The following is a 72089-nucleotide window of genomic DNA, read 5'->3' on the forward strand; positions in this document are numbered from 1 at the left end:
GGAGTTCATGTAGGACGCAGCCCGGGACACCGTTTGGTCTCATTGATGCTGTGTTTTTTGCTTTGGAGAGGGCGGCTCTTACCTGAGCATCTGAGATGTCAGGGGAGCAGCACTCTGCTGGGATAGATATGTGCCCTTTTGGTTGGGGAGTTTGCGCTGAACCTGTCAGCTAGGATGTTGGCAATGTCTGTGAGTTCAGTGTATTTTTTTCATTTTGGACTAATTCTGAGCATATCTGGGAATTACCACCTAGGTTCCTAACATAACTAAAGAAAGCCTTGTGATTATCCTTAGTGTCCTGTGCAATTTTTCTCTCAAGCTGGCCTTAGACAATTTTATGAGTGCCCGTAGTTTTTTGCTAATACTGATCAGTGATGCCTTCCCTTTTTGGGATTTTGCTCTATCATTTAGTAGCTTCCTCCTTCTATTGTATAGTTTGTTTATGGCTGGGGTCCACCAGACAGGACGTCTGCCTTTGGAGGATTGGGTCTTGGTTTTATTTGGGATCGCATGATCCATGCATTCCTGAAGGTGTTCATAGAATGTGTTTATAAAGGATTCTGTGGTCTGGGACGTATTTTCCACAGGCCCGGGGGCTTTGAAGGATTCTACCTCAGATTTGAAGAGTGTGAAATTTGCTTTAGAGAAGTTTTTCACTGTGGTTTTCTGGGCAGGGGGTGGGGTCTGGATGTGAATATCCAGTGAGATTAGTTTATGGTCTGATCTTACCAGTGAGGGATACACTTCTGGTCTGGAGCATAGAGTCCCCATGTTGGTGATGATCAGGTCCAGTATGTTTTCCCCTCTTCTGGGAGTGGTAACAAGTTGTTCCATAGCATTTGAGTTTATAAATTCTAGGAACCTTTGGGCTAGGGTGTTGGAGCTAGAGTAATGCTCCCAGTCTATGTTTGGGTAGTTGAAGTCGCCCAATATAATGTTGTTTGGAGAGACCTTCATATTTTCCAGTGTTCTCAGAAAGGCCGAGTGGGGTTTCTGGGTTTGGGAGGGTGTTCTGTAGCAGGCTATAAACTGGAAGGCAGTTTTGCCCACTGTTAGTTGCACGTGGATAGTCTCTGATGTTTCGTGCTTTGCCACCAACCTGGAGGTGTGGGTATCTTTGATGAATATTGATACTCCCCCTCCTTTTGTGGTTCGGTCCAAGTTTTAGGGCCGAAAAGCATGGTATGAGGTATAACCTGGTAGTGCTGGGGTGCTCTTGGGAGCCCTGAACCAGGTTTCTGTTACTGCACAGATATCGATGTTCTCCATGCTAAGGAGAGTTTTGAGTGTGTGCATCTTGAGGTTTAGACTTCTGGCGTTGAATAGCATTACTCTTAGTTTCTTATCCCTTGTGATACCTATGGAGGTGGGTTTGTCTTTTGAGCCTTGACTAAAAAAGGCACTATGGGGATAGCAAGAGCCTTTGCCAATATCCAAAAGCCCAGGGGTGACAGGTGCAAGCTGTCCCTAGTGAAGCATCGTGGCTTGTCGAGCATATCATCCCAAGCTGACAGGCATTGGATCCCCTTTGAATGACACCAGTACTTAAGCCAATTGTTGAAATTGATCATCTTGTCTTCATATTGTGGCATCATTCTTGGTGAGGGTAAGATGCTACTCAAGGTCAGGGTCATACCGGCCTGGGCTACATGCTCAGAGAGCTCCTTTATGTCTCTTTTCATGTAGTCCAGGGAGGTACGTCTCAGGTCATTCACACCAGCATGGACAATGACTAAGTCATATTTGTACTTGCCTTGGAGTGACCTGAGTGCTTGTGTTATGTGGCGGATCCTAGCACCCAACAGGCTGCTCACCGTGACCCTCTCCTTGTTCAGCCTGGTGAGCGGGACGTCAGTGTGCCTGACAATAGAGTCACCTATTACAAGTATATCAGGTGTGTTGTTTAGTCTTAAGGGCTGTGACTGTTCGGCACACTGGATTTGTGAGATATGTGTTGCACGTGTTTTGTTTTGGGGTAGCGGTTGCTTGGGTGTCTGCTTTGGAGGTCTCTGCTGCTTAGGCAGATCTTTATTTAGAGCCTCCGAGTATGTTTTTGTGTGATTATGTGTTTGGTTTGCTGTCGTGGTAGGTCTATGTGAGACTGGAATTGTAGTGAGTGTGGTTTCCTTCAACTCCTGACTGGTTATGCCAGTACTGAGTTGAGAGAGCTTAGCTTCCAGTTTGGCTATATGGTTGCATCTCTCACATGTGTTGGAATTTGTTGTTAGGAGGAGAGGGTTGTCTGTGTACATAAGGCAGTTGTAACATTGCCTCAAGATTCCCAGATTCACCAGCTGGACCGGAGAGGAGATTGACAACTGACCTTTGGACATGCTAGAATAATATTGGGAATTCCTTAATAATTGAAAACAAGGGCCAGTGGGGAGTGAGGGTGTAGTGCTTTTAATGTTTAGTGCTGACTTATATAATTGCTTTAGCGCGCAAGTGCCAGGTAAGTTAAGTGCAATGTGTTACAGGTAACTTAAATGCAAAAACGACAAACAGTAACTTTCTTTCAAGTGAAACAAGGAAATAAGTACATTAAGCAATGCAGATATCACTAGTGATCCACAGAAGCACTGAGAAGCCGTGTATTAGGTGGAATTAGTGTTCCAGGGAAATAACAAGAAAACAAACAACAAGCATATAAGCAAAGCTAGATTCAGCAGGCCTGGATCTAGTCTATGCTACAGCAAACAAGGTGTACCAATTTCAGTAAGATACAGTTCAAATATTCAGGCACTATAAACCTTTAACCAGAAATTCCCAGCTCAGAAGGGCAGAGTCCAGCCTCTTCTCCCACAAGAGTGCAGACCACGAACCTTCTTAATGTAAAATAACTGGCCTGAAGCCCAAGTGCCTAAACCAGAACTAATACTCTTTAAGAATAACAGACACTGGGCTCTCAATCAGCAGTTCCCAACTTAGAAGGATGAAAGCTACCTGTCCTGCCACCACAGTGCATGCCACAAACCTTCCTAATGTAAAACAACTGGTCTGAAGCCCAAGTGCTTAATCCAAAAGACTTAGAATGGTAGCTACACTTTAATCAAGTTACTACGAAGCAGTAATAAATACAATTGAATACGTTAGAGAATGCCTGGATTAGTGCTCAAGTTACACAAACAAAGCTAGATCCAGCAGGCCCGAATCCAGTCTATGCCACAGCAAACAAGGCGCACCAACTTCAGTAAGAAGTAGTTCAGATATGCATGCACTATAAGCCTTTAACCAGAAATTCCAAGCTCAGAAGGTCAGATTCCAGCCTATCCTCCCACAAGAGTGCAGACCATGAACCCTCTTAATGTAAAATAACTGGCCTGAAAGCCCAAGTGCTTAAACCAGAATTAATACACTTTTAGAATAACAGACACTGAGCCCTCAATCAGCAGTTCCCAACCTAGAAGGATGTAAGCTACCTGTTCTGCCACTACAGTGCAGACCACAAACCCTCTCAGTGCAAAACAACTGGTCCAAAGCCCAAGTGTTTAAACCAAAAGGCTTAGAATGATAGGCTGTGTAAACTACCTTACCCTCGTCCACGGCTTTGATGACTGCTTCAAAGAAGTCTATCAGGTTTAGGAGACATGATCTGCCCTTTACAAACCCAAACTGGGTGGGGTCCAGAGTTTGGAAATTACCAATGTCTTTGTTTATAAGTTCCATGGTGATACATTCCATGGCCTTGCAGACCAGGCTCATCAGGCTAATGGGGCGGTAGTTCCCTGGGTCTATGGTGGATCCCCCTTTGTGGAGTGGGATAACCATTGCTGTGTGCCATTCAATGAGCACAAAGGCTGAGGTGAAGCTATGATTGAACATGGTACTTAGGTGGCATGCCAGTTTGTCCTCTAGTCCATGTAGAATGCAGCCTGGGATGTTGTCAGGTCCCATGGATGCTGTGTTCTTGGCTTTGGAGAGTGTGGTTTTTACCTGTGCAGCAGTGATTACAGGAACTTTGCATTCTTCCGGTATAGAGATGGGCCCTTTGGGAGGTGAGAGAGGGGTAAAGTTAGCACTGAATCTATCTGGAATTACAGAAAAAAACACTGTAGAAGGCTGAAAACACCAAACGGTTCTTTTATTACATCCACAGAATTTGCACAGTACAGATGATTGAGCGCTTTCATCCCATGAAGGGATTTCATCAGAATCTGTCTCTACTACTATTATCCCCCTTAAATAGTCCAGTTAATCAAATTTAATTTTTTTTAATTACCCTATTTAATTATTATCAGTTTTAAAAAGCTTTGATAACCAATGATGTTGTTAAAAACAGAACAATATATATTAAAACTATACATTTCTAAATCTATTGTAATTTATACTTTACAAAATTAAAATTCCCTATAAAAATTGTGTATTGAACACTTTATAAACACGACAATTAATACTTTAATGCTTTAAAAATCAACAACTGACTTCATAAAAAATTAAGTCACTTAGAGTATTCTGATTTTTTACACAATAGAGGTTTGATGGAAATAATTTCATTCAGTCCAGGTGGTATACAGGCCTGCAATTTAATCTGCCACCTGGTTTCTCTTTCTTCAATGAAATTCCTGTAATTTCCACCTCTAGGATCTTTCCGTACTTTTTCCAAAATGCAGAATTTAAATTCTTTACAAGACTGTGATACACTAATATGTTTAAATAATGCATTATTTATATTTAGGCATTTAATGTCATAGCCATGTTCATAAACCCTGTCCCTCAGCCTTCTCTCTGTTTTTCCCACATAAAAGCTGGGACAGGATTTACACAGTGCCAAATAAATAATGCCCGTAGTTTGGCAATTGCCCTTTTTTGGTCTCACTACTCTCTTTAAACTATTATTCAAAACCACCTTCTTATCCTGACAAATAAATTTACATTGAGAGCAGGTCCCACATCTTCCAGTACCACCACCTACAGTGTTCACATTCCCCATTTCAAAGTTCTTTTTCAAGTTTAACCCTAACTTATAAACAAAATTTGGTCTGCCCCCCCCATTTTTACACAACTTTGGGTTATTCTTAAGGATTGACCAATTTTTTGTCATAATTTTCTTCACCTCATTCACCTGTTTACCGAATGGTAAAACCATAGCTCTTTCATAATTTTTATTATTATTATTATTGTTATTCTGGTTAACTTGGCTCCCGATGTCAATACTCTTTTCTTTTATACCTCCCTTATTACCCAACAGTGGTACATACTTCTTTCCCCATTCTTCTTTAACATATTCCACATAGTCCATAACCAATTTCTTTGGGTAACCTCTCTCAAAAAACATATCTGCCACCACTTTTAATTCATGCTCTACATCTTCCTTTTTTGAGGTCATTCTTGCTACTCTTATAAGCTGACCCTTAACTATACTGTTTTTTTGCTTCACTGGGTGGTTGATATTATATTGAAGATATGAATTACTAAAGGAAGACTTCCGGTAAATTTTAGATTTCAGTTCCATAGTCTCTATTTCTAAAGTTATGTCTAAATAATTAATTTTCTTAGTATTATATACATGTGTAAATCTTAGAAAGCTAGTGCTCTCATTCAAATATTGCACAAAATCTCCTATTTTTTCCTTTGGACCTTCCCACAAAATAAAAATATCTTCCAAAAATCTCATATACTGTCTTATAAATCCAGAAAAAATACTATTTAGTACCATCTTTTGTTCCCAATTAAGCAGGACCAAGTTGGCGAATATTGGTGCACAAGATGCTCCCATCGCTACACCCCTGTGCTGTTTATAATATTCACCATCAAAAAATATAATTATAATCTAAAACTGTTTCCATAAATTGAACAATAAGGTTTATTTTATCCTGACTGAAAATTGTATTGTTATTTAGGCATTCCTCAAAAAATTCTAACCCTTCTTTTTTAGGGATACATGTGTATGAATTAACCACATCCATAGTAAGCAAAACTGTGTCCTTATTACACATTCCTTTCCCCAAACGTCTAAGGAAATCCCAGGAATCCTTCAAAATATGTTCAAAATTGGAAACAGTATTTTTTAACCAATGGTCAACTACCATGCCAAAGGGATAAGTCTTCGAACCACGCCCATCTACTATGGGCCTAAATGTCAGGTTCTCTAATCCCTTGTGCGTCTTTGGTATACCAAAGATAGAGGCTACCTTTGGATTTTGAAGTTTCAAATATGTATATACTTCTCCTGTAATTCTTTCCTCTATAAGACAATCTTCCAAAAAATAATCTATCTTTTTGTAACTAATATTCACCTCATTTAATGAAGACAGTTGATAAGTCTCAACATCATTAAGCATGTCATACATTTTTTGAGAATATTCTAACATATCGAAAAACACCATGCCCCCTCCCTTGTCTGGCTTCATAATTCTTATATTTCTGTTATTCTTTAAAATATTCAAGACCTCATTTTCTCTTTTTGTAAGATTATTGAAATATAGTTTCTTCTCTTTAGCTTTAAGCTCATAAATGTCTTGAATAATTGCTTTTTCCAAACAAGAAAGGGTAGGCTCTAGTCGTGGATTGTATGTACTTTTATTTCTTAATTCCTTGTGGTTATATAAGGTCAATTCTTTCCCCTGATTTGCATATGTATAAGCTAAATTAATCTTTCTTAGAAACATTTTAACTTCAATAATAGTTTCTATATAGTCCATACTTCTAGTAGGAACAAATTTTAAACCTTTCATACATAACTGAAAATATTCTTTGGTTAACTCTAACCCTGCAAAATTATAAATGTGATATCCCTAATAAGTATGGACTATTCCATTAACTTCAATAGTTTCTGTATTGTCTATCTCTTGTATCTGTCCCTTTTGTTCCACCGGTCTGTCTTCCACTTCCCTTCCTCTGACCATTCCATGAATCTATCTGCCAGGACATTGGCAATATCAGTTGGTTCTGTATATTTAGTGCCATTATGCTGTAACTCAGAGCAGATCTGAGTGTTGCCATTGAAATTCTTGACATAGCTATAGAATGCTTTGTGGTTGTCTTTAGAATCAGTGGGGATTTTGTTTTCATAACTTGCTTTGGAGGGTTTTATGAGGTATCTCAGTTTCTTACTGAGGGTGACCAGGGAGTTCTTACAATCATGGGATTTTACTTTTTTTTACAACAGTTTCTTTCTTTTGTTGTATAGTTTGTTTATGCCACAGGACCACCAGATTGACTTAATTTTTTTGGAGGATAGCAGCTTAGTTCGGTTAGGGATAGCATGATCCATGCAATCCTGTAAGTGCTTATAAAGTGCAATTGTGTAGGATTCAGTGGTTGTACTTCTATTGTCCATCTGCATGGGTGTTGTGAAGTTTGCCACTTCTGTCTTAAGAAGCATGAAGCTGGCTTTGGAGAAATGTTTTACGGTAGTTTCCCTAATGGGGGGTGGGGGCGAGATGTCGATGTCTAGGGTGATTAGCTTGTGGACGGATCTGACCAACAAGGAATTGACCTTTGGTGTAGAACACCAATCACCCATGTTGGTAATGACCAGATCTAGGATATTGCTGCCCCTGGTGGCGGTGTGGATAAGTTTATCCAAGGCACTGGAATTTATGAATTCCAGAAAACGTTGAGCAAAAGAATTGGTACATGAGTAGTTTTCCCAATTAATGGTGGGGTAGTTGAAATCACCCATTATTTGGTTGTTGGGTTGTACCCTAATATTTTCCACTGTCTCAAGAAATGAGGAGTGGGAATCCTGGGGCATGGTGGGGGATCTGTAACAATCTACAGTTTGAATTGCTATCTTGCCCAGAGTTAGTTGCACTTGGATAATCTCGGATGCATTATGATGAGCATCTAGCCTGGAGGTGTGGATATCCTTAATGGATATGGACACGCCTCCACCTTTAGTGTTTGGTCCAGGTTAGGTGGCCAAAAGTTGTGGTTTGAATTATAGCCTGGTAATGCAGAGGTGCTCTCTGGAGCCTTGAACCAAGTCTCTGACACTGCACAGATGTCAATGTTCTCCATTTTAAGGAGTGCCCTGAGTGAGTGCATTTTGAGGTTTAGACTTCTAGCAATAAGTAGCATTACCCTTATATTTTGCTTGCTTGTACCTGTTACAGTGGTGAATTTGTCATTTTAACCTTACCTAAAAAAGGCACTATAAGGGTGGCAAGAGCCTTAGCCAGTATCCAGAATCTGTAGGGTGGCAGCTGCAGGCCATCTTTGGCAAAGCATCATGGCCTATCGATCATGTCACCCAGGCAGACAGATACTGGATCTCCTTAGAATGACACCAGAAGCTTAGTCAATTGTTGAAGTCAATCATTTTGTCCTTGTACTGTGGCATCATTCTGGGTGATGGCAGGATGCTACTCAGGGCTAGGGTCATACCTGTCTGAGCTACAGGATCAGAGAGCTTTTCCATGTCTCTTTTCATGTAGTCCAGGGAGGTACATCTCAGGTCATTCACACCAACATGGACAATGACAGAGACATATTTGTACTTGTTGTGGAGTGACCTGAGTGCGTGGGTTATGTGGCAGATCCTGGCACCCGACAGAGAGCTGACAGTAACCTTCTCCTTGTTTAGCCTGGTGAGTGGGACATCAGTGTGCTTGACTATAGAGTCACTATTACTAGTGTGTTGGGTATGCTGTTTTGCCTTATAGGCTGTGGTTGATTGGCACATTGAGTCTGTGGGCTATGTGTCATTTGGGTTGTGTTGGGGGGTGGAGGTTGCTTGCATTTATGCTTTGGAGATCTCTGTTGCTTGAGCAAATTATTATTGAGAGCCTCTGTGAACATTTTTGTGTTTCTATGTCTGGATTTTGGTAGTGTAGGTTTTGAGGGACTATTTGGTGAGTGTGGTGTGGTGCAAGTGTTTACCTTCTCTTCTTGACTGTCCAGTCCAGTCTTGGCTGAAGAGAGCTTTGCTATCAGTTTGGCTATATAAGTGTATCTCTCACAGGTTGTAGTGTTGGGTGGTAGGAGAAGAGGGTTGTCTGTGTACATGAGGTAATTGCTGCATTGCCCCAAGATGCCCAGATCCATCAGGTAGACCGGAGAACACACCGGGAGCTGACTCTTAGACATGCCTGGATAGGTGCTTAATTATTAAGTACAAAAAAACTGTTTTCCTCTAGCACCTGCATGTCCTCTCTCATCACTTCCAGAATATTATCTGAGGCCTTCCTCTTTTCCTTTTACCTGGCAGCTACATCCTTACCATCCTTTTCCCAATATGCTCAGCATCCCTCCTCAGCACATGTCGAAACCAATGAAATCTTGCCTCTTTGGCTTTGTCTCAAAACTCTCAAACATGGGCTGACCCTCTCATATACACATTGCTAATCCTGTGTACCTTCGTCACACCCAGTGCAAATCCTAACATCTGTAACTCTGCCACATCCAGCTCTGATTCCTAACTTTTTGTCAATGCCACTGTCTTCAACCCATATGACATAGCTGGTCTCACTACCCTCTTGGAGACCTTCCCTTTTACTTTTACTGGTACTCGTCTGTCACAAATCACTCCTGGCACTCTTGTTCACCTTTGCTATCCTGCCTGTACTCTCTTCTTCACCTGACATCCACAGTGGTCATTACTCTGAAATGTTGATCCCAATCATTTCAACACATCTGCCTTTGCTAACTATACTCCCTGCATCCTCAATATTCCGCTATCCTCCCTCTCATTCACACACAGATATTCTGTCATAGTCCTGCTGACCTTCATTTCTCTCCTCTCTAGAGCATATCCCCACCTCACTAGGTTCTCCTAAATCTGTTCCCTACTCTCAATACAGTTCACAATGTCATCTGTAAGCATCATAGTCAACAGGGACCCCTGTATGATCTTGTCTGTTAACCTGTCCATCCCCACTGCAAATAAGAAAGGGCTCACAGCTGATTCATGATGTCATCCCACCTCCACCTTAAATGCATCCATCACTCCCACTGCAGACCTCACCGCTGTTGCAGCACCCTTGTACATATCCTGTACCACTCTTGCATATATCTCTGCCACTCATTACTTCCTCATACAATGCCACAACTGCTCTCTAGGCACCCTGTCATATGCTTTCTCTAAGTCCAGAAAGACACAAAGCAGTTCTTGACCTCCTCTGTACTTCTCTAGCAACAATCTCAGTGAAAACATTGCATCTGTAGTGCTCTTTCTTGGCATGACACCATAGTGCTGATGACTACTCATCACCTCCCTGCTTAACCTAGCTGCCATTACTCTTTCCCATAATTTCATGATGTGACTGATCAGTGTTATCCCTCTGTAGTCACTACAGGTCTGCACATCAATCCTATTCTTAAAATGGAAGCCAAACACTTTCTCTCCACTCCTCACGCAACCCCTCACTTTCCAAGATATCATTAAACAATCTGGTTAAAAACACCACTGCCATTTCCCCTAAACACCTTCAGGCTTCCACAGGTATGTCATGTGGACCAACAGGCTTTCCAGTACTAATCCTCTTCATAGCAATCCTTACTTCCTCCTTGGTAAGCCATTGCACTTTCTGATTCACCATACCCACATCATCCCACCTTCTCTCTCATTCTCTTCATTCATCAGCCTCTCAAAGTACTCTGTCCATCTGCTCAACACACTCCCCTTGCTGTGAGTACATTTCTCTCATTATCCTTTATCACCCTTATCTGCTGCATGTTTCCTAGCTCAGTCCCTCTGTCTAGCCAATCAGCACAAGTCATTTCATCCCTCCTTAGTGTCCAACCTGTCATACAACTCTTCATATCCCTCATCCTTAGCTTTTGCACCCCCTCTCTTTGCCATGCACATCATCTCCTCATACTCCTGCCTACTTTCCTCATCTCTCTGACAATCCCACTCCTTCCTCTCCAACCTCTTTCACTGTATACTGTCCTGTACTTCTTCAGTCCACCACCAGGTCTCCTAGTACTCCTTCTTCCATCCACATGTCACACCAAGCACCTTTCTAGCTGTCTCCCTTACTAGCTCTGCTGTACTTACCCAGATATTTGATAAATCATTACAGCCACCCGGTGCATGTCTTAACTCTTCCTTGAACTCCACCTCACAACCACCCTTTTCCAGTTCCCACCATTTGATCCTTGGTGCTGCCCTCACACTCCTCCTCTTCTTGATCACCAAAGTCATCTTACAGACCAACATTCTATGCTGCCTAAATACATTTTCCCCTGTCACCACTTTACAGTCTCCAATCTCCTTCAAACTGGCCCTCCTACATTGGATATATTCCACCTGTGTGCATCTTCCTCCATTCTTGTATGTCACCCTATGCTCCTCCCTCATGTTATAGTATGTATTCACCACAGCCGTGTTCATCCTTTTTGCAAAATTCACTACCATCTCACCATCTGCATTCCCTTGCTTAACACCATACATACCCATCACTTCCTCATCCCCGCTGTTCCCTTCACCAACATGTCCATTGAAATCTGCTGCAATCACCACTCTTTCACCCTTAGGTACAGTCATCATCACGTCATCCAACTGACTTCACATTTCTCTTTCTCATCCATCGCACAACCAACTTGTGCAGCATATGCACTAACAACAGTCATCATTACAGCATCAGTTTCCAGCTTCATAAACATCACTCTATCAGACACTCATTCCATCCTCCAAAAACACTCCTGGCATACTGTTCATTCAGGATAACCCCTACCCCCTTTCTCCACCCATCCACACCATGATAGCACAATTGTGACCTGCCTCCTATACAGGTCTACTTTAATTAAATGAAAGCGCTATCCATCAAGTACGAATCCATCGACACATAAACAGCGAAACGCAGAAACGTCAAACATGCAAAACCATGAAATTTAAACATCGAAACCACAATAGTCGGCCAACCCCATCACCCGTAACATACTACCTGCGCAAACACAACAACAAAAAACACATACATACACTAACCAAAACCCTACTACTAACTCTAAATTAAAGCACCAAAACCCCACTTGTAACCCTACACTAAACCCCACATACACAACTATGCACTACCCTTAACCCCTCCCTAACCCTAAGGTCCATAACTATCGCACACTTACCTTACGGAGCTATACCCACACAAAGTAAATATTCCAAACACATACACTTAACAGAACCCTACACTAAACCTTACATACATTACCTATCCATGCACTTACCTTAACCCGCACCCTAACCCTAAGGTCCGTAACTATTGCACACTTACCTTACAGAGCTATATCTCAGATGGGCCAACTATGACAATTCGACATTTCAGATTTCGTTATTTAGTGCGTTTGACATTTCCACGTTTCGCTGTTTATGTGTTGACAGATTCGTATTCGACGGATAGTGCTTTCGTTTAATTAAAGTAGACCCCTCCCATACACCTAGGCGTACTCTCCTTCCATCTGATCTCTTGCATACACAATATATCAACCTTCCCCTGGCCATCATATCAACTAGCTCTGTCCCTATACCAGTCATACTGCCAACATTAAAAGTTCTTACCCTCACTACCACACTTCTAACCATTCATATCTCTTCCTGCCATATGAGTGTTGTACATCCTTCAGGGTATGCCTGTCAATGTGAAGGCTACTGTGCTATCAAATGATTCAAGTGTGTTACAGCAATATTAAGAGAGTGTCACTAATTTTGTGCCATTGCCCCCAAGTAAGTGTGGCATCCTACAGATGTCCTGCTCTAATCAGTTGAACGGGATGACTGGGCAGCAACAGCAGGAATACACTGTGCCATACTGACATAGAACAGAAATGTATATCAGGTATTACCCGTGCATGTCAGTATGAGTAGGTGTATCTGGCCGCCTCATAACAACAGACATGGGATGCAAAACGTCAGTTAATTAAGTTGTACACGTTGTGCACATGTGTAATCTTAGCTACTGTGCATCCAACAGATTGACATTTATTGCATTATTGCATTGCCCTGACATAGCCATGGGTTCTACAATACATGATTATCAGTTTGAAATTAGAGAGGTGTTTAATTGTGTTATGACTTTGTGCCCATGCCTACCTCAAACAGCTATATGAACACCTACATAGCTGTATGGACTCAGCAATACCTTACATATAAAACCTGCCTCCACCAAAGTAGAGTAATCCACCTTTGCTGGATAGCAGCAATACACAAATCACAGACTTGGTCCCTGTATTGGCTGTACAGGGCAAAGTAGGAGCAGGCACCAACCTGGCGTCATGTCAGCCATTGTGTGAGCAAGCATATAAGGTAAAAGGTGGATTACTGTAAGGCTAACTATGAGTACGAATTGGACACATCCAACAAGGCTAATCACAAGGCCATCTTCCCATATGTCTGCAATCTCAGAGCCAGCAAACCAGCCCAACCTGCAATGGTGGTCAGTCAGACCACATACACACACAGCATAGCTATAGCCAACTTGCTGCAGATAGGGTTAGGGCAAATAATACCCCACTGACTCATTATCACTATAGGTAGATATGCACAGCACTCACACCCCTCCCCTCATCACCAGTGAGCTGGCACATATTGCCTACTGAAATGCAGCAAACTTAAGTATCCATGGGACATGATAACATCCCTGTCCACATCCTGCATGAACTCAGCCATGTGATGCCAGCTCCATTACACACTGTAGTAACACCAAGCTTCGACACCATCCACACCCCATCCACATGGAAGATGGCCAATGTCATCCCTCTACACAGACCTAAATGAGGAATAGAGGCTTATGCAATTAACTGGCCCTCATTGGGGGAAATATGACACATCAGGACCAGGAGTGCAATGCAAGCTGATACTGTGCTGATAGATTACAGGGGTATGGTGTGGTTGTGAGTGGTGGCTACTGGTATTCAATGTACATGGGCAGGTTCTCTACATACTGTTGCCAAATGTATGAGGTCCTGTGATGTGCTTCCCTGTTTATGTCTTCCAGGTGAAATGTCGCATCAAAGATGGGCAACATTTTTAGTGGCTGAGACTACCATTATCATCGAAACCATACTACAGCAACATGCAATTATGTTCGGCCGGAGCCAGCAACATCTGCGGGAGAGGACCACCCTGTGGGATGACCTTGTCCACAGGGTAAACGATGTCGGCCTGTACACATGTACATATGAGCAAGTCTGGCATTGTGCAGTCCGGCAAAGGGCTGCTGCTGTGGCCAGGGACAGCATAGCCCCAGGTGGAGGCCCAACTATGCAGCCCCCACTGACACCCAGTGAGGAACTTATTGCCAACCTTGTGGCATCCATCCCAGTACAACATCAGGGTGCAGACCCCCACATGCTGGAGGATGGTGGCACCCAGAGAATGTACAAGGACCGTGCAGGTATGCCCCCAGTGGAAATTACTAGACTAGTGTAGCAGACATACTTTTATATGTAGAGTATCTACATGCATGTGTTGGGTCAAATTGCAGTTGTGAATGGGGTTTTCTAATGTACAGAAGTGCACATCTATGGTGAAAGACAGCAAAGTGTGTAGTATTTGGGGTTGTACTGTAAATGTGCAGAGATGTTGCATCCATCCTGTACCAATACCACATGTGAGTCTGTTGACAATACCTCTCTCCCACAATGACCTAGGTCCCTCTGGCCTGCATGTGGGACAGCAGCCTGAAGCTGGTGAGTATGGAATTGTTCTGTTGTGGTTTGCAATAACCCAGGTATGTGAAGGGCATGCAATTTACCATGCACACAACTGTCAGTCATAGCCGTATTGCTTTATGTGCATGTTTATTTGTGGGGGGGTTAACTGCATTGCATCACAGTGTTCAACACAGGGTCCTATCTTTTATTTATTTTATTTTATTTTTATTTAACATTTGTTGACCGGGAATGTCCGACTAGGTTCCACAGAGCCTGTTTTCAGCGGAGGCCCGGGGAGAAATGCTCCAGATGCATGTCTTTGTTATGTGGGAGGAAACCGGAGTACCCGGAGGAAACCCACGCGAACACAGGGAGAACATGCAAACTCCACACAGAAGGCACCCCAGCCGAGAATCGAACCGGAGAACCTCTTGCTGTGAGGTGACTATCTGAAGAGAATGTGACATTTCTGTAGTATACATCGCAACCTGGCAGTGCACAACCTGTCAGTGCAAGACTTCAGGACAGAGACCAGCAAAATGGAGGGACAAATGGCCTAAGGTAGGGACATGTGTGAAATATTACTCTTATACTGTGGATATAAGCAGTGTACACACCCCTGTTAAGATGCCAGGTGTTTGTGATATATACAAATTGAGACCACACTATGTCAGTCCACACATTTTCCAACCTTTAATGTGACCCATAACATGAACATTTCACTTGTAAAACCAACCAATCTGTTGGGAACCAAATATGGAGTATACAAACCTTACAATAAGCTGGATGCATACGTGTGCACACCCTTCAGATAATACTTTATTGCAGCAGCTTGTGATTGACAGCATTCAGTATGCTTGGGTACACACCTGCCATCAAGTAAGGGCACTCTGAGTTACACTAAACAACAGTCTTCTGTCCAAGTAGGATATTCATGACATTTGCTCAGTTGCCTGCAACAGCAACAGCCATGGCTTGCGGACAGCTTACAAAGCAGCAAAGGGATCTCATATTTGAAAGGTATTACTCAGGAGTAGGGTACAACATTACCATAGCATTGCATACACCATGGAAAACAGTAGAGACAGTCATCTAAAGGTGGATTGTAAATGGGACAACAGTGCTGTTGAAACAACCTGACGGCCCTCCAAAACTGATGAAAAGACATGTCCACACCTAGTCAGGGAGGCTACCATGAGACATACAGCAACACTGTGGGTGTTGTAGGAATGTCTTGCAAGTACTGGCGTTATGTACCACATGTGAGAACAATCTCCCATATTCTGCATAAGTCCGGTCTATGGAGTAAGATCAGAAGATGGAAGCATTTCCCCACCAAAAAATATCCAGGTGTGGACACAACTTGCAATACACCACATCAAATCTCTCAAAGGCATGTCTGAAAATGTGTTATGGAGTAATGAGAATATGGATCAACTTCACAGCCACAATACCAAAAGATACTTGTGGTGCACAAGCAGCACCACTCTTCACCAGAAGACCACCTTCCCCATGGTGAATCATACTGGTGGCATTGGCCTGCTGTGGTGATGCTGTTCTAAAGCCATAACTGGGCCTGTGGTCATGGTGGTGGGAATTCTGAACAGTTCAAAGTAACACTCATGTCTGGCCTACATCCATCAGGTGTCTGCAAGAATGCTGAAGATGGGTGTCAGCCATCAACATGACACTAATCCGAAGCATACATCCAAAGCTACCTAAGAATGGCTCCACCTAAACACACTCATGGTTATTGATTGGCCCAGCCAGAGCCTAGGCCTAAACCAGATAACAAAACCCCAGTGTGACCTGACACGGGCTGTGCACATGACCTGCCCTTGCAATCTGACAGAGTTGGGGGACCTTTGCAAGGAAGAGTGGCCAAATAATGCCAAGTCAAGATGTGCCATGTTGATAGACACCTTCCCAAGAAGAGTGAATGCTGTAAGTCTTTTACAAGGTGCTTCAACAAAGTATCATTTTAAGGGTGTGCACACTTATGCAACCACCATATTGTGCATATTTTACTCATTATATTTTACAAATAACACATTTCTTTGTTTATCAAATGGTTTGTACAGGTCATATGTCACATGAAAGGTGAGTAATATATTTGAATGCAGTATTGTGGTCTCATCTTATATATTACAAGAACATGGCATGTTAACAGGGCTGTGTACACTTAGCATATCCACTGTAAGCTTAGAAGGTTGGTGGTGTAACAGGAATTGTGTGACCACACACTTACTGCTGGTTTGGAGGTCTGAAACTCAAATGTATGTCATTAATCAGTAATGTCACTCATCAGATCATCCCAGTTATGTATCAGACAAACACAGGGGTTATGAGAAACAGAGCAAACATATGAGACAGACATCTACACATCCTGTGAGGATCTGTACAGTTATGAGGTATGTTCTGTAGTACTTGCCACTGTGCTATACAGGTGAACAGCAATGATGTGTACATGGGTGCAGTCTAGACTGCGGAAGGACCATCACCTAACACTACTCATGTATTCCAGAGTTCTATATTTTTAGTTACATGTAGTAAAACTGGCTACAATGCATGATGCTGAGGGCTGTGTGTCATGCATGTCACCATTTGGGTAATGTGAGGTCTGTGTAACAGATGTGAGCCACCTCACCTGTAATTGTGTGTGTGTGTGTGTGTGTGTGTATGTGTGTGTGTGTGTGTGTGTGTGTGTGTGTGTGTGTGTGTGTGTGTGTGTGTGTGTGTGTGTGTGTGTGTGTGTGTGTGTGTGTGTGTGTGTGTGTGTGTGTGCATTTGCATGTGTGAATTTGTGTGTGCACATGCATGTGTGTGTGTCTGTGTGTGCGTTTGTGTGTGTGCATGTGTGTGCATGTGTGCGTGTGTGTGTGTGTGTGTGTGTGTGTGTGTGTGTGTGTGTGTGTGTGTATACCAGCCAACTTCAAAGTGCAGGTATTAATGTACATATGTTGTCTTCCCCTCACAGGTAGCAATAGGATTCGGGGTCCCTCCTGCTTGGAAACTAATGTCATTGTCTCTGTAGACTCTAGCAATTATGATAGGAATATTGAGGTACAGGTGGAGTTGTCAGGGGCTGAATCTGTGACATTGGTTGGCATCCCACTCTTGTCCACACCATCCCAGCTTACAGTGACAATGCCCACACATACCCCATCACCAGTGCCCACAGATGATGGACAGTTGGCAGGTGGTGACATGCAACAGTCTAGTGTGGTGACTATGGCAGGTGTGAGTGTAGACACTGTTCATAACCAGAGTGCAGGCAAGGTCTCACACAGGCAGATGGAGAGGGTGCTCACAGGAGGGCTGCTGCTTGTCAAGCCGCTGTTGCAAGTCCCACAGCAGGTTTCACCAGACACATGTTTCGGGCTGTCATGGATGCACAGGCACATAGTGAATGCCACACCAGACAAATACACAGGGTGGTGGATGCAACTCTTCCTGATTTATGTGGCAACATACATGACCTTGTTGAGGCCACATGTCAGAACACTGAGGTCTTGAATATTTGATGGGGTGAGACCTTGGCAATCCTCGACCGTGTCGGCCATGAGGATGTAGGTCAGCACCAAAAACAGCTGAGAGTCTACAAGGCCATGCACCTTCACACCCCCATAGTGGCAGTGACACCAGCACTACTGAAGGGGGAGTTGCTGCCCACATCACACCAGAGCAGGCAATGGCCAAATGGTCCTGGCTGTTGCCATCAGGGGCATGGATCCAGCAGACAGCAATCACCATCAGGAAGCAGTACTGCATCTGGCCTTGGGCCTGGTGGCACCAGTGATACCCCTGGTAGGACCAGTTCCCATGTCCATGGCCAGAGACAGCGAACTAGACACCCTGATATGTACGGTCCACAGTTGTCCAACATACCCCTGTGTAGGGCAGCCACATGGCATGACTGTATGTATACATACACACACACATCTGTATGACAGGCAAGTCACCTCCAGGCACACACAGCACCTCTGCACAGCCCATCTATTGGATACCCCTCCAAATACACACATATGATGTCAACTGTATGGCCCAGCCTACGCATTTGGCAAACACACACCAAACCCTGTGCATATGATGATACATGTGCCACATCCCTGTCATCCATAACATTGATGCAGGGACATGCTAATATGGGTCTGATGCACAGGGTGAATGTAGTACAGTGTATCTATATAATACTATGTAAGGTGCTGTCTGCTTGCATTTGTTATGGGTACACATACAAGTGTATGTACCTTATTAGCCAGGATACATTATTGCTGTTAGTACCACTGACTGAATGTAGTCTGACATGCTGTATTCTGTTTGTGTTCCAGATGTCTGTGTGTCTGCAAGCTGTGGCCCTGCAAACATTCCCAAGAGGGAGTATGGCAGAGTAGGAATACACTGACCATCTCATCGGCAAGGTACAGTGTTATATGTACATGTACCAGATGTGTAAGCATGCAACAATGTGTGAGGACACTGTTGTCAGACAGTGTGACCTTGCATACATACCCCTTGTCACAGACAGTTAGCCCTCAGACTTGTCAACTCAGTGTTGTGTAGTACCACAGGCTCATACATACAGAAAAGCTTACTGCAGTGTGTGTGTGTGTGTGTGTGTGTGTGTGTGTGTGTGTGTGTGTGCATTTGCGTGTGCATTTGTGTATGCACGCACATGTGTGTGTGTGTGTTTGTGTGTGCACACGCATGTGTGTGTGTCTGTGTGTGCGTTTGTGTGTGTGCATGTGTGTGTGTGTGTGTGTGTGTGTGTGTGTGTGTGTGTGTGTGTGTGTGTGTGTGTGTGTGTGTGTGTGTGTGTGTGTACCAGCCAACTTCAAAGTGCAGGTATTAATGTACATATGTTGTCTTCCCCTCACAGGTAGCAATAGGGTCCGGGGTCCCTCCTGCTTGGAAACTAATGTCATTGTCTCTGCAGACTCTAGCAATTATGATAGGAATATTGAGGTACAGGTGGAGTTGTCAGGGGCTGAATCTGTGACATTGGTTGGCATCCCACTCTTGTCCACACCATCCCAGCATACAGTGACACTGCCCACACATACCCCATCACCATTGTCCACAGATGATGGACAGTTGGCAGGTGGTGACATGCAACAGTCTAGTGTGGTGACTATGGCAGGTGTGAGTGTAGACACTGTTCATAACCAGAGTGCAGGCAAGGTCTCACACAGGCAGATGGACAGGGTGCTCACAGGAGGGCTGCTGCTTGTCAAGCCGCTGTTGCAAGTCCCACAGCAGGTTTCACCAGACACATGTTTCGGGCTGTCATGGATGCACAGGCACATAGTGAATGCCACACCAGACAAATACACAGGGTGGTGGATGCAACTCTTCCTGATTTATGTGGCGACATACATGACCTTGTTGAGGCCACATGTCAGAACACTGAGGTCATGAATATATGATGGGGTGAGACCTTGGCAATCCTCAACCGTGTCGGCCATGAGGACGTAGGTCAGCACCAAAAACAGCTGAGAGTCTACAAGGCCATGCACCTTCACACCCCCATAGTGGCAGTGACACCAGCACTACCGAAGGGGGGGTTGCTGCCCACATCACACCAGAGCAGGCAATGGCCACATGGTCCTGGCTGGTGCCATCAGGGGCATGGATCCACCAGACAGCAATCACCATCAGGAAGCAGTACTGCATCTGTCCTTGGGCCTGGTGGCACCAGTGATACCCCTGGTAGGACCAGTTCCCATGTCCATGGCCAGAGACAGTGAACTGGACACCCTGATATGTACGGTCCACAGTTGTCCAACATACCCCTGTGTAGGGCAGCCACATGGCATGACTGTATGTATACATACACACACACATCTGTATCACAGGCAAGTCACCTCCAGGCACACACAGCACCTCTGCACAGCCCATCTATTGGATACCCCTCCAAATACACACACATGATGTCAACTGTATGGCCCAGCCTACGCATTTGGCAAACACACACCAAACCCTGTGCATATGATGATACATGTGCCACATCCCTGTCATCCATAACATTGATGCAGGGACATGCTAATATGGGTCTGATGCACAGGGTGAATATAGTACAGTGTAGCTATATAATACTATGTAAGGTGCTGTCTGCTTGCATTTGTTATGGGTACACATACAAGTGTATGTACCTTATTAGCCAGGATACATTATTGCTGTTAGTACCACTGACTGAATGTAGTCTGACATGCTGTATTCTGTTTGTGTTCCAGATGTCTGTGTGTCTGCAAGCTGTGGCCCTGCAAACATTCCCAAGAGGGAGTATGGCAGAGTAGGAATACACTGACCATCTCATCGGCAAGGTACAGTGTTATATGTACATGTACCAGATGTGTAAGCATGCAACAATGTGTGAGGACACTGTTGTCAGACAGTGTGACCTTGCATACATACCCCTTGTCACAGACAGTTAGCCCTCAGACTTGTCAACTCAGTGTTGTGTAGTACCACAGGCTCATACATACAGAAAAGCTTACTGCAGTGTGTGTGTGTGTGTGTGTGTGTGTGTGTGTGTGTGTGTGTGTGTGTGTGTGTGTGTGTGTGTGTGTGTGTGTGTGTGTGTGTGTGTGCATGTGTGTGTGTGTGTGCATGTGTGTGCATGTGTGTGCATGTGTGTGTGTGTGTGTGTGTGTGTGTGTGTGTGTGTGTGTGTGTGTGTGTGTGTGTGTGTGTGTGTGTGTGTGTGTGTGTGCGTGTGTGTGTGTGTGTGTGTGTGTGTGTGCGTGTGTGTGTGTGTGTGTGTGTGTGTGTGCATGTGTGTGTGTCTGCGTGTGCGTTTGTTTGCAGTACTGTCAGCAGGTCCCTCAAAAGCAAAGCCATTACATTAACTGCAACAGATTTACCTGTCAACACCTGTTGGCCCTGCCATTTTTTTAACATACACTCAACCCTGATGCAGTTGATGATGGCATGCATGATACTGTGTATGACAAGTTTGTGGTATGTATTCCTGAGTTCACTGTGGTATTGTATGAGGAAGTAGCGAGTGTCAGAGAAGTATGTAAGAGTTGTACAGGATATGTACGAGGGTAGTGTGACAGCGGTGAGGTCTGCAGTGGGAGTGACAGATGCGTTTAAGGTGGAGGTGGGATTACATCAAGGATCAGCTCTGAGCCCTTTCTTATTTGCAATGGTGATGGACAGGTTGACAGACGAGATCAGACAGGAGTCCTCGTGGACTATGATGTTTGCAGTTGACACTGTGATCTGTAGTGAGAGTAGAGAATAGGTGGAGGAGACCCTGGAGAGGTGGAGATATGCTCTAGAGAGAAGAGGAATGAATATCAGCAGGACTAAGACAGAATATATGTGTGCGAATGAGAGGGAGGATAGATGAATGGTGAGGATGCAGGGAGTAGAGGTGGTGAAGATGGATGAGTTTAAATTTTTTGGGATCAATAGTTTGGGATCAACAGTTCAGAGTAATGGTGAGTGTGGAAGAGAGGTGAAGAAGAGAGTACAGGCAGGATGGAGTAGGTGGAGAAGAGTGTCAGGAGTGATTTGTGACAGACGAATACCAGTAAGAGTGAAAGGGAAGGTCTACAAGAGGGTAGTGAGACCAGCTATGTTATATGGGTTGGAGACAGTGGCATTGACAAAAAGGCAGGAGTCAAAGCTTGACATGGCAGAGTTGAAGATGTTAAGATTTGCACTGGGTGTGACAAGGATGGACAGGATTAGGAACAAGTATATTAGAGGGTCAGCCCAGGTTGGAAGGTTTGGAGACAAAGCCAGAGAAGCAAGATTATGTTGGTTTGGACATGTGCTGAGGAGGGATGCAGAGTATATTGGGAAAAAGATGCTAAGAATGAAGCTGCCAGGTAATAGGAAAAGAGGAAGGCCTAAGATAAGGTTTATGGATGTAGTGAGAGAGGACATGCAGGTGGTTGATGTGACAGAGCAAGATGCAGGGAACAGGAAGAAATGGAAACAGTTGATCCGCTGTGGTGACCCATAATGGGAGCAGCCAAAAGAAGAAGAAGATTCCTGAATTCACTGGGTGGAACAGGGAGACAAAATGGTATAATCTTTATATAGACACAGTAAAGACTGACACAGGGGATGTGCATACAGTAACATAAACACAGTTGGCAATATACAGATTAGTAAACCTACATTTCCACTTTGATGTACTGTAGTTTTAGGGTCTATATCACATTATTGAGCTCTTAAAAGTTAGAATGTCATATGGTCAGCACCGTATGATCGAACTTTTAAAAGTTCGAACGTTTCAATGGAGCTCTCTGTACAGTGCGGAGTTGGTATATTTAAAGAGCGGGGTGGTGTGGGGGTTCAGGGAAGCTTGCCCGCCTGATTAAACCATTCAGGTAGTTTTTTTCTTTGTTTTTTTTTAATTACATTTTTGAACTTTTGAAAGTTCGATCCTATGGTGTTGACCATATGAAGTTCGAGCTTTTAAAAGTTTGATTATGTAATTTAGACGCATAGTACTACATACACATGACATGCCCCACATAGATTATATGCATGTGATATACACTACCTCTTACAATACGTAATGTTCTGAATGCCTTCATGGATGGTGAGATAACCCACCAAAATTAACATGTGGAGTCACGTATTGCTCCTACAAGCCTGGACAAGTGATAGTGTAGCAGATGTTGTAGCAGCATGATGTTTCAGTCAGTTATGATACCTGATGCTGGCATGTGTGTCACTACACTCACTGTGGCTGATATGGCAACAATATCACATACATGGGCATTGTTAAGGGACACAGACCGCATATAAGTTTCAAACATCTGGATATTCCATATACATCTGTACAGAGGACTGGTATGACATGCACAATGGTTTAACATGCTGTATGTGAGACAGATGTTGTTACCACTTTATATAATGTAATGCCATCGGGAGGTGCTAACAGGCATGGATGGTACACACATCAAAATGGTACCAGCCAACCAGGATATGATCTTCACCCAAACACACACTTTCCAATATTGAGATTAGAACCTCTATCTAGTTATTAATACTATAGTATTACGCAGTTAGCAGATGCACAATGGAGCTTACATAATTTTACTGAATCCCAAGTTACTATAAAGGTGAATGACATCAGCAGGCCTTGTAAAGTAGAGTGATGGGAAGTTTATAAGGTGATAGACAACTCAAAATGGTATAACCCACACAGTATATTATTCTCACACAAACAGTTGCCAGTTCTGAGATTAGAACCCCTACCCATCTAGTCATTTCTACTATAGTGTTACACAGTTATCAGACGCACCATGGAGCTTACATAATTTCACCTACTCTCAAAGACTTAAAAGGTGGATGACATCAGCAGGCTTATTAAAGTAGAGTGATGGGAAGTTTACAGGGCAGTACACAACTCAAAATGGTATAACCCACACAGTATATGATTCTCACATAAACAGCTGCCAGTATTGAGATTAAAACACCTACCTATCTAATTGTTTCTACTATAGTGTTACGCAGTTACCAGATGTGCCACAGAGCTTTCATGATTTTACTTAGTCCCAAAGTACTTCTAAGGTGAATGACATCAGCAAGCCTAGTAAAGTATGGTGATGGGAAGTTTCCAGGGTGGTACACAACTCAAAATGGTATAACCCACACAGTATATGATGCAAACACACACACACACACACACACACACACACACACACACACACACTGCACGCGCGCGCACACACACACACACACACACACACACACACACACACACACACACACACACACACACACACACACACCAGGTTTTTGTATCAAATATTCTAGCACACTTGAGAGCCATCAGCAGTAGTTGTTCCTCACGGAATTAGCTCCAGTACTTAGTAGTTATGACCACTCCTTCTGGCATGATTAAAGTGCAGTTCTCTGTGCTTTTGCCCATTAACCTGGTGCACATAGGCATTCTGAGGCACTGTTGCAACTGCCTGATGTACACAGACAACCCTGTCCTCTAAAATCCCAACATTCAGACTTGTGACAGAGAGCCTATTATCACAGAATTGGAAGATATGCACTCTCCAGTGAAGACTGGACTGACTGGTTAAAAGGAGAAGGGTCAACACCTGCACCACACCATATGGAACACATACCCCCTCCAGAACACCCACTATCACAGCTCTGACGTACAAACATAAAACACCACTCACCTTCACAGAGACACTCAATAGACATTTATCCAAAGAGCAGAGACCACCAAGACAGACACCCACTCAACCACAGTATCACAGGACAAACCACAGGACACATATCTCGGCTACACAGTGTGCCCCTCAACCTAAGCCCCCTAACTCTAATCACCTTGCCCAATACTGTAATCATAGGTGACTCAATAGTGAGGCACACAGATGTCCCACTCACTAGGTTGAACATGGAGAAAGTAACAGTCAGCTGTCTATCAGGTGCCAGAATATAACACATAACACACCCAGTCAGGTCACTCCACAATAACTACAAGTATCACTCTGTCATTGTCCATGTGTGTGTGAATGACTTGAGAAACCCCTTGTTGGACTACATGAAAAGAGACATGGTGGGGCACTCAGATTATGTGGGCCAGGCAGGTATGACAGTAGTCCTGAACAATATACAACTGTCACCCAGAATGATACTGCAGTACAAACAACAAATGATTGACCAGCAATTGGCTTAAGTGTCTGGATTCATTCTCAGATGACCCAGTATCTGTCTGTTTGAGATGACATGATTGACAGACTGCATTGTCTTGCCAGAGGTGGCCTGCATCTGTCACCCTGGGTTTCCAGGTAATGGCTAAGTGTCTTGCCACCCCTATAGTGCCTTTTTAGGTGGTGTACCAAATCAAATTACTAATGTATTAGCTATACATAAATGTAATCTGAGGGTCATGCTGCTCAATACTAGACATCTACATCTTGAGATGCTGTCACTCAAAGCCCTCCTCAAAATGGAGAACATTGACATTTGCGCTGTAACGGAGACCTGGTGTACAGCAGCAGACAGCACCCCTGCACTACCAGGCTATAACTCATTCCACACCTGTCAGCTCCAAAACATGGACCACAACTCCAAAGGTGGTTTTGTCTCCATATTCATACAGGATATGCATGCTTCCAGACTACTATCCCAGCATAATGCATCTGAGATACTTCAGGTATAATTGACATTGGGTAATAGTGCAATCTAGTTCAAAGCCTGCTATAGGTTTCCATCCATGTCCCTGGACTCCCAATCCACATTCCTTAACACCCTGGAATCTATCAAGTTCCAACCCAACACTCTCATACAAGAGAATTCAACTACCCCTCCATCAACTAGGAAAGATACTCAAGCACCAATACACTGGCCCAACACTTCCTGGAATTCTTCAGTTCCAATGCCCTGGACCAGCTCATTCTGACACCCAGTAGAAGAAGAAACATCCTTGACCTGTGTTAATTACTAACATATGGGACCATTGCTTGACAACAGTAGTCTAGCCCTACCTGGTCAGTACCAACATAGTGTAATCACCATGGAAGTCCTCATCTCACCCCCCCATCACAAAGGTAACCACCTTGAAAAACTTCTCCAAAGCTGACTTTGGACTCCTTAAAACAGAGGTGACTGACTTCACAGCACCCATGTCAATGGAAAATACCTGCAGGACTGCTGAATCATACACAAATGCACTGTACAAACATGTGCATCAATGCATGGAACTAGCCATACCCAACAGAACCATGACACTCTCCCTCAAACACTGGAGGCCAATCTGGTGGTTCCTTGCCATTAATAACCTGTACAACAGAAGGAAGAAACTGTTGCAGTATAGATTCCCAAGAGTAGTAAAACTCCCTTATTAGCCTCAACAACTTGAGATCCCTCATGAAATCATCTAAAACCAGCTATGATGGCAGAATTGCAGCAGACTCTGACAACAACCAAAAAGACTTTGATAGTTATATCCAAAACCTCAATGGCAATAACCAGAAGTGCTCTGAGTAACTGCACAATGCTACCTCCTATACTAAGCCAACAGATATTGCCAACATTCTTGCAAACACAGCCAGTGCCAGATTTAACTCTCTCTCCCCCTAGGGGAACAATCAGAATGCCAGAAGAATGTCAGGCACCCAGAATTACTGCCACCCAGGTTAAACCTGCATTGTCCATGGGCAAGAATACAGCTTCCATTGGACCCAAAATTATCCATGGCTGTGTTATCCATGAATTACATAGATACCTGGCACCACGTCTGTGTGCCCTGTTCAGTCACAGCCTCACCTGAAGCTTTGTCCCTCCTCCCAAATGGGCACTGCTACAGTCATCCCTCTCCATAAAGGGATAGTGACTACAGACTCTGGGAATTATCAGCCCATTAGCCTGATGAGTCTGATATGTACAGCTATGTAGCGCATCATCAGGGACCTGATTGACAAACATATAGGTAATCTTCTAACTCTGGACCCCACTCAGTTTAACTTTGTGAAAGGGAGATCATGCTTGCTCAACCTGGTTGACTTCTTTGAGTCAGTCACCATGGCTGTGTATGACAGTAAGGCACTGCATACGGCCTACATCAATCTGGCCAAGGCTCGTGATACTATTCCTCAGTCAAGTATTATTGATGAACCCACCAAACTAAGCATCAACCCTTATATCATTAGGGGAGTTGTAAACTGGCTCACAGATAGAACACACAGTGTGAAAGTAATGAGCTCCAAGTCAGAATGTCAATCAGTCACAAGTGGAGTCACACAGAGATCACTGCTGGGTACCCTCTTGTTCAGCATCTACTTCTCAGGAGTCCATACCAACACAAATTAACTCTGTATACTCTTCCCTCATTAGACCAATCATCAAGTATAATGGTCCAATTGGCATGTACCTCACTAGACACCTGCAACAGCTGGAGAGGCCACAGACATACCTCACAAAGAGGATCATAGGCATTAAACACATGTCCTGCACAGACAGACTCAAAAGACCCCAGCTATTCTCTGTCTCATATCACCTACATAGAGGCGATCTCTGCTTGACTTGCAAAGTCATGTCTGACCAAGCTTTTATAGAAATGCTACATCTAAAGACATCCCAATCCCTCTGCACCACACACTGCAGGGACCTCAATTTTATTACCACAATCAACACAACATGTTGGAGAGACAGGTTCTTCACTCAGAGACTGCACAGGCCCTGGAATAGATGTCCCAATACATGTCAAGTAAAGCACCAAGATGACCCTGTTTCAGTGAAATCTTGATGAGTGGATGGGTAATAGAAAGTTCACCACAGGGATCACTCCAGTGGTTCTACTTGATGGAGCCACTGAGAACTAACATTGGGTGGCACAATGGCAGGGCACTTCTATGGGCTAGGATTGTAAAGGTTCCAGGGCCATTAGCCTAGTACACACCTATGAATCTATAAGGGGAGTAACATCAGCATGACTGATAAAGTAGGCCAGTGGGTGGGAAACTTATCAAAATACTTCTTCCTAAAAACATACACACTTACACAGCCACACACACATTTGTCAGAGAGTAGAACCTCTGCCTATCTAGCTATCTGTACTACAGTGTTACATAGCTATTGCACATGCTACAGAGCGTACTGGGCTGACAACTAGCCAAAGGTGCTGATAAGGTGAATGACATCAGCACGACTGATAAGGTAGGGCAGTGGGTGGGAAACTTATCAAAATATCTCTCCCTACAAACATACACACACATTTCAGGAAATACGAAAAAAAGCAGCAGAGCACGACCCAGGAACACTGATTTAATAAGAAAAATGTTGTAAGCACAAAAACGCGCTTTGCAGCCCAATGTCTCACCTTCTTCAGACAAAATTACAAGCCAACTAGCTAACACTTTATATCATCAGTAATCAATCAATTTAATTTAATTAGTACTCCTTATCTAATTAAATAAATCTAATTCTGAATGCAACAGTTTATAAAAAGATAGCAGATTAAAACATAACAAACCTATGAGCCTGTTTTTAATGTTATTTTAAAATGTTTTAAAACTGTTTTAAATCTATTTTAATCTATTTTAATCTATTTAAATTTATTTGATGCACACACACAATAAATATAAAAATATAAAAATAAAAATAAAAAAAATATATAAATAAATAATTTTAGCAAACAAAAAATAAAACTGATAAATTTAACAGTTCAATTCATTTACATATACATATATATATATATATATATATATATGTATGTGTGTGTACAAAAAAAATGTGTATTACTACTGCAACAAAACAAACTAATATACACATATAAATATAGCAGTATGTGTATATAAATGTATAAATATTATGTAAAATACACTTTATTAATAACTGAGATGTGTTAAAAAACATTATATATTAATATCATTATAACAACATCATACTAAATTTAAAACCATCTAAAAGAGATAATTACATAATCCCAAAACAAACAACCTTCGTCCTTTTGGTTAATAAACCTATTGGTTAATAAACCTAATTCATTTAAAACAAAGAACACAACTTGTTGCCATGTTTTTATATATGGGGATATATGCATTAATTTATACAAAAAGACAACATGCTACACATTAAACTACTACCTTTTAGTGGATAATAATTTTAGAACACAGGCAATAGATACAAATTCATTTAAGCCTGGATGAGTATATGCACATGTACGTAGCTGCCAAACTAATTCATTTATTTCCAAGTGAATTTGCCAAGGGCCACCTTTGTTGTCCACCACCATACACACACATTTGCCAGATCTAAGAGAAGAATCCCTGCCTATCTAGTTATTTCTATGACAGTGTTACACAGTTATCGTATGTGCTACAGAGCTTACTGGGCTAGTAACTGGCCAAAGGTTCTGATAAGGGGAATGACATCAGCAGGAATGATAAAGTAGGGCAATGGGTGGGAAACTTATCAAAATACATTTTTCCTGAGAACATACAAAATTATACACCCACACTCACATTTGCCAGATCTGAGAGTAGAACCCCTGCCTATCTAGTTATTTGTACCATAGCATTATACAGTTATCACAGACCATACAGAACTTACTGAGCTGACAACTGGCCAAATGTGCTGATAAGGGGAATGACATCAGCAGGAGTGATAAGGTAGAGCAGTGGGTAGGAGACTTATCAAAATCCTTCTTCTTATAAACATACACACACACTCTTTAGCCTGATCTGAGATTTGACCCCCTGTCTAGCTAGTGATTTGTACTATAGTGTTACACAGTTATCACACACACTATGCAGCTTACTGGGCTGACAACTGGCCAAAGGTGCTGATAAGGGGAATGACATCAGCAGGAGTGATAAAGTAGGGCATTGGGTGGAAGACTTATCAAAATACTCCTTCTTACAAAAATGCACAGACACTCATTTGCCAGATCTGAGATTAGAACCCCTGTCTAGCTCTACTAGTGTGTTACACACTTATCAAACATGCTACAGAGCTTATTGGGCTGACAATTGGCTAAATGTGCTAATAAGGGGAATTACATCAGCAGGACTGATAAAGTGGGGCACTGGGAAGTGTTGTGGGTGGGAATGACCTAATACTATTTCACCTACAAACACATACTCCCTCACTCTCACATACACACACACACACACACACACACACACACACACACACACACACACACACACACACACACTTGCCAGTATTGACATTAGAGCCCCTACCTATCTAATTATTTGTACTATAGTATTACACAATTGCATGTGGTACAGAGCTTAGACAGGCAATCAGTGTACAATGGTACTTCTAAGGTGAATGACAGCAGCAGATCTTGTGAAGTAGGGGATTGTAAAGTGTAGTAAGTCTCCTAATACTTCTACGGACACACATACACACACACACACACACACACACACACACACACACACACACACACACACACACACACGCACACACAGGCAGATGATGTGATATTATAAACCCAGCCTCAGTACTATTACACAATGGGACTCACCTTTTATGCTAGCACATGCAACTGTTTGCAACTGGTATGCCACTATCTACAGCAGGACATCACTGTATGCCATTCAGGGTATCCGTGTGTGTGACTCACTCTGTCTGTGTCCCCGTGTGTCTCTCTATCACTGTCTGTCTCTCACTTCCCCACATCTACATGTGTGTATGCTTGACATATGTTATCTGTAGCCTATATATATGTGTGTGTGTGCCTCATGCAACAGATGCAGATATATCACATATGGGTCACTTACAGCTAGCTGAAAGTAATCCTGTCTGATGTGTGTTTGTGGGGACAGTTGAGGTGTACATAGCTGTCTGTATGCACAGACATATATACGTAATACAGCCATATATTCCGATGTAGGTTCCAACATGTCCTGTGATTCACTAAGTGTAAGATCATGCCCAGTGTGACCTTCTATAGTTAGAGAGGGACTCCATTCCAGAGATAGGTGTACTCCAGTCCAGGGTTTTGTGTGCTACAGCCATACCTCTCAGGAGTACACAGGACTTTCCTCAGGAACTTGTTTTGTTTAGCAGACATTTTCTGACATAGATGTAGTCTGAAACTGCAATATATTGTGTCATTACCTAGTGCCAGACATCCTCAGATTATCACAGTGCTTTACAAGAGGAATACTAGTTGTATGAAGCATACACTGATATTATCAGAACAGCTATGTAAATTCTTGCCCAACAAGGGCATTTGTGAGGTGTGGCTACAGCCAGTTTAGTAATGACTCAGCTGTGTAAACAGTCCAGCAACCTGGTGATATACTGTCTGGGGATATCCTGCTTCTGTGGTATCTTTCTATTCTGAGATGTCATATCCTTGTGTGGGTATACCTCTCACCTGTACATTTCTTGGCATGGCAGGTTGTCCTGGTGTTTGGCTAGAGGTTTCATCTTTTCTACGTAAACTTGTGTTTTTATGGGAAGTTAGTTACATATAATTGAAGAGTGATGTTACAAAATAATGACAGACATTACTGTTTCAGACTACATAACCTTCAGACAATTTCCGCTACTGCAAATTTGGGTCTATATTAGAACATCGAAGTTTCAAAACTTCGAAGGTTCTAATATCGACCCCTATTCAGCGAAAGCTGAAAACATCAAACATACAGAACAGCTAATTTTTTCCTAAGGAAAAAATTTGCTGTTCGAAAACAAACACACAACACAAGCGCACCAAACAAACAGCAATCCACACACATACACCAAAAATATTACACCTAACCCTACACTAAACTATGCACACACCACTAACTATCCACTTACCTTAACCCAAACCCTAACCCTAAGGTCCGTCACTATCACACACTCACCTCACCTGCGCCCTAACCCTAACTCACCTACCCCACCCTAAACCTCACGTCCACACAATCGCACACTTACCTGACCCACGCCCTAACCCTAACTCACCTAACCCGCCCTAACCCTCACATCCACACAACTGCACACATACCTAACCTGCACCCTAACCCTAACTAACCTAACCCACACTCAATCGCACACTTACCTGAACCCGACCCGTAACTTTCCACCACAGCACTGAAAATACTGAAGCAACAGCAACGGACAACTGAATTCTTTCCCTAGGAAAAAATTTGGTTTTCAGTTGCTTCGATATTTTCAGCTTTCACTGAATAGGGGTCGATATTAGAACATTCGAAGTTTTGAAACTTTGCTGTTCTAATATAGACCCACAAACTCCTCACCTTACCAACTTTCTCAGTATAAGGGCAATATTTACAACACATGCCTATCATTGTGCCTTTGTTCCACTTTGATTTATGCCCTTGCCCAGGCATCTTGCTGTCAGAGGTTGGGAGTTATGAGTGTGGGTACAGAGTGCATTCAACTCTGCAGGCATGTCCATTTTATGTAAAAGCAAACATAAGAAAAAAAAAAAGATTATTGAGAATGACCACTGGCAACATGGCCCTGTCAAAGGCAGCACTCTACCTAGGACACTGCAAGATGACTGCCAGGAGAACGTGCTGGCCAGACCCAGACAGTATTAACCAGGCATACACATAACTCATTGACCCCTGCATATTGGTGACAGGCAACATGTTTTCATGTGTATTGGTACAGCCCTGCCATTGTGTGCTATGCTGCTATTTCCCTGCAAACATATGTTATTGCATTTCTGTGGGTATATTGGGGGGGCACACCTGTCAACTGTACACATTTGCACAGACTGTGCTGACATTTGTTTTACATTTTCGTTTCATTTACCATACTATTTTGCCCTGTCTTGTGGACTAGAGGCATATCAGTAAAGAGCCCAGGTCAGATTGTACTGGTATATAATTGAGTTTCAGACTTCTTACCCTTCATAGTCTTACTGCAACTACGGGTTCTGCTGTGCTAACACTGTGTGAGTCTGTAGGGGGGCAATTCAACAATTCTGCTATTTGTGTGTTTTTACATGACATGTATCTGTGGTTTTCTACAGCTAACATGCTGTGTGCGTGTGAGGGGGTGGTTATGGGACCCCCACCCTGACATCCATGCCTGTGACCTATGACCCCCCAGTTAGTTGTTCCCACACATATCTTGCAATGGGATTTGCCACTTTGGGTACTACTGCATAGTGTGTGGAGGACAGTTTTGGTCAGACATTTCCTGGTGTTCCACATAGATGTCAGTTGTGTGCTGCTATCCCAGTAGGCTTCCCCATTCCCTTGCATGCATGCAGCATTACCATAGATATGCTAGCAAAACATACTAATCCATTAATTTATTGTTAAGAAGACTGACTTACCTTGTGCTTGCGGCAGTTGTGAGGACTGTGCTTGAAGGCCACCTATGTTGGATGCACACACTACACTGCCTATACATGGTAAGTTACAGGTAATGTGATGTGTGTGTCATCACTTTTACTGTGTGTGTGAGTCAAAGAGAGGTGTCAGTCGCTGGGGATCCTGTAGTGTCTGTATGTGTGCTATGCGTTGTCTCTTGCCAAGGCCTCAGCATACTGGGCATGCCTCCATCTGCCTACAGAAACAGGCTCAGGGGCCTCCTCCTCTGAGTTCCTCTGTGCCTGTGAGGATTTTGGCAATGGTGATGGGCTGTGTGGCCCTTCCCAGTGCTGTTCTTGGTACAGCTGTTTCTGCCGGATCATATTGTGTAGCATGGCACATACTATGAACATGTGTGCACATGTGGTTGGAGAGTACTGCAAGGCTCCACCAGATATGTCAAGGCAGCAGAACAGTGACTTAAGCATCCCAAACACACACTCTATAGTGATCCTGGTTTGTGCATTTGCCTCATTATGGCATTCTTGTGTGGGTGTGTGAGTATTTCTGATGGGTGTCATCATCCACAGCTCCAATGTATAGCCAGCATCCCCCACCATATGGCCATATGGGATGCCCTCACTGGCAAATGCCTGATACAGCTGTGATGAATGTCAGATGTGGATGTCGGGATAGCTTCCAGGACTGCCAGTACACACATTCATGATAATACCCTGGGCATTGCACATGACCTGGTAGTTGATGGAGTGGAATCCCTTGCAGTTTATGTAGATCCTACCCTGTTCACTGGGTGGTGCTTTGATGTGGATGTGCGTGCACTCTGTGGCACCCAGTAGCTCTGGGTTTTCTGTTACATGGTGGAAGGGATGCATATTGCTGGTTCTCTCCTCAGGGGTGTTGGGGAAGTAAATGTGCTCACCGGTATGTGGTAGCATGGCATCCAGGAACTGGTGAAGTACACTGGATGCAGATGGCTGTGAGACCACCATGATGTCACCGGTAGGTCTTTGGAAAGTACCTGTAGCTAGAATTCTTAAGGCTACACATAACTTGGTATCCACTGGGATGGGCTGCCCACTGTTGGTTCTAGGTCTGAGTTGAGGCAGGCACAGCTCAGTGATTTGCTGAAATACGTCTCTGTCCACCCCATAGCACTCTACTATCTCCAGATCATGTAGCCCCTGGTAAGTTACCCTGGGTCTGAACACTCTTCTCCTTGATCTGTGGTGGTTGTCAGCATTATCCACATTTCTGCTCTCAGCCTCTAGCACATACTGATGGATCAAAGTGATGGCAGCCCCTAACATGTTTCCATTTAAAATTCCCCTGCATGTGTACATCAGTGGTGCAGAGTTTATGGGGAAACCAGACTGTAAGATGTTTCCATACTTTACACTGTTGTGCTGCAGATGCTGCCTGTATGATTGGCTGACTATGATGCATTCCACCTGCCTGCTATGTTATTTGTACTTGGCTGCTTTAATTCTGCTATTTTTCTTTTATTTTTATTTTCCCCCTTCCCATTTTCTCCCTTTTTAAGCCCCGCAGCACGCCGCGTAAAGCCAGTGCCCAAATGTAAATAGTCCTGCTATTTCTGTTTTTTTTTTTGTTTTGTTTTAGGCTGGGTGCACACCACACAAACACATTTAACTAATGTAAACAGTAAGAAATGGCCCTCCCCTGGGTATGAAGATGCTCCTCAGTTCATGGAATTAGACAATACAGCCTCAGACACAACTCCTTGCTTAGCTGCACTTAGCTAAGCTTATCTCTGTGCCTTAAGGCTCCAATGTGCTTACAACATGCTTTACACATCCCCTTTTCATATATGTTGCTCCTCCTAGTTACACCATTGTGCTAGAGCACCTACATGGTCAGGTACAGTTTGGGACTTAGAAGACTTTTATGATTCAGTAAATTTCCCCTCATTTGCATACCCCACTGCCTTAGTCCATAGTTACAGCACCTACACAGAGCCTTTCCCCTTGACACCCACTGTTTCCTGGTATTGTTTTCATTCTGCATGCCATAGACTATAATGGCAAAATGCATATTTCCTTTAAAGTTGAGTTTTCACCTTTTTTTTTATTTTCTGCCCAATCCCATTTGCACACCGCTGTCCTATGCTTAAATAGCCAAGATCAGACAAAAAAAATTGATTTTTATAAAAAAGAAACAGTTTTCCCTGCCAATGGCTATAGATTTGGCCATTGGCATGCCTAACTACTGTAATACATGCTTTTATGGGAGCTGTCATGCCTCTGTTTTATATGCAGAAATGTATTCAGTTAGTAACCAAATACATTTCTGCAAATAACACTGTTCCTGCATGGATACCTGGCTGCTTGATGAATCACTAATTCACCTCATTTGCATGGTCTTCACCAGCAAATGAGGTAATTAGCATTCTGCAGCCATATCCATGTAGGAACAGTGTAGGCATGCTAGTGCACATCAGATCAGCTGTTTGCTGGATCACTTGGCGGCCATATTCTGTTCAGGACAGCTATACTGTTCCTGCACAGAAAAAAATGGCTTCATGAATCCCAGGGATAGTTTTCTGCTATAGTACTAGTACTGACCACCAGGGTTACATTTGTCAAGTCAGGTATTCTTATAAACATATTGTAGCATCTCCTGACTATTTTGCATATACACCTTTATTATGGGCATATCAATTTTAGTCTATCCTGTAAACTAATGTAATTTTCTATCACACTTTTAAATGGAGTTTTTTCTTCTACAACATCTCTTTAGTAATGTCAAGCAGAGCTCAGGGATATCTTTTGTACAAGAGTTCAGATGGGTAAACCCAGATAAAACCTGTGGCACCTACCTTAATGTTCAGCAAGTTCGATAACTAGTCTCAGTTCCATCAGTCTGCAACAATTACTTTTCTTTATATGAATGCACATATTTCATTGGATCTCACTAATAAATCATTAGTCTGTGGATGATACATGGACATTTTTAACTGCTTAGCCTTAAAAATTTGGATGAGCTGATGTAATACCCACAATTTAGAGAGTGTGCCTTGGTTAGTGTGATCAGTTTAGGTATTCCTTCTCTAGTAATTAATAGTGTCAGTTTTCTGACAATAGCCTTACCATTAATGTTTTATTATTTATGGTACCAAAATGCATTCAAACAGCATGTCTACATTGGGAACCAGCATCAGTGGACCCTTAAATCCAGGATCAAGTGCATTTTTTGACATTCTAAATAAGCACAAATATTGTCTATTTCTTTCATTTCACATTGCCAGAAAAATCTAGTTAACACTCCTGCTTTAGTTTTTCTTACACCCAAGTGACTTCCAAGCATGCGGCTATGAGCTTACATCACTATTAGTATTCTGTAAGGTTTTCTCATTAACAATTGATGTAAAATTTTATCCCTATCTTTACATACTCTATTATATGAGATCAACTTTAAACTCAAAATAGGGATATCAAGTAATGCAAACTTCTTGTTTACTATCTTTACCTTAACATTCATTATATTCTCTTTCTCTTGAACTACTTAAATTATCACCTTCCAGTTAATATTTTTTTAAGGTTTGTGTCATTAAAAGTCTATTAGTTCAGGGTTACTTTCTTTACTAGTCTGTCTTTTTTTTCTAATAGTTTTTATTAAAGTTTTAAAACAAACATGAACGATATTAAATACTTAATGACTATGAAATGTTTCAAATACATCAAACTGAATAGAACATTAATTCGTTTCTTGTCTTGTAAAAGAAAACAATATAAATTACTAACAAAACAACTATTTACAGAAGGTGTCTACTAATATACAATTAAGCAAATATACGTGATTTAATTAATATCATTTGTCAATCATTTGTTTAAGAGGTCAGTCAGTCTTTTCCATGCATTATAAGAGGATGTGATTCTTGTGGTTCTTGTTTTCATTGTGATAACTTCCAGCTGGCAAACTTCAGTAGCGACATTCTTGAATTCCTTAAAGGAGGGTATTATTTCACTCTTCCAGTTTCTTGTTATTATTTTTCTTGCAAATGACATTTTGCTCCATAAAATTGGGTATTTCACCATTGTAACACATTTAAGTATTGTAGCATTAAAGAGAACTAATGATTTGGTCAGTATGAACTTGTCAGAGAATAAGATCTGCAAAAAAAATATTAATTTCTGCCCAATATCTTTTGATTTTAGCAGATTCATAAAATATATGTTCCCAATCAGATTTCTCATCTAATTTATACCTCCAAGTAATTTTAGATTTGGAAATCATTTCTAATTTATGTGGTGTATAAAATTATCTATGTATGTATTCCCATGAGAACATTTTCCATTTCAGTGAAGATGTAGTATGTTTAGAAGATCTTAAAATTAATCTTTTATCTTCTTCACTTGGAAATTTTTTGTTAACTGTCTTAAAACAGTTCCAGTATGGTTTTGTATTGCATTGTGTCTCAGTTCTTGTTATTTTATATATTTTAGATAACATATAGTGTATTATTTATCCTTTCTTGTGTGAAAATCATTAACAGTTCAATAAACTTTTGAATATTTTTTTTAACTGTTGGTTGCATAACTTCTACTCTTTTTTCAACATATTGTACACAGGTTTGAACATGTAATCACAGTTCTCTTTCCAAGTTAAATTTATCCAATATGTAAGAGCCTGTCAAATAATTCTCTTTTTGCATCAGTTGAGACCACTATATTAGATTATTTGTTTTAAATCTTCCATAATCAACTCATTAGTTGATATGATATTATTTTGTGTGTAGGCTATTAGGAAAATAATAAACAACCATGCTTTGTATGCTGGATTTTTAAGGAAAAACATTCTTAATGTTCTTATTGTTATAATAATTATGTCTGAATTGATCTTAGGATTGGAGTTTTTCTAATACGAAGAATTTTGTGAAGATATAGATTTGTTAGTATGTGTTGAAAAAGTGGATTGTGTTAAAAAGTGACCAAAATGGATCTCCATTTGGCTGTATAATAGGAATTTGACTATAAAATTATTGCCCTAATGACAGAAGCAATGGGATATAGTTCAATGTTTGGTAAACTAATACCTCCATCCAACCAGTCTCCAATATGGCTATCTAATGCTATTCCTGGTCTATTAGGGAACCATAAAATTTTAGTATTATTGAGTTAAATTTTTTTATTATGTTTTTTGGTAAAGGTAAAGAAAGGGATTGCACTATATTAAGGATTTTTGGAAGAATAATCATTTTAATAATAGAAAGCCTTTCATCCACAGTGAAGAAGTATTTATTCCAATTACTTATAAGAATTACTATATTTTCTAATGCAGCCTCATAATGAATATTTTTTTATGATTTCTGTGATAATTATTCCTAAATATTTTATCTGTCTTTTTTTCTGTTTTATATTTCTTAAAATCTTCTTGTATATCTTGGTTTCTATAATTTATGGGCAAGATTTTGATTTTATTTTCATTAAAAGTGAGTCCCTATTTTCTTTGAAAATCATCCATTAGGGTAAATAGGGTTATTAGGGGTTTATTGTTGCCTTTTAAAGTTAAAAGAATATCATCAGCAAACATTTGAACCTTGACTGTAAGATCTTTATTCTTAGTTACTCCTTTGATGTCTTTATGTGATCTTATGAAATTCGCAAATGGCTCAATAACTAGGGTAAATAATAGTGGCAATAGAGGGCATCCCTGTTTTGTGCCTTTAGTTATTTTTATTGGTTCAAAGGTAAATGACCCTATTTTAATATATGCCTTTGAATTAACATATAACAAATTTATTAGTTGTATGAAATTTTGAGAAAAAGTACATTCTTCTAGTACTAATGAAAGATATTTCCAATTTACAGAATCAAATGTACAGTTAATATCAAGGCTTACTATCATTACATTTTCTTCTGTTTTATTCCCAAGTCAATTAATGACATTATTCATTTTATATTGTCATACAAATTTCTGTTCAAGATAAATCCTGTTTGATCATTATCAATTAATGAAGGAAAATATTGTTTCAGTCTGTCTGTATGTATGGCCATAAATTATTTATAACCCACATTCAACAATGAGATTTGTCTGTATGATGGGCATTGTATTGTTTTTTTAACTGTTTTTAATACTGGAGTAAGGAGTGAGCATCCCCATGAAGGGGGGACTGATTCTAGTTTTTTTTTTACCTTACTAAACACTTCAAGTAATATATTTAAAGGTTCTTTTGTTAATATTTTATATACTTCAGGAATGATACCATCATTGCCAGGAGCTTTACTTATTTTTAACATTTTAATGTGTGATTTTTATTCTGAAATTTAAATGGGTTTATCTGTATTGTTGAGTTGATCTATGTTTAGTTTTTTGTTAGGATAGCCCTTCAATAGCTCAGCTGGTAGAGTGGAGGAGTGTAATGATTTTTTGTAAGAAATTTTGTATTCTTTCATTATAGTCTATTAATATGTTTTCCTCATTTATTTTTGTAAAATAATCTTTAAAGTATTTTAATATATTTTCTAAATCCGAGACTTTTTTGTTTTTGGAGTTTGAGAATATTTCTATAATATGGTTGGACTTATTATATATTTTAGTTCTCATAGCCAGTTTATGCGTATACTTTGTGTAAACCAAATGATGTATGATTTTCATCCTTTCTAGATTTATTTTAGTTTTGTGATTTAGGATATCTAAATAATTACTTTTCAGTTCCTGTATTTGCTGTATTTTATCTGTGTTTGTATTATGACCTTCTAATTGTATTTTATCTATTTTTCCTTGTAGTTTTATAAGTTCTTTGTCCCATAGCTTTTTTATGAGCATACTAAGATATGCTTTTGCCATAGATATACACTTAGAAAGCATCCCAAATGTATATCTTAGAAGTATGTAGTGTGTTATTAGAATTTAAATAGATTTCAGTTTCCTTTTGTATAAATTCTTTAAAGTCTTTTAGATTAGCTATATACGCAGGTATTCACCTTATTGAGATTCTTGAGTTTTGCTTTAATAAAAGTAAATATGTTATTGCATTATGGTCCAAAGCAGACATGTTATTGTTTTTACTCTGTCTAGACTATTTTTGAGTCCATAGATATATATATTCTGTCAATTCTTGCCTGCATCCATGTCTATAAGAGTAATATGTAAAAAAAAAAGAGAATCCGGGACTGCAAATTCCTGAATATCTTTAAGTTGTAGTATATCTATACAGTTTTTATGTTCCTTAGCTGGTGGGGAGAGTTTTATTTTCTTTTTAGAGTTCGGGTCTTCCTATTCTGTTATACAGTTGAAATCTCCTGCTATTATTATGCTTCCTTTTGACAAGTTTACTATTTGTTCCATCTGCTTCTTTACATTTCTTACTCCCATCCCAGGAAACCAATGTAGATTTAGAAGTGTTTATTGTAACTGAACACATTAGTCCTTTATCGTATGAATAGGTGTTAATTATTTTGGGAACTGGAATGGTGTTCTTCCATAGTATAGACACACCTCTCCTTTTTTGTGTATATCGTGAGCTTGCTAATACTGCATACATTTTTAGGTTGACCCTATTAATATCAGTCTGTAGTAGGTGCATCTCTTGTAGGAAAATAATCTGAGAATTAAGTGATCTTAAATATCTAAATAGATTCCCTCTCTTATTTCCACTGCTTAAGCCATTAATATTCAATGATATATAATTTAGACTTACCATTATATTAAGTGAATAGGATTAGAACTTCTTCTTCTAGCGTTCATTTCACTTCCCATTTTACTTATCACTCCTCTTTATGTTGAATGATTGTATACTAATGAATATGTATTGTTCAACTTTATATTTACAAAACTTATTAGAACGATTTTTGTAGACACCTTAAGCTTATAATTAGTTCCTATTAACTGTAAAAATAACATACACCTCACTTCCCCCTCCCACCTGGAGTCTAAAACTCCTTGCTCAGATGGAGATATTATCCAAGCATTTCCTTTCATTCTACCATAGGTGAAGTAAGACTAACTATCACTCTGCTATTAAATTGTTTGTTACTTTTGTTAGTAAAAGTCAGAACCAGTAAAATACATCATTGATTCACTCTCTAGAACATATATTGATTTTTTTAAAGCTTAAAGAATAAACCTTATTCTCTTATATTTCACAATATTCCTGTTGATAAAAGTAAATTCAACAAAAAAGCATTATCAATATTCCTTATTACATTTAGGTTTTGTTTGACATTCTGATTTTAAATCTTCACTTTAAGATTTATTTATCCATTGTAAATACTTGCTTGTTTGTAATTTCCACTTATTCATATCTGCTTCCACTATCATCTCATCAAACCTTCTTTGCCAATGATGCAATATGAAAGAAACTATTACTAACACAATTACTTTACAACAGTTTTACATTCTTATATACAATTTCACTTTGAACATAAAAATATGAGCTTATGACTTTAAGTTAATTCTGTAACCAACAGTGTGTAGTTAACTTTTGTTTCTAAACATTAAAAATTCAGGGTTATTAGAACATCTGTACATAGATATGCAGAGGTCTGAAGTGCTTGCAAATACAATATTTATGAAACTCCATGCAAACGTATCAGACACTTTGCTTACTTCAAGTTAGCTTATATGTCATCAGTTGAATTTTAAAAGAAATAGGCAATATTGTTGAAGGTTATATGATTCTCATTAACTTTTATGTCATACATTATTGGTGAGTAATGTTAATAACACACTTTTAATTTATTTGTCTTTTATCTCACTAGATGTATAAACTAGTCAAAAACACATCATCTAGTGCATTAGAGTTTTATAATTACTGATATAATGTTTCTATTAAATGTATGACATTTATTGTTACCAACAACTCATTGATGCCTTGCACCCCAACATATTTCTTCCATTCATAAATGCAGCCAACATTACTTGTACAATACTACTAAACTCCAAAATTATTATATAGTAATATTGGTAGCTGTACCTTGTTTGTACTGACTTTGCACAGTAGTTTCATGTTTGTTTTAAGATAGTGTTTTCATACAGTGTGCTTTTTATTTAAACTTTTTATCTCTAGTACTCTTTATAGTTTGCTTTGTTAACATTCAAAATCTTTGCCTTCTCTTTGTATGTTTATTTAAACACTGAGCTAGCAAACATATATTGTATAGTAATGTTTAACTTCTTATTGTGCTAAGTTTAAATCTGAGCTTCTTGTATTTTACACATTAGTTTCTTCTTATTAGGCTTTTTGTAAAGACTTTTCATTTTAATAAGTATATAGTGTTTCAATTATTTAGGCTTAAACTAAGCCATTACTTCATTTTGTATTTTAGTTTTATTTTAAATGTAATCAGCGCTTTAAATTTCACTTGTGCACTTGAATCTGCTTGTTAGCATATCTAGACTTGTTAAACTTGCATTGCTAAGGCAACCAGAGGTATTTCAGGTCTTATAGTTGGATTCACACAAGTGCAGCCTTGTCGATGATATCAGAGGGTTTCTCTCATTTTCTTTGGACTACTACCCTCACAACCAAGGTGAGAATATAGTTTTTAACTGCTACTAAAGGGTAGGAGCAACTTTAAAGCTAGCTTGTGCATTTTTTAACTCTTTTCTCACATAACCACATTCTTATGTCACAAGTTTGCAGGCTACAATATATTAAGACTTGATCGCATCTCTAGGAAGGGGGGGGGTAGCCATATTTTATAAATCCACACTAGAAGTAACCAAAACTAGTACTCCACATGCCTTGCTTACTGACAATGCATAAATACTCATCACTAAGATACAAATCAATAAACACAAATCTGTAAACATTGCGTGTATCTATATTCCTCCAGGTACCAACACAAATACCTTGGAGGGACTCCTCCAATGGCTGTCCATTAATTGCCCCCAAGAAACTATTATTCTCGGGGACTTTAATATCGACTGGAACACCTGTTCTTCAAACTTCCCCACCACCTATATAAATGTGCATGGCTTCTCCGAGATTATATCTTCCCCTACCAGAATCAATAAGCCTAACAAAAAAGAAATTATCCTAGACTGGATATTAATAAACAACCTTCCCCATATATATAAAGCAGGCACCCTACCTGAGGACATCAGTGATCACTTCTTCACCTATATACTCAGGAAAAGAAATGACATCCCCCAACAATCCACCTTCAAAACTATTAGGAGTAATAAGAACTTTATTCAGACTAAATTCCAAAATGAACTTAACTTATGTGACCGGACTGACCTAAAACTGCTTCCACTAGATGAAGCAGTCTCGTACTTTAAATTTCTTGCTATATTGGATAGCCATGTTGCCAAATGTACTATCAGAACCAATAATAAAGTAGCACCATGGCTGTCAAATGATACTAGACAAAAAATCATTTGCAGAATTAAATTGTGGGCCTCCTGGAGAACCACTAAATCCCCAAAAGACCACCTCATATATAAACAACTAAGAAATCATGCAAAGAAGTCCATTATGCTAGACAAAAAAAAAAAAAAACTACGACTGTAATCTGCAACAAAAGCACCAAAATCATCCACAAAAATTTTGGTCGGGCATAAATAAACTTCTTCACCCAGGACAATCATCTACCTCTATCCCCTTGACTATCCTCCAAAAACCTCCAAAAATTGTTGTTAACACCTTTAACACTTTCTTTACAGAAACCGTGCAATCCCTTGCCAACAAACTAGCTCCCAATACCCAAGTTCTATCAATCCTGCACCCAATAATCACACCCTCTTCAAGTTTGAGCCAGTTCTAACATCTTTTATTAGGTCCCTACTCAAGAAACTGAAATCCACCACCCTTTCGGCATACCTACTACCTGCAGAGTATCTCCAAAAAGCCGCTTATGAAATAGCATACCCCATTTCAATATTAATCAATAGAACTAATCTTAAAGCTTATATCCCCTCTATCTGGAAAATCTCCCACATTATTCCTCTCCACAAATGGGGAAATTCCACTGAACTCTTAAATTACAGGCCTATAGCCATCTTGTCACCCATGGCTAAAATAATGAAAAAATATATTGAAAAACAATTCCTAGCCTATCTTAATCATAACAATCTCCTAGCCTCCTTCCAGCACAGATTTAGGCCTTGCCATAGTACAACTTCAGCCCTTCTTTCCTTCTCTCACACAATAAATCAAAACCGTAATAACAACTAGCTCTCTTAGGCCCTCTTCCTAGATCTTTCCAAGACATTTGACATGGTAAACCACCAGCTACTAATAGAGACACTAAAAACACTCTCTATAGATAACCTAACAATTAGATGGTTTCATTCTTATCTAAGTGGCAGACAACAAGCTGTACTATGGAAAGATAACCTATCTTCCCTTTTACCAATCACCCTTGGAGTCCCCCAGGGATCTATATTAGGTCCCCTCCTATTCTCCATCTTCATTAATGATCTGCATAAAGTCATTCCAGATGCAACATGTATTCAGTATGCAAATGACTCGACCCTAATATGCGCTGCTACCTCACCCACAGACTTACAGTCTTTATCCCAAAACACCGTCAACAAAGTAGAGAACTGGCTCACTGGTCGCTGTTTACTATTAAACCAAAATAAAAGCAAGCTGTTACTCTTCATCTCCACTCGCAAGGTCCCTTTACTGTCTCTCACCATAACATCTAACAATGGTACCATAATTTCCGCAGAACCTTGTACTAAACTACTAGGAGTAATCATCGACAACAACCTTAAGTTTGATGCTCACATTGACAAAACTATTAAAACAGTTAATAAGAAACTAGGCTCTTTATACAAGATTAAACATTTCTTAACCCCACCTGCTAGGACTGTGATTGCCCATACACATTTACTATCAACCCTTCTTTATGCCTCACCCATCTTCGCAAACCTAAGCAAATTAGACCTCAATAAACTTACTAGCTGCTACAATAATATTGCCAGATTTGCCACAGGATCAGCTTATAGAACCCATCACTGTCAAAACCTTAAATCACTAGACTGGCTAGAATTACCCTACCAACTTCAATATAACCAACTAATAGTTGCTCATAAAGTTCTCTACCAACCAGACTGTATACCCATACTGACAAATATTATCACTCCTTACAGTAATCTAAAAACACTCCACTCTTCCAACAGAACACTAGTACAAACTGTTAAATCCAACAATTCAGCTGGTGAATCATTATTTTCCAGCTCTGTTGGTAAAACCCAGAACTTACTTCCTGCAGAACTTACTACAGTTCCCCCCTTAACCCAATTCAAAATATCTCTTAAAAACACATACAGATGCATTGGCTTTGTTCTTGTACAATCCCTGACTAACTCCCACTCAAATATAAACTATAAATGAAAACCTTACTACAGGAAGAAACTTTCATTGTATTACTCTGATTCTCTATCTGTTTAGAAAACTGAGTATATGTCTCTCACCTACTGGAAAGTATTAAAGTAAGGATGATATCCTGACTCAACCATGTTTGTGAACCACTAAAAATGTATGTGATTTCCCTTATCAGTTGTAATCTCTAACTAGTTCCTATCAGTTAATAATTTCCAACTATTTCCTGTGTGTATTATAGAAAATCTTGAACGTGTGTATCGACTGTTGAACAAATGTCCATTTTGTAATATTTCACTGTATGTATACATGTTATGTATGTCTGAAGTTTTTCTCCCTGGGCCTCCGCTGAAAATGGACCTATATCCAGTCGGACTTTCCCGGTTAACACATGTAAAATAAATAAATAAATAGGTTTGTTTTAGTGTTTACTGAGATCCTCAGTACCTTGTTAGCATGCATTTCACTATATTTCAGCATTTCTAACAATCCAACATCCTATAACGTTTGCAGATAATTCAGTTTTTACATAATTGACTTTATACACCACTATCATATGCGCCGCCCCAACCTTAAGCAAACTTCAAACAATAACACAGCACAACTTTACTCTGGCTGAATCATGGTTTTCTAGCATTAAACTTATACTCAAGCCCAAAAAAACAAAACTACTTCTTTTCAGTCCTGGTAGATCTCCTGCACTAAATAATGATTTCACCATAAACTCCAAGGACAATACCTCAGTCACCCCAACAACTGACGCTAAACTCCTAGGAGTAATAATTGATAACAATCTAAAGTTTGACATACATATAGCTCAAACAATCAAAAAATAAACAAAAAGCTCAGTCTACTGTATCGGAACAAGCAATTCATGATCAATTATACCAAAGCCACTATTGCTAGAACACACCTATTATTCACCCTACTGTATGCCTCCCCAATCCTGACTAATCTTCGCCACAGCGAGCTAAACAAAATGACATCTTGCTATAACAAGATTGCCAAGTTTGCTACATGTGCCTCTAGTAGATCCCATCACTGCCTTTCCCTCAAACAGCTCAACTGGCTTAAGTTGCCCTAACTACTTCTTGCTACTCAATCTCTGACAAAACTCCTGCTCTACAAGAGCTAATACAGCACTACACCACCACCCGAACCTTAAGATCAACAGACCAAAATCTCATAAATGTTATCAAACATAAGAATGAAGCAGGTAAAACTCGTTTTGGCTGTACTATAGCAAAAATCTGGAACTCACTCCCAAATCATATAACATCTACAAGCTCTGCCTCAGTATTTAATAAACTACTCAAAACCTACTATACTAACAATTGGCTGTGCACATGTGACCCCCCCCCAGGCTAAGCCATTGCAATGCAGTTTTGCAAGGATTCCGCCAAAGATCACCTATAAGTTTCAAACCTCTGAATGCCTATTCTTACTATAAATTTCTAACCTCTGAATACTTACTCTTACCAAACAATGTTCTAATTTGATAGTTTAGTTTTGGTTTAAATGTCTATGTAGAAATGTTGAAGTTTTATTCTGATGCTATTGATTTTTTTATGTCTATGCAGAAATGTTAAATATGTTTTTTAAATGTTTAATTGCATGCCTTAAGAGCACAGTTATGTATTTTACAACATGTATTGCAACATTGTATTAAGTGGAGCTTTTCTCCTCAGGCCTCCACTGGAAATGGACCTGTGTCCAGTCGGACTTTCCTGGTCATCAAATGTAAAATAAAATAAAATAAATAAATAAAATATGTCAGCCAGCATCATAAATAGCAATTAAATCTAAATCAGTCCAACAACTGCAGTCAACTAAGTCAGATTCCCTAGTGATTATAATCCTAATGTATTAGTTCATAGGAACAGTGATGATTACATTATTCTAATTCAAACTTCATTAAAGCTACCTCTTCATGTTCATTTGTTTCTATATGATGTTCAGAGTTTTAAATAAAGGCTATAAGACTTGAAAATAAATAGTACATTTATATTATTAGTATGTTATTTTGTACTTCATCTAGAAAATATTTAGATATTGCATTTACTACTTATTCAATTATATTTGATCCTTAAAGCCTCTCTCTGATTGCTAGCACTGGAAAAAGAAAAAGGTTGTTATTTATATATTTAAATACATGTATTTTTTACTTTATATATGGCTAACTGTGTTAGTTTACTATGACTTACTTATATACTGTTGCAAAATACATTTTAACGAATTAAAAGACAAAAGAAAATAAAGGTACCTTTTTATGCTGTTAATATTTTTGAATATAAAGTTATACTTTACCTTGTTAAACTTAAAACTGCTGGTTAGGGTTAAATGAAGTACAACCATGGTTGTTTGATGGCTGTGTGTAAAATACAAATAATTAAGTTATTTTTCTTTTAATTTCTTCTACTCACTAGTTTTCCAGTTGTTACTTTCTGCTTGTCTTTTTATCGAGCTGTTATTCCATTCCATATCTTCTATTTTATCTAGTACATCCATTTTTTTTTTTTTTTTTTTTTGTATGTTATAGCATTGTTCAGGTCTTCAAAGATTTTTATTTCATCTGTAAGAAATATTTTCAGTCTGGAAACAGTAGATGCGCTTTGATTTGATGCTTTTTGAGTTCTTTTATTAAGGGTAAAAAGGTTTCCCTTTTGGATATCATTGCAGATGAAAAGTCATTGTCAAACCTTATTGCTTGTTCTTGGAACTTTAAGTCCTTATCTTGTGTAGAGAAGAATCTTATGATTGTAGATCTTGGATTTGTTTTCTTTGATGGAAGTTGTATTTTAGATAAAGATCTATGAGCACGTTCAATGACAAAGGACATAACTTCTGGGACATCAAGGGTTTTGGGATCAAAGTTTTTAAAAAGTTTGTCATATTGTCATTTTCAATGCCTTCAGGTAATCCAAATATTCTGATGTTGTTTCTGCATGATCTGCTCTCTAAATCATTTATCTTTTCCAATAACAATGTATTTTGTTTTAGTAAGAATTCCAGGTTATGGTCATCTTCTGACAATCTCCTTTCAAAGTCATTTAGGGCAACGTCTATACCTAAATTCTGGGTCTTTTGTTGATTTAATATTTCTTGTGTCTGCTCCATTTGTCTTGATGTATTTTCTTTAAAGTTCTCAATTTTGTTGTCCATTTTATCCATTTTAAGTGACAGTTCTTGTAGGCCAGAGAGAACAAACTGCATATCTTTCTTTAGTGAAAAATCCTGAGAGGTTCCTTTTGTGTTGCTCTTAGAGTTTGAAAGTAGAGACTTTCCAAGTGGTATTTTGACAATAAATTATTAAAGTTAATTGTTCCTTTTTTGAATATTCCTCCTTTAGATATTTTAGTTTAGTAATATTTGTTGAAAAAATAAGAAAGGAATAATTAAAAAGTGAAATTTCCTGTCAGGAAAATAAAAACTATAGCAGAGCTGATGAAACCTACTGCTAGCCAGTCAGCATCTTGGCCACGCCTCTTTACTAGTGTGTCTTGACATGGAAGGTATAGCTCCTTCTCATAAACAAACTGTTATTGCAACTACTCCTGTCTTCCTTTAGAAGTGGCAGTTTGAGGAAAAACATTTCTTAAGCTTTAGTTTTTCCACTCTCATTTTTTTTACTCTATGATATAAATTGATTTAAAAAGAGTATTTTTTCTATGTCATTTTTAGTACACAGTGCTATTTCTTTAGTCTGAGGTTCCTAACTTAAGTGCAGTTCTTCTGTTTTCCCTTTTTATAAGTCTCTGTGCAAATATCAGTCTTATACTGATTTTTATTTCAAAGTGCTCTATTGCTTCAGTTTTTGTTCCTATGCTGACACATTTTACAGGATTTGTTTTTTTTGGATCAGTTGCACCACACTTGCACCACACCACATGGAACACATAGCCCTCCAGAACACACACCAGCATTGTCTTCACATAAAAACACAAGCCACACACCCACCTTTGCAGAGGCTCTCAATAAAAATCTAATCAAACAGCAGAGACCTCCAAGGCAGAAATGCACTCGACCACCACAACACAACACTAATCATGAGACACATAACTCTCCTAAGCAGTGTGCCACTCAACCAAAGCCACTGAGTCAAACCAGCATGCCAACACACTAGTCATAGGTGACTCGATAGTGAGGCACACTGATGTCCCACTCATTAGGTTGAATAAGGAGAAAGTAACAGTCAGCTGCCTGTCAGGTGCCAGGATCTGCCACATAATGCAAGCTCTCAGGTCCCTCAACAACAAGTACAAATATGACTCTGTCATTGTATATGTGAGTGTGAATGACCTGAGACATACCTCCCTGGACTACATGAAAAGAGACATGGAGGAGTTCTCAGATTATGTAGCCCAGGCGGGTATGACCCTAGCCCTGAGCAGTATCCTACCATCACCCAGAATGATACCACAGTACAAGCAGAAAATTATTGATTTCAACAATTGGCTAAGTTTCTGGTGTCATTCTAAGGGGATCCAGTATCTGTCTGCCTGGGATGACATGATTGACAGACCTAGATGCTTTGCCAGAGATGGCCTGCATCTGTCACCCCTGGACTTCTGGATACTAGCCAAGGCTCTTGCCACCCCTATAGTGGCTTTTTAGGTGGTGTTTCAAAGACCAAATTACCATTATAACAGCTACAAAGAAATGCAATTTGAGGGTCATGCTGCTCAATGCTTGAAGTTTAAATCTCAAAATACACTTGCTCGAAGTACTCCTTAAAATGGAGAACATCAACATTTGTGCTGTAACAGAGACCTGATTCAAGGCAGCAGAAAGCACCCCTGCACTAAAAGGCTACAACACATTTCACACCTTTCAGCCCCAGAACTTGGACCGAAGCTCCAAAGGCAGTGGTGTTTCCATATTCATAAAGGATGCACACACCTCCAGACTGGTAGACAAACATAACGCAACTGCGACACTTCAGGTACAGCTAATATTGGATAAGACAGCGATTCAGGTCATAGCCTGCTATAGGTCCCCAGCCATTTCCCAAGATTCACACTCCACATTCCTAAGCACCCTGGAAGATATTAGTGTCCAACCTAACACCCTCATACTGGGCGACTTCAACTACCCCTCCATTAACTGGGAAAACTACTCGTGTACCAATACACTTGCCCAATGCTTTCTGGAATTCATTAATTCCAATGCCCTGGATCAGCTTAAACTTACCCCTACTAGAGGTAGCAACATCCTTGACCTGGTCATTACTAACATGGGCAACAGTTGCTCTACACCAATAGTCAACTCCTCCCTGGTTAGATCCAATCACAAGCTAAGCACCTTGGAAATCCACCCCCCCCCCAGCAAAAGAAACCACCATGAAAAACTTCTTCAAAGCTAACTTTGGGCTCCTAAAAACAGAGGTGGCTGACTTCACGGCACCCATGCAAATGGAGAATAGTTGCATGACCACCAAATCATACACTAATGCACTGTACAAACACGTGCACAAATGCATGGATCTCGCCATACTCAATAGAACTAAGATGCTCTCCTCAAAAAAAGGAAACCAATCTTGTGACCCCTGCCATAAACAAACTCTACAACAGAAGGAGGAGGCTGATCCTGAATACGGTGAAGTCCCAAGACTGGAAAAACTTCCTTATCAGCCTCAACAAAAGGTTGAGATCCCTCATCAAATACTCTAAAGCTAGCTATGAAAACAGAATTGCAGCAGATAGTAAAAACAACCACAAGGCCTTCTACAGTTATGTAAAGAATCCCCTTGGCAATCCTCCGATTTGCTCTGAGCTACTGCATAATGGTACCTCCTATAAAGAGCCAACAGATATTGCAAATATACTGGCAGACAGATTCAGTGCTAACTTTACCCCTCTTCCTCCCCAAAGGACAAATCACAATACCAGTAGATTACCAGGCCCCCAGTACTGCTCCTGTACAGGTTAAAACAGCACTGTCCAAGGCCAAGAATACAGCTTCTATTGGACCTGACAGTATCCCTGGTTGTGTTCTACATGAACTACAGAGTGAACTGGCACCTCACCTGTGTGCCCTGTTCAATCACAGCCTCACCTCAGGCTTTGTCCATACTGAATGGTGCACTGCTACAGTCATCCCTCTCCACAAAGGAGGAGTGACTACAGACCCTGGGAACTATCGCCCCATTAGGTTGACGAGTCTGTTATGCAAAACTATGGAACACATCATCATGGACATAATAAACAAGGATATAGGGAATCTCCAAACACCGGATCCTACACAATTTGGTTTTGTGAAGGGTAGATCATGCCTGCTCAACTTGGTTGACTTCTTTGTGTCAGTCACCAGAGCTGTGGATGAAGGTAAGGTGGTTTAAACAGCCTACCTTGATCTGGCCAATGCCTTTGATACCATTCCCCACTCAGGAATCATAGAAAAACTTACTAAGCTAGGCATCAACCCCTATATCACTATGTGGGTTGCAAACTGGCTCACAGATAGAACCCACAGTGTGAAGGTAGCTGACTCCAAGTCAGACTGCCGACCAGTCATGAGTGGAGTTCCACAGGGTTCTGTCTTGGGTTCTCTCCTGTTTGCTATCTACTTCTCTGAAGTTCAGGCCAACACGAAGGGACTCTGGCTGACAAAGTTTGCTGATGATTGTAAGGTGGTAGCTATTATTAACTCCCCAAGTGATGTTGACATCCTACAGAAAGGCCTCAATGAGACCAACGACTGGTGTCAGAACCATGGCCTTAAGCTTAATCCCAAAAAATGTGTCTTCATCTCCTTTGGGAAAAACCCAGTTCCCTTGAATTACTACATTGATGGTAGTCCACTGAACACAGAAGATGTTAAAAGAGATCTGGGAACACAGGTTGACAGCAACCTCTCTTTTGACAACCACATTGCTACTGTGGTCAGAAAGTCCTTCTATGTGGCACATCTCATTACTAAGGGTTTTACTTCCAGGAAGAAAGAGGTCATTGTCTCCCTCTACTCTTCCCTCATTAAGCCAATCATCGAGTACAATGCCCCATTTGGCATGTACCACATTAGACACCTGCAACAACTGAAGAGGCTGCAAAAGTACCTCACAAAGAGGATCCTAGGCCTTAAACACTTGTCCTATATGGACAGACTCAAAAAACTCCAACTATTCTCTGTTTATATTGCTTACTTAGAGGTGATCTCTGCTTGACTTACAAAGCCATGTCTGACCCAGCTCTATTATAAATGCTACATCTAATGAAATCCCAATCCCTCCACACCACACACTCCAGAGACCTCAACCTCATTACCACAATCAACAGAACATGCTGGAGGGCCAGGTTCATAACCCAGAGACTGTCCATGCCATGGAATAGACTTCCACTACATGTCAAGCAGAGCACCCCACTGGCCCTATTCAAGAGAAGTCATGGTGAGTGGATGGGAAATAGAAAATTCATGCCGGGGATCACTCCAGTAGCTCTACTCGACAGAGGCACTGGGAACTAAGGTTGGGTGGTACGATGCCAGGGTAATCCTATGGGCTAGGCTTGTAAAGGCTCCAGGGCCATTAGCCTAGTACACACCTATGAACCTATGAATTAAGGAGGCAAGTTTTTGAAAACACTCAGGTCTCTTTTTATCATTTAACAATAACCAAGTTCTAGTCATTGCTGAAACTTCTATAGTAATTCCCTTTTCTTTCTTTCTGATTCTGGGTCTCTATAAGTGTGTCATTATCCTGTTCTTCCCTCTTCCCATTCTTAGATCAAACTATTTATTTATCTCTTTTTCTCCATCTTGTTATGTTTATTAGCCTATCATAGTTTCATAGGTGTATACTAGGCTAACAATCACTGGGCCTTTATAATCCTAGCCAAGCATCCCTACTGTATCCCATAAATTTATGTGCATTAGAGGTTATTTTTAATGGGTATACGCAAGCTAGGGCAAGATTTACAGGCTGCAAATCTCCATTAGAGACTTCGATGCTAATCCATGGTGCATTTCTGATTCTCCATCAGCTGGTAAGGGTTCTCTTGAAAAGGGTAAGGGATGGGCTCTGCTTCACGTGATTGGGAAGCCTGTTCCAGAGAAGGGGTACTCTATGATGCTCCTACCTGTCTCTCCAATGTGTCCTATTTAAGTCCTAAACAGAGTTTAAATTCATAGATCATGTAATTCTGATGCTATTCATTTTGCAGATATGCAAAATGTCTATCAGAGTGGGATCCAAGGATGTGTTGTATGTCAGCCAAAATCACCTCTCAGCAGTCTGTGGGAACAACAAGAGTGTAGAGATAAGGCTGTGAGGCAATCTGCATAAGACGTAATGTTTACACCTTGTATTCTTTTTGTGAGGAACCTCTGTGGACATTCCAGTGGTTGTATGTGCCAGGTCAGGTACTTACAAAGGGGCTATTGTACCCAAAGATGGGTCTGATATGGGCCGAATATAGTGGAACAATGACTTCCTTGGATCTAGATGCTATGCCCTTGCTTATAAGTTGAGCAGCATAGAATGATTTCCTTAATACCTTAGACATGTGTTGGTTGAAAGACAGGTTACTATCTACATACATGCCCAACTCCCTGCCTACTGGTTCAATTTGTAGGGGTGTGTTATCTATGAAGTAGTTTGCTAGTGTGGCTGGCTTCCCAAAGGGTACTATTATGCATTTCTTGGCGATAAGTTTTAAGCCATAGTTTTGGCATTAGTCATTTGTCTGTGTTGGTCCTTCCTGTAGGATGTTAGTGCCTTGGGAGGTTTTTAATAGTGCTCCGTGTCAACCAGAGGCTTTTGACTTTAGCCTTGAACTCCAAGATGCAGATGACAAAAAGGAGGAGACCCAGCAGAGAGCACTAACCACCTTCATTAGTGACTGGACTATTCATGGAGATAGTCTCCCCAGTCCTAACTTCCTAACTTCTATTTGAGAGCCAGCTGTGTATCCAATGTTAAACATAGGAATGTATGCCTATATCCATAAGTTTGTTTGCAATGTCCAAGTAGGGTATTGTATCAAATGCCTTAGAAAGGTTGAGGTAGGTAGTATATACCATTTTACCCTCATCCATTGCCTTAGCGACCTTCTCAAAGAAGTCCATCAGGTTGAGTAGGAATGATATGCCCTTGAAAAAAACAAACTGGGTTGCATCCAGTGTTTGAAGATTTCTGTGATATTTTTTTCCATGGCATTGCATATGAGACTTATCAGACCTATAGGTCTATAGTTCCTGGGCTTCATTGATTGCCAACCTTGTGCAGAGGGATGACCATTACAGCTCTCCATTGGCAAGGCACAAAGCCTGTTTGGAAGCAATGGTTAAACAGTGGTTCCAGTGGTCTTGTTAGGTCAAGTTTTAGTCTATTTAGGAGGAATCCAGGGATATTATTGGTCCCATCATTGCAATGATTATGGTCTTAAAGACAGCATCTAGGACTTTGCTCCCTACTGATAGTTGGGGGAGATTTGTTTAATGGTATTTCCTGGGGATCAGTCAGTGGAGGTAAGGGGGGGGGGGGCTAAAAGTGGAGCTAAATTTGTCATCTAGCAGATTTGCTATATATTCAAGCTCCTTGTAGGTGACTCCATCTCCAATCAATTTTGCACCCTATGATGTGCTGCCTTTGAGGTTTTGGACATAAAGAAGGCCTTATGGATGCCCTTTGCATGGGAGCTTATCGTTAACACAAATTGTTCTTTAGTAGACTTAATATTCCCTCTTTGTGCTTGTTTAGCTTGATGAAAGTATTTGTATCATGCTGAGCGTAACTCTTCCTAATCTTGGCTATGGCTTTTTTTCTTTTGTTGTATAACAGGTTTATGTTTACATTCCATCAGTGTAATTTGTTTTCTGAGTTACTTCCAGGCTTATTTCTTGTAAGTGCACTTGTCTGTGTGCAGTTATTCACATGATTGCACAGGGTTTCTGTGAAGAATTCTGTATAAGCAGTTGTGTTTTTAGGGTTTGGGGGGCTTGAGATTTTGACAGGTTATCACTTAGTAGTTGAAAGTTTGCCTTAGAATAGTTCCTAAATGCTACATGGTTAGCTGCGGTCACAGAAATGATTTTTATTATAAAGGAGACAGCTTAGTGGTCTGATCTTACCAGAGAGGACACTACAGTGGGCATACAGCATTCTTCCATGTTTGTGATTACTAGTTTGAGTATGTTTGCTCACCTAGTGGGCATATGGACAATCTTGTCCAAGGTTTGATTATTTATAATGTCCAAGAAATCTTTGAGCCTGTATGTTTAGTATCATGCAAGTATCCCAGTTTATAATTGGAAAGTTGAATTTGCCTATGAATATGGCATTGGGTTGAATGGTGTGAGGGCCTCCAGTAAGTCCAAGTATGAGTTATCAATAAGAGTGACCTGTAGCTTGCAAGGATATGAAGTGGGATCTTGTCTATGGAAATCATGACATGAAGAAGCTCAAGCACGTCATTCTGTTTGGAGAGTCTTGAGGTGTGTTTGTTGCTGATACATTTTGAAACGCCTCCATCTTTGTTCTCTGTCTGTGCAATAACTGGCCTTAATGTACAGAAGGCACTGTAAGACTGCACTGATGGGGTGCTTTCTGTGGATTTGAACCATGTCTTAGTAACTGCACAGATGTACCCGGGCTTCATGATAAGGAGAGCCTGGAGGGAGTGGAGTATCTTGTTTAGACTGCTGGCATTGAACAGTGATACTTTTAGATTCCCTCAGGTTGGTTTGTTATGTCGGAAGGTTTGTAATTTTGGCATTGCCTAAAAAAGGCACTATGGGGTAAGACGATACATTAGCCAAATTTTGAATGTCTAGAGGGGACAGGTGCAGACTATCCCTGGCAAAACAACCAGTCTGTTGACCATATCCTCCCATGTTGGCAAATATTGTACGCCCTTGAAATGACACCAGAAACTAGTGAATTTTTGAAGTCAGTCAATGTTTGTTCACATTGTGACATTAGCCTTAGTAAAGGTAGAATGCTGATTAATGCTATGTACATACCAGCCTAGGACATGTAGTCTGAGAACTCTGTAATGTCTCTCTTCATATCATCTAAGGAGGAGGTACATTTCTGATCATTTACACCCAGAAGGAATATAAATGAGTCATCCTGGTACTTATGGTCTAAAAACTTGAGTGTATGCATGATTTGGAGAGTCCTGGCCCATCATAGAAAAACGACCATGATTTTACTAGAGAAGTACCATTGTATGTCTGTAGAAAGAAAGCATTTGGATTATTAAGTTAGGTGGAATTTTCTCACCAGGGTTGAATGATCATTTTTAAAATTTGTTTCTTACAAATATGGTTGGTTGGATATATATTTAATTCATGTTAATCTGTAACAAGTTATATTTCTTATTGTGTGATATAACTGTTTTTGATGTCCACAATATGAACTTTTGTTTAAATTATAAGACTACTAAGTAACATTTAATTATTCATGAGATGGGTGGATAAGAATGAGGTACCTCCTATAAAATGCTGACATTATCATTATTGGGTTGAACACACTGCAGAAGGCTTACGACTGAAACCGGTTAGTGATTTTGCAAGGTGTTTTTCAATAAATAATTCTCCACTCAGTATAGTACTCGCCATTTTTTGGTTTTATGTCTGCAGATGACCCATCTTCCTACATCTTCTATAATGCCTTAGACTATGGAAACTTTTTTCTTATTATAATATCATGAATCAAATTAGGTACCACAGCTTCAAGGTCGAACTTTTACCTTTCAGATGTTGCTACCTTACTCACTGCCAACATATCTGCATAATTCATTTGTGGCAGGTATAATCCTGGGTCACCTTTCACCTTAGTCAGTCCTATTAGTTGTTGTTACAGCTGCACATGCTTTTGATACGTCTGTACCTTAGAGTCTACTAAGGTTTTTTCTTATCTTTGAGGGTGGTAGCACAACAGGAAATCAGACACTTGTCAGATCAGTGAACAGACACCAGCTACCAGCAACAAAACATCTATTGCTTGCAGATTGCATGGAAAGTTTTAAATTAAAAAGTCCACATACTTGTAAGTAGGGGATTACTGAGGTTATTTTCACACACTCCTGATCAGACTGCTTAGGCACATTCGACCAGTGTAATTCTTAAAAATAGACTGGATGCAATTTTATGAAATAAACACAATTTTATCTGAAGGATGAAATAATACAATAACAAAACCAGCCCAGCAAGTCAGGACCCAAAATCCAGCAGCAGATAGTAAATCCAAAAATGTTAGAACTAGCCAAGTCCAATCTGTATAAGTTAACAAACGTATCCAGAATCTAGTATCCAGAAATGAAATCAATCTTGCCTATGCCAAAATTAATTTTCAGCTTTTTGATCATCTTTTACAGAATGCCATTAATGAACAACTCTATAACTATTTGTTGGTGGACAAGCCAAAAATTGCTCAGATTTTTGGCATCCCCAAGACACATAAAGCACTTGAACCATTGCATTTTCGACCAATAGTCACAGGGGCAGGCAGCATCACTGAACCTTTGGCTAAATTTATCGACTTAACTCTTAAACCATTTTTGACTACAATAGTCCACATTTGTAAGGATTCTTAGGATTTTTTGAGGGGCATTGATCAGAGCTCATTTAGCCCACAAATTTTGATGGTTACGGTGGATGTAGTTGAGCTCTTCCCGAGTATTCCCCATGAAACGGGACTAGAATAGTTTGGTCATATTTTGACCTCACAGGCAGGTCACAATGCTTCAACTATTAACCTTATATTAGAATTTATGGAAATAGTCCTAGAGAACAACTTCATTCACTTTAATGGGGAATTCTACCATCAAAGAAAATGTGTGGCCATGGGAGCTTCATGTGCTTCATTATATGCTAATATTGTGTTGTACTTTTGGGAACAAAAATGTATTTTGTCCAGCCAATGGTACCCTAACATTCTACATTACAGAAGGTACCTTGATGATATCTGCATTTTGTTGAGAGGGAGAGAGGAAAATCTTTTAGAATTTTTACAGTATATTAACAACACAACACCGTTTCTGAAGTTTACACACAAAATAGATAATGATGAATTGCATTACTTGGATGTCACCATTGTTAAGGATTATGTTAATCAATGTTTTCAATCTAGATTGTACAGAAAGAGTTCATTTTCTAATTCCTACTTGCATTTTAATAGTGGACATCCGTATTTTCAGAAGAAGGGTATTGTTAAGGGACAGCTGATTCGGGCTTCTAGAATATCTAGTACACTTGAAGATTTTACCAACGAAGTTGAGACTCTTAAAGGCTTCTTTTTAGTGAAAGGTTATCCGGTTAAGTTGATTGAAGACCTGGTTCAAGAGATTAGCCATAAAAGGGACATTATGTATCCCCCTTTGTTAGGGAGAGGGTCATCCACCCCATAACATATAGAGAACCAGAGTGTAGGGGAAGGTAAAAGTAATTTTCTTTACACTTTCTCAATGAATTCAGATGAGATAGAGGACATTATACTCAAATATTGGCCAATACTTAGTCTTCACGATGAAATTAAAGCGTTCATCCCTCCTAGACCATATTTTGTCAGAAAGAGGGACAAGAACTTGACAAAACTTTTTGAAACTAAACAGGTCTTAGAGTTTCATAGGAATGAAAGGAAGCATGGCACATATTCATGTGGGAATTGCAAACAATGTCATGCTATGTCTAACCAGGATCAAATTTGTATCTCTTCAAGGAAATTCAAATTCACTTCGAAAAGGTACTACAATTGTGGTACTAAATGAGTAGTATACTTAGGGTTGTGCAGAGTATGTGGCAGTTTTTACGTGGGTAAAACTGAGCGTTTATTAAGGAGAAGGGTTTATGAGCACTTTAATGACATTGCAAAATACAAAGAGAGTAATGCTTTTTACAAACACTCTTTAACATGTGAGAAAATGAATGTTAAGTTTGCTGTACTGGAACAAGTGTCACCGGACATTAGAGGTGGTAGTTGGGAAACCAGACTAGAGTATCGAGAACTATACTGGCAATTGAAGTTGAACTCTAGTAAATTTCCCGGTTTAAATGACAACATTAATATTCCGAGCATATTAAAATTAAGAAAAGCGCGCTTGTAACATTTTTTAGTTATTTTCCTTACATACATACCACCTAAATAGGAGTGTTCTATGCCCTCCTCTGCGAACTATAATTCTCTTTTATCTTGTTATTTGGTTATTTAAAGTCTTGTGGTTTCAGTTTTAATTATTTTAAACATCTACACATTGCAATGATTTTAGAAGTACTCCTACCCCTTCTGGTTAGGTTACGGGCATTGACTATGTATTTTAAGTACTATAAGTTTATTTTTAATTTGTTTACTCACAATTCACTGTTATATTGTGTACGAGCATTTTATATACATATTTTACCTGAATTTATTATGTTGGGTTAAGTACGTTTTATCATACACAACACAGTATTTTATTTTTTAGTTTTGTATTTCCTATAAGGACGCTATCTCAGCGTTATTATGACTAGAGAATTTAGTCTATAAATTGTATTGTGTTTTACGACTTTAGACCTTTATATTTTTAGGTTAATTAATTATATCATGTGATTTACATTTACCAAGTGACTTAATGAGACTATTTAATGAAGAGTTTTACAATGCTGTTATATTTTACCTTGATAAAGCCCGGTAATATTCGGGTGTAAGTGCTTGGTTTACTGGATGTTCTCAATAAAGTTTTTTAACTTATACAGATTGGACTTGGCTACTGCTAACATTTTTGAATTTACTATCTGCTGCTGGATTTTGGGTCCTGACTTGCTGGGCTGGTTTTGTTCTTGGTCTATCTATGTGTTGTGTTTTATAAATAATACAATAACCTACTCAGCTTCTCAGTTCAAATTCAAAACGAACATCCATTACTTTCCTTTTTATGCAGGTTCACAGTCTATAAAGGTAACTCCACCAAACTAATTTGCACAGATTCAATCCCACCCAGCACTTCTAGTAACTAGTCTGCAAAATAATGGTCATGGCTGCAGGCATTGACTAGGCCTTCCTTCCTTCCAACTCCACAAAAAAACCTTTGCCTGGTCTTCCTGCAATCTGCATCCACAGCCAAGAACCCTTTACCCCACAGTTGCTTTCTCAGTTAAGGAAACATCTTCATGATTCCTGCCTTTGAGGTGACATTCTTTTATGCATCACTGAATAGGTAATTAATTTGTCTTTGCTCTGTCTAATACAATTAACAACTTAGATAATTGTGGGAACATTTAAAGAGACAATGCAGAATTGAACGGGTATTTGCCACGTTTTTCACAAACAGTATGTCACCACATATTCTTATAAAGTTTTCCAGTAAGGGCTTCTTCTTCCTTTCTTCTGACAGAACCACTTTATTGTTTTCCAGGTACATGCTGATATCAATGTATCAGTTCCTATGCCCTATCCCGATGAGCTAATCAACAATGAATTGCAACAACTGCCAACTAAGAAGTATCCTTTCAACTAGGACAGATATCAAGAGTCAGACCAATGTTGTGACTATACCATTTAGAAATCAAAATGGGACATCAAGCACTCACTCTTATGAATGAGCAAGTAAAAAATATTTACTTTTAAAAGGATCTCTTTATTATTATTATTATTATTATTATTTATTATTTGTTTATAAGAGTATTGGAATTGCACAGTGAAAAGAAAAGAGCATGTTCCACACGGGTGAAATATTTAGACAAAACCTAGGAGACGTTACTTAATTTCTGCATATTTGGCACTTAAATGTCTTTATTGTCAGATAGAACTATATTGCCATTACTCACTGGTTTATTAACAAAGAACGATATAGTTTAAAATGTTGCAGATATCTGTAGCATGACATGGTAACAGTGCATCTGCTATATGCAAGTTAACTGTATAAAACATCCACAGCGTAGGGCTAGAGGGAACCTGCTATGAATACAAAAATATCTTAGTAGCTTGGTATACCAGTAGAATTTAAGCAAATTACTTTTTTAATTATGAGTAAACAGACTTAATTTTCATAGATGTGTTTTGGAGGTTTTAATTATGTGTCTATGAAAGGAAGTGAGCTGATACCTTTCAAAAACATTAACTGTTAGTTTTTAATGCAGGATTATGCAGGCGTACACCTTATTTACTTTATGCTAAAATATCACTTGTTTGCAAATCTTGATACTACAGTAATTTTGTCATTGAATAACAGTTACTGGGTAACTATTTTTATTCATCACATGAGCTACTAGAATTTATGTTGATGTATTAAATACATTGTATCCTTTGGTTTGGAATGCATGATTACTATTATTATTATTATTATTATTATTATTATTATTATTATTATTATTATTATTATTGCTACTACTACTGCTACTATCAGCAGCAGTAGCATGAAATAAAAAATATATAGAGAAACACTTAACACTTCTGTGAAATTGTAAGCACTGCTATTGAGTATTCCTGTTTTGACTAATTAAGCAGACTGGATAAATTAGCATCTCAAATATTAGTTTTTTGCAAATTTGAAGTGTAGATCTAGTCACATTCTGTTCAGCTAGTGAGAATAAATACACCAAATTCTGAATTGCCTCACATGTTTTTCCATTAAACTATACCAGCAGAGAATGTTGTAAGAAAATGAAGTGAAGCTAATTGAATGTTAGAGAAGAACTACAATGCTTGAGTGAAAATGATTGAGTAGATTATTCGTGATGTATAATGTTTGCAACTGGGAGTGTGTCAGTATGGTTTGTGATATAAAATGCTTGCAGCCAGGATTGTGGTTTGTTTTCATTTATATAAATGTATGATTGCCTATGTCGTAAGTGACAGTTTAATAAAGATGTTTCTTGTTTAAAAAGAAGGGGCATGAATTGAATAATTTATGTAATGTTGTTTAGGTTATATGATATACAGCAAAATATGTGAAGTATAATGTTTGTAAACATGAACTTGTTAATACAGTTGGATAATTTTTATTTAATTGTAAATTTGCCTATGGTATAAGTGATAATTCAATAAAGGTGTTAAAAGAAACAACTGTAACACAATAAATTGAGCAAACTTTATTTTACAACTTCTAAGATTATTACAAAAGATGATGATAGACATAGAGATAAACTCAGAATTAAACATTAGAAACAGTTTTGAAAACACTTGTAAGAGAAACAGAAGGTATATCAAAATCTTTGGAATGCCAGCCCTTATCAACAGTTTACAATTGAACACAGCTGTGAATATATTTGGTGAAATTCTGAAAATCAAAGACATGCAATTAAGTAAAACTGAAAAAAATGTGCACAAGAAGTTGAACCTTTTCCCAGCTATGAACACTGGCTTATTTGCTATAGAAAAAATTAAATAAAACATAGACAAAATCACACTGAATAATACCAGACATCAGTTTTTAAAAGAGTTTTTTTTTAACTAGAACTGAAAAGTGAAGCGCTTCATTTATACCTATTAACCTCGAGAGAGAAAAGTGGCCATGGTGTCTCTGTATAGTTTGATTTACATTACACCATTTGTTTGTCGCATACAGTTTTTTGGACGCTCTCATTTTTTTTGGTCTGCTGTGAGAGCCTGCTGTGAGAGCTTTGATGTTAGGACGTCAAACAGTATATTCACACTTCAGAAAATGTCTATCTAAGACAACTTAAAATGGTACAATGACTAATCAATGTAAAAAAAAAAACATGACTGGTGGATTTTTACTGGTCATGAAACAACATCAAGTTTGACTATGTTTGCTTTTCAGACAACTTGATGAGTGGGAGGTGTAAATAATTTTAAGCATTTATTACTATCCCTATTGGTTATATTGCTTGTCCTCAATGAACTGGTCATTATCCCGTAAGTAGGATAAGCCTACCATTTTTCTTCCATTTCTGGTGATGGCTCCTTTAGTCTGATATAGCACGACTTTATTATCAGCCATCTAGTCATAATGAATTGCTCAGAGCAATAAGATCTTCGCATTTTGTATGGCATATTCTATTTTTCCTCACTGTCTGCATATCTCATACATAAGACTTTTAAAAGATTGTTAGCATAATACGATAAACTATGAGAAGCACTAGTCCAAGTAAAGATGCTTCTTTCTTATAAGCTTTTTTTCTACCTGTGCTTGCCATTGCATCTCTATGTGCAAGTTAGTATTTTTACAGTATTTTACAATATAAATTAGGAGAGAGGTGGTCCGCAATTCCTTTGGCGTTACTCTTTCTATTATAAACAGGTATGGTATCAGACTATTTACTGTTCTTTGGTACTATTGATGCTAATAGAGTCCAGTTATATCACTAGGATAAGACTAAGTAATGTTGCTAGATTTTTGTGCATTCCATTGTAAATTTGGACTGATCCTATTTAATTGACCAAAGCCAGACCAAAGATGCAAAGGCAGTACGCCAATCTTTATCACTGGCAACTTGAACTTAGGAATGAGCGTTGGCTACTAGAATGGGTGGCTGGGGAGGGGAACTCAATAGGATGAAGCAACTGATGGCTATCTCTGGGAAAGGGGCTTTGGAAAACCTAATACTTGTTAAGGAGATTGGAAGGTTTGGAGGTCCTGATGGCTGCATTACCTCTCATGTAGGCGATGAGCCTTGTAGATCATTCCTGGGTAATCAATGGGGAGGGACATGATATCCTGGTGTTATGACACTACTCAGTCTGACAGTTAGGGTATATGACCAGTCACTACATGAGTAATTCCTTTCATGCTTCACTTTATCTACTCCTGATCAGATCTCATGATCTCTACGCCTAGATCCTCTAAGCTCTTACTGCATTTAGAATAAAAGTATTACAGACATCATTTACAAACTGTAATGTGTAACATTAAGTAAAGTTTTCAACCTGTTTTTTTTCCTCAGCTTTGTAGATGTTTTACTGTCAATTGATGTTGTTTACTCAAGCAGAGCACCCATGTGGCCTAGTACATTTTCCTAGTGGTTGCAATACATGTGCACCCATGTCAAACATAATTACAGTAAACATTGATGCAAACAGTATATTGACTGATTCCCACAGCAGCTGCATTCTGAATATGTCTGACATTGAATGCTCCATCCTGTCTGTTCTGTGGACATTGAACTGAAACTTGAGATTTGCCATTGTGGATTTCCTGTAGTGCACCTTGAGCAAGTGTTTTTCAAACCTTAACATTATCCACAGGCATTTGCAATTGTGCACATACACACACACACACACACACACACACACACACACACACACACACACACACACACACACGCCATCCTGATGCTCCATTTTTGGTTTCTTTTCTCTTGAAATACAACCATTATTCAGGATTTTTTCTCTCTCAGAATTTTAAATGACGCTAAAGAGTATTTTGAAGAGATGAACTCAGTATATCAACTTAGAATTCCTCTGTTAAAACAGCATGAGAAACAACAGCTTCAGATATTATTGTGAGTGTGTACTTCTGTGCTATAACTCCGTTCTTAAGGTTGCTGTAGTGATACTTAATGCTTTTTCAGAGTGCATGCTAAACTGACTCCATTAACTTGTTATAGATAATTTCCTGTCATAGTACTAAACGACAAGGTCATCACTTTAGGATAATACTAATACTCTGTTATTCCTTGATGCTGTTATGAACTGCATTTGTTTACATAATTTACTGAATTACCTTCTTCCTGTATTCTTTTGCTGATAGCTGTGTTGCTCATTTCTGGAAGTAGGAGCTGATAGGGAAAAACAGAATGTAACAACTCGAGTAAGTCAATGTTTTCTGCATAATATTTGCCAAGCCTCAGGGCAGAAAACCTTTACAGATTGAGTTTGCAACTCGTTTTTTTGGGGTCATGAAAATCTAGACTCCTTGCTGCATCTTGTTTCTCACCCTTGCCACCTTTATATCAAGCTGTCACGAAGATCATTTGTCTCATTGCAGTGCCTTTTAATTAGACTGCAGTATTGATTTTTTTTGTGCTTTTGCTTTTGTTCATGAAGACAATCTTATTAGAGAAATTAAATGTTACCCACCTGTCTCTCAGTTCACCCTTCCATGATGAATCAGTATGTTATATGTTCTCAAACAGTGAAGTCAAAGGACTTCTTAAATCACCCAGGACTTTCAATGTGACTAACTGCATAATTTTGAAAACTCACCGCATTATATTCATCTCAGTGCTATTATAATGAATGCATTGGCCCTTACTAATATTTGGTTCTAGATGCACTTATTTTCTTGTTTTATTTTGTTTTGTTTCACTATTTATTGTTTCCATCTAGGCAGCAGCAAAGGAAAGCTTGGTCAACATATACAAGGGATATTTATGCAACTGACTTTTAGTAACAGCAATCATTTTGGAAGCATTCAGAAAGGTTTGTTGTAATGCAACTACAGTGTGTTAGATAGTAAGGTGTTTAGCGTGATGCAGAATGATGAGTTCTGGCATTAAAATACCGGGGAATAGGCTACATAGTAAAATGTCATGACTGCAAACATTGCTAGAACTACACTGCCAGTGTCATGGCTGCTTTGTGTACTCACATGACCAAAGGGAAATCCTCAATGAGGTGAAGTGTTTGATGTTATGTGCTCACTCACACAATCAACTGTCTCACCACTGTAACATGGATACTAACAGTAGATGATGATAGATTGTCATCAGAAATGTAGAAGAGAAATTAAAGGAAGAGACAGAAGTCCATCATGAAGGGAAAGCTAGATGATGAGGGGAGGGCATTTTTGTGAAACTGGTGCTCAGTTTTCATTCTTTGCAAGAAGGATATAGGTGGATGGTAAGAAGAGGAAATTCTAGAGACTAAATAAAATATAAGCAAAGATTCAGGCACAGACTGACAAACATACAATGCAGAAATACTTTTTACAGGAGCGGTATTAACACAGTGGTAGAGATGACAAGAGAGACAAATGTAGAGAGATGGAGACTCAAGAGGGAGGGCAACTGGTAATGGTGAGGACTGGAATAAAAACAGAGCATGGCTAGTGACAGGTAAGGATTGGTATACCATGATGGGGATAGATGGTAGGCTATGGAGAACCTGCCTAACCGATCCAGTGTGGAACCCATCCAGGTGCCTGTTATCTCCATGGCTGACATCATGGGCAGGTACACCTCTGTTAACCCATTGGAAAGGGTCAGTAAGCCATAGACTTTATCAGCTGCACAAAGAGATGCTGCAGGGTGCCACTGCAGATGTCTGGATGACAACCCAGCTTGGTCAGCACCAGCTGTCACATTTGTCACTATGAAACCCACATGGAACCTGGCTGACCTAAGTCATAGAAGAAACCTTTTTTTCCCCAGCGATTTGGCATTAGAAGTCACCAGTAATCTTCCAGGACCAGTTCACCTTCCACAGGTTTAACTTTGTCACCACTGCAGAGATACAGGTCTAGAGATTTTTGGCTGGTGCATACTTTTGTGGCAGCTAACTTACCTCAGTCTGTGCTACTACTGACCCTTTTGAAATGAAATAGATAAAAAAAGGGAAGAAATGCAACAAATTAGTACATGTGCTTGTCAGTTTGTGCAAATATTACAGCACCGACAAGTATAAACTACATTCTCCACCCTCCGAGAACTTATGTCTCCCTTCTCCTTATACATGCAGTCTGATTGAACTCTATCTCCTTGGGTGCTATAAAACATAAAACAGAAAATATTCAGTATAGCATATCTTTAACAACTGAAAACATTTCAATTTCTGATTTTTTTTTTTAGTTTTAGATGTGTGTCATGATTGTCCAACGTGATAGTAGTCATGCGATTACATTAGTATTTAAGAGATGAGTGATTCTTATTTTCAAGCCTGATGATGTCTCAATGTCTTATTTGTGGCAATATATGAGACAAAGTGCTTACTTCTAAATTTGAATAAATAGTGTATAGCATTTGATCATCTTCCTTTGTTTTCTTTTGTTTTCATGTTTTGTTGTTTTTTTAGCAAAAAAAGATAAAATATAAGGTGGCAAAGCAAGAAAACAATGTTTACAATAGAAATTGGCTTCCTTTGCCTTTCCTTTGTTTTCCGATGATCAAGCAGGTCTTGATAGTGCCTCAGTAGGCCCTGTACCTGTCTGGATTTACATCCTTGCATATTAGTGCAAAACATTCTAGCAACTTTCTATGTATATAAATGATAGCAATATTTTAAATGTTGTCCCTGATCTGCCCCCCCCCCCCCCAATATAGAAAGTTGCTAGAATAATGTGTTTGCACTAATATGTATTCTGTGAAGCCTGGATATGAAACCTGAAACTCAAATATCTAGCGTTTACTGACTTTCTAGTTGGAGAGAGCATAATTTCAGGGACAGAGTTTAAGATATTGCTGTTATAATCATACAATGTTGATTGCATAACGTGCTATACAATGATGTCAGAAACTCAAAGTCTGTCATTTAGTGACTTCTCGGTTGAGGAGAGGGAATCAGATCAGATATAGCATTTGAAATATTGCTGTTATAAATATTGATAGTTGTTAGAATAATGTATTTTGCTTTAATGCACATTCTCTGAAGCCAGGATATGAAGTCTGAAGCTCAAATATCTGTCATTTAATGACTTAGTAATTTCCAATTTGGGTAGATCACCTCAGTGAGAAACCTGGGAGGGGGAAATCATATCGCACACAAAGTTTAAAATATTGATGTTATAAACATACAAAGTTACTAGAATAATATTTCCTGAAACCAAAATGACTGTCATATGTAGAGATTAAGTTGATAGTGGTGGGGAATCAGATAAAGGGCAACATTTAAAATATTGCTGTTATAAACATAAAAGGTTTATTTATTTATTTTATTTTACATTTGTTGACTGTGAATGTCTGGCTGAGCCAAAGCCCTTTTTCAGCAGAGGCCCAGGGAGAAAAGCTCCAGTACATACTTAATAACCATGTGGTGCAAGTTACAGGTTTAAAAAACAAGTGGAGAAAAAGCTTCAGTACATAAATAGTAGAATGGTAGATTATCACAAATATTTTACAAGTGGAGTTACAGCAAATTGGTTTAGAAAAGTTAAAATAAAGCAGAAGTGACAATATAGTGGTTCAACAAATAATTAAAGGTAAAACTGCAAAAACAAATACATCTTGTGAACATTACATGAACAGGTTACTTGAGTAATGTGTTTTGCACTAATATGCATTCCCTGAAACCAGGATATGAAGTCTGAAACTCAAACGTATGTCATTTAGTGACTTGCAATTTGAGAGGATCACCTAAGAGAGACATTTTAAAAATATTAGTTGCTGATATAAACATTGGACAGTTGCTAGAATAATATATATTTTTCTCTTTAGGGTCTCAACCCCTGCTCCAAATGGCCTAGCTATTCCTCTGAAAGGAACTTCATACTTGTCAGTGATTTTCATGTTGGAGCTGGTGGGCTGGTGTAACTGTCATGTACACATTAGTCATTGCATGTTGTAGTAATGTACATCCTGTAAAAATAATTGGTATGCAGCAGCCTGTGTGTCATTTGTTTGTGGGAGTAACATCTATGATCTGGAATTGCCAGAGAAGTCTTACTTTTATGGTTTCACAGGTTCCATCATTAGAGAATCTTGCACATTTTAGCAAGCTAAGAGCAGTCATTAAATCCCCAAATGACTTAGCCATCCTTAATTTCAGTACCAAATAGATATCTAAATGCCAAAAAATGCATTATTGTATCCTTTGGGAAGTCATCTACCCCAGGGAACTACCACATTGATAATATGTCCCTAAGAGTTGACCCGGTTGTTCAGGATTTAGGAATGTATGTGGACAGTGATCTAACTTTTGACCAACATATGCCCATTGTTGTACAGCTGTCCTTCTATATTGTGCAACTTATAAAGAAAGGGATTGTGTCTAGATTTAGGGATGTCATTGCCCCCCCCCTTTACTCAGCCTTCATTAGCCAATTATTGAATATAATGCCCCCTTTGGCATATATCTATCCAGACATATGCAGCAATTAGAATGCCCACAGATTGCCTTACTAAAAGGATACAAGGTCTAAACAACATGTCCTACATGGACCAACTCAAATCCTCATAACTATCCTACAAACTGCAAAGAGATGACCTGTGCCTGGCATACTGATGGCTTTATTGCACATCAGCAAATCAAATGGCATCGGAAATACTCAGTGTAGGGATCTAAACCTCTTCTGCAACATCAATAGAACAGTTTGGAGGGAGAGGTATATTTCTCAGTGGATAGCACTGCAATGGAACCAGCTCCCCATTCACATGGAACCAATTCCCCATTTGTAATAAGCTCATCCCTGTCCATTTCAAGCACAACTTGGATCTATGGATCAGAAACAGAAAATTTAAGACATGATTTCACTTTGTACTACTAATGAACAGATGAAGCTCCTAAATGCTTTATCCCATGCATGAGCTCCCTCAAATTATCTATGGTATGATCCCATTTATTTTCATTGGGGTAATGTATAATTATTGACCATGGGATGGGTAAGGCTAATCTATAAACAAATGGGATAGGCTATTTTGAGAAAAAGCTACGCTTAAAATGGCCCACCAAGGCAGCTTGTCTAGAACCTAGCTATGAACACATGAACCTATTAATGTGTCAGCTGTGGTTGAATGAATTGTCACAATTAAGTGTCAAAGCAATGAGAAAGTTTCAGTGCAATCAGTGCTAACATTTGGATACATGCTTATAGTCCCCATTGTACAGATAATGGGAGAAGGACAAGATGCAACTCAGCCATCCCCTGTGATTATCAGTGGATACTCACACAGGCTCTTCAAGAGCCACAACACCAGATGGCATCAGTAAGTCACACTGCCACTGAGGTAAATGCACCCATCAAAGTAGAAAGGTGTGTTAAGTGGTCATCACCATCATGACTGCAAGACATTCTCTGAACCGGATGTCAGCCTTGGCATCAGCCAACAAATGTGCAGGTGAATAATCCATAGACAGACCGTCACTATGCACACCATATCAGAGATGGGGGCATACTGTATGGTCTGTCTGAGGAGCTACAACCACTGCAGGGTCTGTAGGACATACTGCAACACATGTACAGTGACATGGCATATAGGGAGCTGAGAGCAGACATGCTAACAAAGGGCAGTGGTGGCCCATTTGGAAACTATTGGTGTATTGGTGAGGATACTGTTAAATGCCCACCATGGCCATGTTAGGGTAATGATGTGCCTTACACAGCCACAAGCCAGGTATACATAAATAGCATATGCCATTCCAGGACCAGCATTGCTGTTTCCTCTGTCCACAGTTGCCTTTGACCTTAGGTGTGGATGGTACTATAATCAGGGCCATCTCTCTTCCAGTTCTGCCATATAAATGCCCTAAAATATTAGCCATTCTTTTACGTATCCTCGGTTTCACCATGGCTTGTATCAAGCAAAAACTTTAAAAACAAATTTTAATCCTCAGCAAAAATGAAAAAATGGGGCACGATAAATCTTCTGGTAAGTGCTTTCGGCTTACTAGCCTTCATCAGATCATATAGAACAAATGTGCTCACTCAAGATTTTAAATCAAATCTGACTAATCAGTGTTCCAAAATTTTTTGTCATAACCAATTGGAAACAGATTAATTTACATACAACAAACATCATGCTTCTTGCTATGCACCAATCATTAGTGTGCCTCAGGATATCCAATCTCTGGTTTTCTTAGAACATTATTGCCCAATGACATCAAACGGGCTGTGTTCCTTAAAATGCAAAGTCATCGAATCGAGCATTTTATCCAAAAAAATCCTTCACTTCATAAATAGCCTCATGAAATCAAATGACACACATACATATCCTTATCAACACTGTGGCACAAGTGTTATTACAACTTTACAAGAAAGTCACAAATTCAGAACATTTGGGGTCTCTTAGACCAGTCAATAGTCCACTATCCATTCCCTGTTTATAAGTTTTAGTGTCCAGCCATTCATTTGCTAATAGCACTTTTCCCCCAATGGGAATAGCATTTGCTAATGTAACCTCCAATGAGTGTTTTACCCAATCAGAACTGTGCCTCCCTGCATTAAACAAATGGCCTCAGCTGGTCATGATGTTTCTGTTGTTAACATATTCGCAATATGGCATAAACAAACTAGAGCATACTCTCATAGGTTCATGGGTTCATAGGTAGGTACTAGGCTATCGGCCATAGGGCCCATACAAGCCTAGCCAAAAAATGTACTCAGGCTTTTGCCACCCAAGAAATTTATTTTCATGTGCCCCTGTCCAGCAGAGCCACAGAAGTGATCCCCGGGGTGAATTTCCCATTTCCCATCCAATCATCAAGATTTTTCTTGAAGAGTGCTAATGAGGAGCTCTGTTTGACATAGATAGGTAGTCTGTTCCAGAGTATGGGAAGTCTCTGGGACAGGAATCTATCCCTCCAGCATGTTCTTTTTATTGTGGTGACAAGGTTTAGGTCCCTAGAGCGTGTAGCTCAGACGGATTTTGATTTCTTTAAGTGGAGCATGTCCAACAGCTCTGGGTTTGACATAGCTTTGTATGTTAGGCAGAGATCGCCCCTGAGTAGGCGATATGCGATGGAGTAAAGCTGTAGTTTTTTGAGACAGTCTGCA

Source organism: Protopterus annectens, chromosome 6.part0 (assembly GCF_019279795.1).
Source record: "Protopterus annectens isolate FY-2018-M chromosome 6.part0, PAN1.0, whole genome shotgun sequence".
Lineage (NCBI taxonomy): Eukaryota > Metazoa > Chordata > Ceratodontiformes > Protopteridae > Protopterus > Protopterus annectens.